Below are 72,089 nucleotides of genomic sequence, written 5' to 3' on the forward strand. Positions count from 1 at the left end.
GCTGTATGGTTGTATAGCCCACACACGTTTATCTAATTCATCTAAGCACGGAACGTATCTAATTATGTGCTGATTTAGAAGTGCCAGGGCCTAACCTTAAGACAGACCAAGCACGGGGCCCCAGCTGCAAAATCCCAGCGATGACCTCAAGGTGGTTACTCAACAACTCGTCAATTGTGGAGCCTGCACTCCAAGTGGACCACAGCTTGAAAGAGGCACCAGAACAAGACAGCAGACCTTGTGCAAAGCCCCCTACCACGGGCCTCCCGGTCCACTTTCCCCCCACCTTTTTTTTTTTTTTTTTTGAGACGGAGTCTCGCTCTGTCGCCCGGGCTGGAGTGCTGTGGCCGGATCTCAGCTCACTGCAAGCTCCGCCTCCCGGGTTCACGCCATTCTCCTGCCTCAGCCTCCCGAGTAGCTGGGACTACAGGCGCCGCCACCTCGCCCGGCTAGTTTTTTGTATTTTTTAGTAGAGACGGGGTTTCACCGGGTTAGCCAGGACCCCCTTTCAAGCCCTTCTACCCAGCCTAAAGTTTGAAGTGATTTCTGGGGGCGTAACATGTAAACCGCCTGCTTCCCGCTGCTAGCTTTGGAAACAAAGTAACTTTCCTTGCACAGCACACTTCCTCCTTGTTACTGACTCTGCAAGAGGTGAGCGGCTGAGTCTGCGCTGGGTTACTTCAAGGGTGTGTGTGTGTGTGACTGAAACCAGTGCTTCTCATCTTGATCATCAGGGTTGGTAAAAAATATTTGGCACCTCCCGTGAATCAAATCCAGTTTTAAAAGATGAAAGCATATATTAACTTAGATACATCTTGTTTACCTTGATAACTTAATACCTCTCATGGTGCCTAGCAAACAATAGATTCTCTGTATATGGATGGAAGGATGGGTGGATGAATACAGAATTAACTTAATATTCTTTTCACTAGATACGTTTTTCTTTTTTTTCTTTCTTTCTTTTTTTTTTTTTTTTTTTTTTTTTTTTTGCTGTTGAGACAGAGTCTCTCTCTGTCGCCCAGGCTGGAGTGCAGTGGCATGATCTCGGCTCACTGCAAGCTCTGCCTTCCGGTTTACACCATTCTCCTGCCTCAGCCTCCCAAGTAGCTGGGACTACAGGCGTGCACCACCACACCAGGCTATTTTGTTTGTGTTTTTAGTAGAGACGGCGTTTCACTGTGTTAGCCAGGATGGTCTCAATCTCCTGATCTTGTGATCCGCCTGCCTCGGCCTCCCAAAGTACTGGGATTACAGGTGTGAGCCACTGTGCCCGGCCCCATTTTTCTTTTAACACAATACTTTCTGCTTTTACATAGGATTCTATACATGTTTAATGAACAAAAAAATTAGTTTTAATGAAAACTTCATTTGAAACGATGAATTAAACGTGTTACCAGCCTCCCAAGTACGATGCCGGAGACTTCCAACACTGCTGTGTTCTCAAGGATAAGATCCAGTTAACATGGAGTCATTCTCTCTTCTTCAATAGCTGCTTACGGTAAATAAAATCGCTTCCTCCTTTTAATATTTTACATAAGAGAACATTTTAAAATTTTATTCTAAAAAAAAAAAAAGTATGAGAAAGAATGATAGCCCTAAGTGAATTTTCTCACTGTGCTTGAAGCCCTTCCCAATTTTGTGTTCTGTATATTTAGGATGGCTGTTGAGTGGGAAGACCAAGGAGCCAGAGCAGCACCACAGCTGCTGTGCCTGCCAGAGGAGAAGCAGGTGTTCCGGTTTTTTGTTCGTATTCTTTAAGGTCAGTGAACTGGCTGGTTTCCATTTCTCATCTTAGCCTACATCGTTCTTAAAGGTTCTGTCTCACAAGGAAATTGTTCAAGAGCTTAACCAGTGAGTGTGGCTATCCCAAGTGAAATGGAGAACTAGACCAGCATCCCTCATGAGCCAGGCACAGTCCTCACTTTTACCGTAAAATATTGACATTGTGAATGTAATTGTTTCTCTATACAGCATCTGCACAAATTCCGTGTCTTAATGTATTAGTTCGGTGTTTCTCGTTATTTGGAAATCAGGCCTGTTTTGATAAGCATGTAAGAAAATAGCATAGTCAGAAACAATGTCAGATATATCAAGAGCAGGAGAGTGACAATGGGCAGAGCTTTCTTCCAGGCTTTGGGGGTCGTTGACAATAGGCTAGCTGAAAGATGAAAAAGGAAAGGTAATGATGGGTCACCCTAAGGGAGCTGCTAAACTAGTTGTGAGGTAAAATAAAGAGGTCTGGGACCAGAGAAACAGAAAGACTGGGACTGATCTAGGCTAGAAGTAAGATCTAAATTAAAAGAACAAAACAAATTAAGCCTCTGATTCCTTCTCTGGAGAGACTTCAATGTGTGCTTGTCAAAGTGAGTTGTTTTTTTTGTTTTTGTTTTTTTTCTGTTATGAATAGTTAAAAGTGCAGGGGAAAAGAGATATCTTTTCCTCAGCCATTGCTACGTTCATGACTGAGGCCCCTATAACAAAAGACAAATAGACAAGAGGAAAGCGTAAAACTTTCTAATAAGTTTTACATGACAAGGGAGACTTCATGAAAAATAAAGAACCAAAGAAGTAGAAAACCTGTGTATTGGTCAGGTGCAGTGGCTCATGCCTGTAATCCCAGCACTTTGGGAGGCCGAGGTGGGTGGATCACGAGGTCAGGAGATCGAAACCATCCTGGCCAACACGGTGAAACCCCGTCTCTACTGAAAATACAAAAAACTAGCCGGGTGTGGTGGCGGGCGCCTGTAGTCCCAGCTACTTGGGAGGCTGAGGCAGGAGAATGGCGTGAACTTGGGAGGCGGAGCTTGCAGTGAGGCGAGATTGTGCCACTGCACTCCAGCCTGGGTGACAGAGCGAGACTCCATCTAAAAAAAAAAAAAGAAAAGAAAAAAGAAAACCTATGTATTTCTTATGCTACATTTGATGTACAGTCATGAAGAAAATATAACTGGACAAGGTAGGTAGACCTCATGGTAACACACTGAAGGAAACTTAGCAAGTCTTTTGTGCAGGTTATTCTCTGTGTCCCTGTGTCTTCGGAGATAAGGATGCTCCTTTCCTCCGGGTATAGGGAGAACCTCTCAAATAAGAGTCCAAGACCTACTTCAGAGAAGGTCAGAAAATCCATCCTAGGTTTTAGGACATGCTTTTAGGAAGGGAGGATCAGGGAGAGTCATAGAGTGATCTTTCTTCTCCCAGTTTCCTCAAATGTCAAGATATCATATTTTATGGTAACATACCCTGAACCCAATTAAAAGAAATTAGCATGTTACTTTTTGAGGGGCAAGGCTTCGCCTGAGCTACAATGTTATGGGTTTTGTAGGGGTGAAAAAGCAATACCTTTTCCTCACCCATCACAAGGGTCATGACCAACACCTTATAACAAAAGACAGATTAATAAGAGAAAAACATAAAAAATTTATTTAACTAAAGTTTTGCGTGGCACAGGAGGTTTCAGAAATGAAGATCCAGAGAAAAGTGTGTATTTGTACACTTAGGTTCGATATAGAATAAACAGTCATGTAGAACTGTGATTGGATGAAAGGGTGTGATGTAATGGTAATAAACTGGGGGGAACTTAGAAAGGTCTGTTTGCTCAGATTCTCTTTGACCTTTCTTTCTTTTTTTTTTTCTTTTTTTAGAAAGAGTTTTGCTCTGTTGCCCAGGTTGGAGTGCAGTGGCGCGATCTCAGCTCCACCTCCCGGGTTCACACCATTCTCCTGCCTCAGCCTCCGGAGTAACTGGGACTACAGGTTCCCGCCACCATGCCCAGCTATTTTTTTTTGCATTTTAGTAGAGACGGGATTTCACCGTGTTAGCCAGGATGGTTTCAATCTCCCGACCTCGTGATCTGCCCACCTCGGCCTCCCAAAGTGCTGGGATTACAGGTGTGAGCCACCGGGCCCGGCCTCTCCTTGGCCTTTCTGAATAGCATTCCTTCCCCCTGGGAATGGGACAGGGAATCCTCTGGAGCGAGGGTCTTACAACCTAATTTCAAGTGAGGAAGGTCAGAGAAATGGTTTATAACTGTTTTACACAGAAAGGTGGGACGAGGTCAGAGTGACTTTCTTGTTCTGCAGTTTCCTCAATTGCCAAGGCACCATATTTGAGGGTATCATGTTCTGGTCCCCAACAAGTTATATGGGGTACTGTGCATTTGTTGCCTCTACATAGTTTTCAATGTATGCTAATTCATGGGTGCTGCAGAGCACAGACTGTAAGCGCCTGTTTCTGGGGACCTGTTGCTCAATCTCTAAACTTGGCTCATTCATCTTGCATGTAAAATGAGAATATAAGTCTCATTTAAAAAAAAGTTTTGAGCTAAGAGATGATTCACGAGTAAGATTCAGCACACTGTCTGGCACGGAGTAAGTACTTTCCAAAATGAACATTATGTTCAATATAATTTCCAAAACACACACTCCTGTGTATTAAAGTCATTGGCAAATATACCCAAGCTTCTTGGCTCACTGATAGGATGAACTCTGCGATTCATATCCTGAGAAGGGTATGGGCATCACAGGCACAATGCGGCTCATCACAGAGGATTTTTCCAGAACATAAATGCTACACATCCCTCCCTATGAGAAGATTCATTTTTCTTTCCTTTGAATGAGAGGAGAAATTCTACCCAATAGAAATAGTAATTTGAATGAGAGAATATACCTTTGAATTCACAATTCAGGCAGACCGTATTCTTTGTCTTCTTGAAGATAAGAATAGTTCTTAATTTTTTTTTTCTCATTTTTGAAGAGCATGAAGTTTAGGAAAAATATGTGTAAGTGGTAGTTGACAAGTGTTCTAACCCTCTTAAGATATCATTCGTTGCCCAAATGGAAAGCGTTTAAGTGAATATCCTTCTCAAGGATTCTGAAGTGCCCCGAGAAGAGGGCAACAATTGTTTTGGGGTGCTTTCTGTAACAGGGAGTATGTGACAGCAAGGAGGGTGATACTGTGTGCTTCCTGTGATGGCATGAGCATATGCATTCTCCAAAATATAATCATAGGTGTATATATATGTATATATGCGTGTGTGTATTGTATAGTGTGTATATTTCTCTAAATATTATCTTAGTGTTCTCAACTATATATAATATTCCATAATCCATTGTTGGGCTCTACAGATAATCAGTTAAAGTGTTGCTTAATAGCTACATGATCACAAAGGTCAGAAACCCAGTCAGGACCAAATCATGTAGAGTCTTAGAAGCCACCACTAGGAATTTGTATGTCATTCGAGGAGGCCAGGGGAGCATTCCAAGAGCTTGAAGCATGGGAGTGATATGATCTGATTTACATTTTCAAACGATCACTCTTAATGCTTGTAGGTGGAGTTGGGGGATATAAACTCCTTAGAGGGTCACTACATCCCACTACAGAGGATGCTGGCTCAGAGCCCAGAATCTGTTTAGAGCTGCTGAGACATGGATTGTATTCAGGAGGTAGAGCGGCTGTGAGAACTCAGGAGACTCAGGAGAGAGGAAAGAGAAACAATGACAGGTTTCTGGCTTGAGGATTTGAGTAGATGGCCATTTCATTAACTGAGACAGAAAAGACTGGAGGATGAGCAGTCGGGGTTGGATCTGACTGGTGTTGCATTTCTGTGGGGCTGTTGGGGAGGGAATGACAGTGTCACCAGTGCTCTCTACTCACCTGTCACTCAAGGGGGGGAGATGTCTTCTTGAACTTAATTTAGGAGCTCCTGCCTTTGTGCTTCTTGAGGTTAAATGTGTAGATGCCCTTCCAACATATTAAAATGACAGTGCAAATATTAGACATTCTTTGGAGGCCCTGCCTGACTTCCATTAACTTTGATTAGGCTGTGTTCATTGCCAAAGCTTGCAGCCATATGCTTATTATTCTGCATTTACTGAGGAAATAAGAACGTGACAAGACATTCTGAAGTCTCCAGTGATTCCAGTTAAGTTTCTTTGAAATGCACGTGCTCTACTTTCTCTCTGGCTACGATGACTATTTTCATAGTAGGCTGGAGAATAAATTGGAAGAAGTCTTCATCCCCTTGGCTTGGTGTGATCATGGTAAGCAGCAACTCAGATTTTTTGATGCTACACTGTGAAGAGCAGAACCTGAATTTTCAAAATGGAAACGTTGCAGCAATTAGAAATTGTGCTGACAAGTTTTGTTTTTGTAACAGTTGGCAGGGCTGGTGCTGATAAGGAAAACAATGACAAAATGAGTCGTGAATCTGTGCACATGCTTTACTAGTGTTCAGGTGTGAGAGCTCCGTGGTCAAGGGAACTTATAAGTTACAGTCTTTTCTTTATGGTTTCTAGTTTTCAGTATTATATCTAGAAAGTCCACATGTAAGCCACAAGGATTTTTTTTTTTTTACTTTTTCCTAGCTGTTTTATGTTTTAATTTTCACATTCATGCTTATACGCTTCCAGGATTGGTTTTGAGGTGAGTGTGACACAGGAGTCCAAATATAACATTTTTTCTAAGTGGCCAGCAAATTGTTTCCACACACAGTGTCTCCCTACGTTGTAAGTAGGTCCTGTGGGGCAGGAGCGATCTGTCATGTTCTTAGGGCCTAGCACAGCATGAGGTCTCAGGTATTTGTTCAGTAAATGCCTGAATGAATCCATGGAAGAGCGTCCTCTTTGCATCTCACGGCTGTGTATGAACACTTATGACTTACAAATGCGAAGGTACACAGTAGCCTAGCAGTTGACTCCCAGTTTAAAAGATGAGGCCAGAGGCAGTGGCTCATGCCTGTAATCCTAGCACTTTTTGAGGCCGAGGCAGGTGGATTGCCTGAGCTCAGGAGTTCGAGACCAGCCTAGGCAACATGGTGAAACCCCCATCTGTACTAAAAATACAAAATAAAAAAGATTAGCTGGGCATAGTGGTAGGGGCTTGTAATCTCAACTTCTTGGTTTCACTCGCGTCCATGTGAAGAGACCACCAAACAGGCTTTGTGTGAGCAACAAGGCTGTTTATTTCACCTGGGTGCAGGCGGGCTGACTCTGAAAGCAAAGGGAGACAGGAGTGGGGCCGTTTTGTAGGATTTGGGTGGGTAGTGGAAAATTACAGTCAAAGGGGGGTTGTTCTCTGGTGGGCAGGGGCGGGGGTCACAGGGTGCTCAGTGGGGGGGTTTTGAGCCAGGAGAAGGAATTTCACAAGGTAATGTCATCAGTTAAGGCAGGAACAGGCCATTTTCACTTCTTTTGTGATTCTTCAGTTACTTCAGGCCATCTGGATATATATGTGCAGGTCACAGGGGATATGATGGCTTATCTTGGGCTCAGAGGCCTGACACTCAGGAGGTTGGGAGGTTGAGGCAAGAGAATCACTTGAACCCAGGAGGCAGAGGTTGCAGTGTGCCGAGATCGCGCCATTGCACTCCAGCCTACAGAGCAAGACTCCGTCTGAAAAAAGAAAAATAAATAAATAAATAAATAAATCCCAGAATTATGTGAAGTGCTGATGAGAAAGGGGATTGTTTTTGTCATGCGCGTCCGTGTGAAGAGACCACCAAACAGGCTTTGTGTGAGCAACATGGCTGTTTATTTCACCTGGGTGCAGGCGGGCTGAGTCTGAAAAGAGAGTCAGCGAAGGGAGATAAGGGTGGGGCCGTTTTATAGCATTTGGGTAGGTAAAGGAAAATTACAGTCAAAGGGGGGTTGTTCTCTGGTGGGCAGGAGTGGGGGTCACAAGGTGCTCAGTGGGGGAGCTTTTTGAGCCAGGATGAGCCAGGAAAAGGAATTTCACAAGATAATATCATCACTTAAGGCAAGGACCGGCCATTTTCACTTCTTTTGTGGTGGAATGTCATCAGTTAAGGCGGGGCAGGGCATTTACACTCTTTTTGTGATTCTTCAGTTACTTCAGGCCATCTGGATGTATACGTGCAAGTCACAGGGGATGTGATGGCTTGGCTTGGGCTCAGAGGCCTGACAGTTTTACCATAGTCTCTAGGGCTCCTAGGATTTTTAAAGTGTAAAATATAATCTAGAGTGACACAAAATTATTCTAAACTAAATGAGAGAGAGCATGGTGTTGTGAAAATATTTAGAATCATCAAACTGCATGTCTGTCATTTACTTGTTATGTGATCTTGATTTATTCATTATAATCAGTTTTCTTGTCTCTACAGTGAGAATAACAGCACCCACTTTTCAGAGTAGCTCTGAGTTTCAATGAGTTAATATCTGTAATTTACCTAAACGGTGCCTAGCAGGGAACAGACACTAAATTAATGTTTGTTCTTCTCCAACTCCTCCCTAAAGCCACATTCTAAAAATATATCCTTTCTTTCACAACTTGACAGCTTGAAACTAAAAAAAAAAAATTTGTATATCTTGTGTGAGTACTGATATGTGGGCAATTATCCATCATCAGAGTATGGAGTACTTTCTAAGACTGCCTTTTAATGAATCAAATACACTGATTACGAAAGGACTGGTTCATTGCAATCCAGTTATTTTCCATGAGTAACTTCAATAATACAACGAACACATACACTATTAATGAGCTAATGATGAGCTCCGCATCAGGGCCAGGACTGAGGTGAGCAACTGTCTCATTTGCTTGGTGTGCAAAACTGAGAAGTCACCAAAAAATTCAGTCATTAAGATAAATAGTTAACATAATATTAAAATATCAAAATGAATGCAAAAAATTCATTATAAGCAATATACCAACATTTCAAATGAAGACAAGCTCTGACAAGGCCAGGCCAGTGAGGAACTGATGCTTTCAGGTACTGTGCTAAGCACTGCAATATATGCTAGATTAAAGCAGATGACATTGCTTATTTTATTTAAATATTTTAATTAAAAAATGGTCACGTATCTGCAATTTTATATTGTTCAACCTAAATATTTCCTTACTTAAGCATATTTAATCTCTGCAGAAACCTTTCGTCTCAGGGATTATTTCATCTTAAGACAGTAACTCCTTTAAACTAACTTCTAGTAAAAAATGAAGTGAACTTACAAAAATGTAGGAGACAGCTGACTATCAGCCTCTTAAGTGTTTGGAACAGAAGACTGAGGCCCAGGAGCCAAGGTTTCTTTTCTCAGCATCTCTCCAAGTGGCCACCCCTTTCTCTTAGTGTCTCTGCAGAGAGGCTTTTCTGATTACTCCTTTCTGTGAGTCTCCATCATGATGGCTCCTAAAGGGCAGCCTTGGTTCCAGGAGTCTTTTTTCAGGGCCTACTTCAGCATCTCCCATTGAATAATCCATTTGTGGTGTCTCAGGTCACTTCCTGGAAAGGCATTGTGAAGAGCTGAGGCTACACGGTGCCTCAATTCCTCCTAGTCAGGGTCCACGTTGGTTCAGCCCTCTCTGTCTCAGGTACAGGAATGGAGGTTTCGTATTAAAAAAAGAAAACCAGGACACAGGCCTGAATTGTCTAACGTCAGTCAATAGAAAATCGGGAAGAAGTGAGCTTGGTCAGACAGCCGGGTAGGGACTGGAACTCATTCTCATCTTATATTTAAGGCAACAGAAAAGCAGACTTCAGTAGCTTGCTGAAGTCACAGATAAGAGATGGATTTGGGATCCGATGGAAGTCTAGTTTCTGTGTGAACTTCGGTGAGTTAATTAATAGTCTTATGCCTTTATAATCCAAAAATAAAATCCTAAGCCTTCAACTGACTAAAATGGACCCCTCTGTCAGCCAAGGAGGCCCAGAGAAACCTGAAAAACTAGGTCTGGCCAGGACAGGGAGAGTTCAGGTACAACCTACCAACACTAAAACACAGATCATAACACTGACAAAACACAACTGTTTGGGTGAGGGAGAAAGGACAAGATGGAGGAAGGTGAACAAGAAGGCACAATCCATGTTGCTTTCGGGTTCTTCCTCACCAACTTTCCCGCGCGCGGGACAATGCAGCCCGTGCCAGGGAAGATGCAGATCAACCGAGCATGCGCCAGGTGACATCAATCCAAAGAGATAGAAATTTACCCGGCCATGCCTATGGAGACGCCCCTATCAAGCCCTTATCCTGCCCACTGCCCTCCCCCTTCGAGTACCAATGCATAAAAGTCGGCTGCCAGCAGGAGCCGGCGTGACTTCTTTGCTCCGCCCCCCATACCTGAGGACTGGAGAACCTCACCCAAGAGCGCCGGCGTGACTTCCCTGGCCCCCCACATCTGAGGACCAGAGAACCTCGCCCGAGAGTGTGTGCATATTTGCAATAAAAGGCTGCCACTTTCTTATGTACTTTGGCCTCATGTTTAATTATTTAGCTCTCCTAAATTAAATTAAACAAAACAACAACCTTTGTAACAATAAGATACCACATTTCAATCCAACTCTAGTATAATACTACATGACAGATAAAGAAGGAAATCAAAATATTTTATCCCAAAATATGTGTCTTTGCCATATTTTGAAATGGCCCTGCGGAGTCATCTTTTGTGGGGCAAGATTAGCACCTATAAACAGTCTCCAGCTGGGCACAGTGGCTCACGCCTGTAATCCCAACACTTTGGGAGGTTGAGGTGGGTGGATCACTTGCAGCCGGGAGTTCGAGGCCAGCCTGGCCAACATGGTGAAACCCTGTCTCTACGAAAAAATACAAAAATTAGCCGGGCGTGGTGGTGCCCCAGCTACTTGGGAGGTTGAGGTGGGAGAATCTCTTGAACTCAGGAGGTAGAGGTTGCAGTGAGTCGAGATCATACCACCGCACTCCAGCCTGGGCAACAAAGTGAGACCCCGTCTCAGGAAAAACAAAAAAAGAACCTCTGTTAACATAACTAGATCTTTCCCCTCCTGGGCCTTCCCAATCCTAAAGAGATTAACTGAGGGTCTAGCACCTTTTAAAGATCTGAATAGGAAACATTTACCATCTGTTTTTCTCTAAAGGTGGCCACCTATGAGACCTCATCTAGATAAGAAGAACCTTGGTCTCCACAACCCCTTATCTTAACCCAGACACTCCTTTCTGTTGATTCTAAACCTTTGGATGGTAACTTAACCCTTTCAACCAATTGCCAATCAGAAAATCTTCGAATCCACCTATGACCTGTAGCCCCAACCACCTTCCATCCCCCACCATCACTTTGAGTTGTCCCGCCTTTCTGGACTGGACCAATGTATAACTCACATATATTTATTGATGTCTTATGTCTTCCTAAATATATAAGACCAAGCTGTAGCCTGACTACCTTGGGCATATGTTCTCAGGAGCTCTTGAGACTGTGCTTGGCCATGGTCACTCATATTTTGCTTAAAATAAATTTATTTAAATATTCTACAGTTTGGCTTTTTTCACCAACACTTCCATTTTCCTATAAAATGTGATAAAAATACTTCTTGAACCCCATATACATAGACAATAGATTTTTGAACAAAAGCGCCAAGTCAGTACAGTGGAGAAAGGACAGCCTTGTGACAAATGGTAGTGGAACTTTTAGATATACACACAAAAAAAATGAACTTTGGTCCATACCTTGCATTATATATAAACATGAACTCAGAATGGTTCATAGACCTAAATGTAAAAGTTAAAACTATAAAATTTCTCTAATGAAACGGAAGCAAGTCTCTGTGACCTTGGGTTAGTCAAATATTTCTTGGCTAAGGCAACGAAAGCACAATCTGTAAAATAACAAATTAATAAATTGGATTTCAAAAGACACTGGAACAAAAATAAAAAGCCTTGCTACTGACTTGGATAAAACATTGCAAATTCCATACGCAGGCATATTTTCTGTGCCCAGTTAGTGATTTTATAAAGTGATACTGAGGCAGCAAGGCCCAGTGGCTGAGACAATTCTGAAGCCAGACACCTGGGATTTGATCCCTGCCCTGCCACTTACCACTTATTAAGCATGTGACTTGAAGAAAGTCTGCTAATTTCTATGGCTTTCCTTTTCCCATCTAAAAATGGATAAAATAATAATATCTAAACCTCCTCATTGGTTGCTATAAAGGTGAATTAATATTCTAAAGTGCATAGCTCAATGTCTGGCACATAGTAGCCAGGACAGGTTTGTTAAATACATAAAACGAAGCAGGAGGAAGCCTGTCTCCACCATCCTCCTAGTGGTGGTGCATTTTTTTCACCTTTCTTAATCTCAGGGGAGAACTGATTTTCTCATCTGTCTTATTTAACGTTTGAGCTCGATGTCTAACCTATAATTTTACATATGATTTATTTCCGTATACTTCTCATTTTATGTTTTAAAACCCCTATGATTTGATTTCAAAAGAAGTAAAAACAAATTAAAGCCTGTTGACCTAAAACTTGCTTCCGTGACATCCCAAATGCTCGTGCCTTGAGATGAGAATGCCGTTGTTTGTTCTGTGTTGTTTTTTCCTTACTGTTATATAGCCTGAAGACTAAATCAGTAAAATAAAAATGGAATAAAGAAATATATCTTGTTTACTAGTCAAAGCAGTTCAGAAACTGTATTTCACTGTTACATCTAGATAGTTGAATTATGTGCCTTTAAGCTATGAAATTTGGTTAAATTAACTTTAATGAAAAAAAATCGGAATGCAATTCCGTTTTTATCTTCTTCTTTCAATATGGTAAAACAAACCTAACTATTAATACAGCATTGAGATAACTTTGACTTATTAGAATGTAAATGACTCTAGACTGATCTAATGCCTCACATTTAGGGCTAGTTTTAAAGGTTTTCTCTATGATTCCCATTTACCAATGAAACTTATTAATGTGAGTTATAGATTATTTTCCATTGTGTGCCAAGCAAGGAGAGATCCAAGCTTATTTGAATCACACAGGCACATAGACTTTGGAATGATTAGGAGACCATGGCTAAAATTGTGAGTAATACATGTAGAGAAGTTTAAACTTTTCCTCTGGAGGTGTGAAAACTGAGTCATCCTGCTAAAACATACTGACAATAGATAGATTAACAGGAGAAAGGCCAGATGCAGTGGCTCATGCCTGTAATCCCAGCACTTGGAGAGGCTGAGACGGGCGGATCACGAGGTCAGGAGATGGAGACCATTCTGGCTAACACAGTGAAACCCCATCTCTATTAAAAATACAAAAAATTAGCCAGGCGTGGTGGCGGGCGCCTGTAGTCCCAGCTATTCGGGAGGCTGAGGCAGGAGAATGGCGTGAACCTGGGAGGCGGAGCTTGCAGTGAGCTGAGATCCGGCCACTGCACTCCAGTCCGGGCGACAGAGCGAGACTCCGCCTCAAAAAAAAAAAAAAAAAAAAAAAAAGACTAACAGGAGAAAAACATACAGATTTGCAAATATGTACATGACCATGAGAACCTTATAAATATGAGACTCAAAGAAGGGCCAGACAGCTGAGGCTTAAATAGCATTCTAGGGGAAAGGGGAGATTAGTGTGCAGGTAATTTTGAGGAATAGTAAAATGGTTTTCAGGAGAATTGAATGGACCTGGGAGACAGAAATTGGTTTGTAAATTATTCTCTTTGGAATCTGAATAGAACAAGTTATTGGAAGGTGAGGGGTGGAACCACACTGAAGAAGGGCTGTCACTATGCAGATAAAAGTCTCTTAGGCAGTCTCTTGCAGCTGCCCTCAGAAGAACGGATGAAAAACCTGTCTGGGCATGTTGATGACTTTTAGTCTCCTCTAGAAAGTATCAAAATCCTCCTATTTTGCCCCTTGCCAAGTACTTGTGAAGGGCACTGGTTATAGCATGTGGCATGTTACGGTGTCGCGAGGAGCTGGAGGGCAGGGGGGCTGAACATGCACTGATATGATTAGCTTCATCTCTAAAGAGTCAAGTCTCAGATGGAGCAGCTTGTACTCAAGGCACTTTGAAAATGAAGAGGTTATAAAAGTATTCCAAGGGTCTCTAAGCCTTGTCAGTCTCTATTTTCTTTATGACAACCAGTGGGTCGTTAAGTAGTTGGCATGGGGTCAGTATATGGGCAGAGGGAGGCGCCCCGGGGGAAGTACTAGAGGATTTGGTATTGCATCTAGGATGCTAGAATTCTTAGAGGTTAACGGATTTTAATTTACCTAATAAAACCTCAAAATTTAATTTACTCAACGTTTAACCAAGAGGCATCTTCTGTGCTGAACTAAGAAGCCTGAACTTTTCCCTGAAAGCAGTAAGAAGCCTTGTAGGGATTTTTAAGTAAAGATGACAGGGTTAGATTTAAATTTTAAAGGACTGCTATGAAGGAAACGTTAGAGGGAAGCAAAAAAAATAGAAGCAGGGAGCATTATTAAATTTTGTTACAACAGCAAAGGTGGTAGCAGGACGAGCCGCAGACAAAACTCCTCAGACACTGAATTAAAGAAGGAGGAGTTTATTCGGCTGGGGGCATTGGCAAAACTCCTGTCTCAAGAGCCAAGCTCCCCAAGTGAGCAATTCCTGTCCCTTTTAAGGGCTCACAACTGTAAGGGTGTGTGTGTGAGACGGTCGTGATCGATTCAGCAAGCAGGGGGTATGTGACTGGGGGCTGCATGCACCAGTAATTAGATCAGAAAACAACAGGATAGGGATTTTCACAGTGCTTTTCTGTACAATGTCTGTGATCTATAGATAACAGAACCAGTTAGGTCAGGGGTTGATCTTTAACTACCAGGCCCAGGGTGTGGCGCTGGGCTGTCTGCTTATGGATTTCGTTTCTGCCTTTTAGTTTCTTCTCAGAATTGGAAAAAACTACTTTAAAGTTCATACGGAACCCAAAAAGAGCCTGCATTGCCAAGACAATCCTAAGCCAAAAGAACAAACCTGGAGGCATAACGCTATGTGACTTCAAACTATACTACAAGGCCACAGTAACCAAAACAGCATGGTACTGCTACCAAAACAGAGATATAGACCAATGGAACAGAACAGAGCCCTCAGAAATAATACCACACATCTACAACCAACTGATCTTTGACAAACCTGACAAAAACAAGAAATGGGGAAAGGATTCCCTATTAAATAAATGGTGCTGGGAAAACTGGCTAGCCATATGTAGAAAGCTGAAACTGGATCTTTTCCTTACACCTTATACAGAAATTAATTCAAGATGGATTCAAGACTTAAATGTTAGACCTAAAACCATCAAAACCCTAGAAGAAAACCTAGGCAATACTGTTCAGGACATAGGCATGGGCAAGGATTTTATGTCTAAAACACCAAAAGCAATGGCAACAGAAGCCAAAATTGAGAAATGCGATCTAATTAAACTAAAGAGCTTCTGCACATCAAGAGAAACTACCATCAGAGTGAACAGGCAACCTACAGAATAGGAGAAAATTTTTGCAATCTACACATCTGACAAAGGGCTAATATCCAGAATCTACAAAGAACTTAAACAAATTTATAAGAAAAAATCAAACAACCCCATCAAAAACTAGGGAAAGGATATGAACACACACTTCTCAAAAGAAGACATTTATGCAGCCAACAGACACATGAAAAAATGCTCATCATCACTGGCCGTCAGAGAAATGCAAATCAAAACCACAATGAGATACCATCTCACACCAGTTAGAATGGCAGTCATTAAAAAGTCAAGAAACAACGGGTGTTGGAGAGGATGTGGAGAAATAGGAACACTTTTACACTGTTGGGAGTGTAAACTAGTTCAACCATTGTGGAAGACAGTGTGGCGATTCCTCAAGGATCTGGATCTAGAAATACCATTTGACCCAGCCATCCCATTACTGGGTATATACCCAAAGGATTATAAATCATACTGCTAGAAAGACACATGCACACATATGTTTACTGTGGCACTTTTCACAATAGCAAAGACTTGGAACCAACCCAAATGCCCATCAATGATAGACTGGATTAAGAAAATGGGGCACATATATACCATGGAATACTATGCAGCCATGAAAAAGGTTGAGTTCATGTCCTTTGTAGGGACTTGGATAAAGCTGGAAAGCATCATTCTGAGCAAACTATCGCAAGGACAGAAAACCAAAAACCGCATGTTCTCACTCATAGGTGGGAACTGAACAATGAGAACATTGTTCAGAGGTTTATTCTGAACCAATAGGAGTGACCGAGGCCTGCAGAAAACATGCACCTGAGAAGGCTTGAGTAACTGGTCCCAAGGTGGCTGGGTTGGTTTGGTTTTATACATTTCAGGGAGGCAAGAGTTACAGGCAAAGACATTCAACACATGGAAGGTATACATTGGTTCAGCTCAAAAAGGGGGATTATCTTCAGGATAGGTCTTATAGGTTGTAGGTGGATTTGGGGATTCTATAATTTGTGATTGGTTAAAGGGGTAAAGGCTAACAGGGTGAAACCCCGTCTCTACTAAAAATACAAAAAATTAGCCTGGCGTGGTGGCGGGTGCCTGTAGTCCCAGCTACTCGGAAGGCTGAGGCAGGAGAATGGTGTGAACTTGGGAGGCGGAGCTTGCAGTGAGCCGAGATCACACCACTGCACTCCAGCCTGGGCTACAAAGAGAGACTCCATCTCAAAAAAAAAAAAAAGAATTTTATATTTAGTTTACAACCTAGCGTTGGTCTATATTATATACTCAGGAAAGTTTCTGAAATAGTCTTAGACTGGTTCAGCGACCTGGGATATGGAAAATGGGCCTGTGTCCTGAATGATGCACTTGAAAGTGGAATATAAGACTCTGTAAAACTCAAAGCACCTGTGAACACAAAATTCAATTGACTTGATTTGCGGCAGGCTCTCTCCACTGCTAGCAATTACAATTCAACCCCAGTTATGCATGATGTCCACAAGAACATTGTGGTGACCAGCAGAAACCAAGCTTCACTTGAAGAATAAAGGTTGCAATTTTGCAAAGGTCATGTGTTACAGAAATTTTCAGTGAGATGAGATAGTTTTAAATATTTACGGCATGGACCTAAAATACACTTGAGCTCTTTAGGATGAAGGAATCTATTATTTTGTTGATAAGTGAGGAATTTAAATGGCCACTAATTTCTTGCATGAATAGCTCTTCACGTTTTTCTCCATGTGTTTGTAGCACATACCCCTTATTTGTTCAAACAACACTAAGGGATCTTTTGTGGGCACATCTTTAGAATTATACATTAAAATTCTAGTAAATCTTAAGGCCTAGAGGATATAAAATCTGAAGTAATCTTGCTCAGCAGAAATTATCAATAAACCTTTTTATGTTTCACTAAAAATAAGGAACAGAGTTAATAATCTTGACTTTTTATTCGTGCAAGTTGAAAAAGTTCTTGTTTTTTTCTCAGTCTACTAAAGATCTAAATTATTTTGATATAGTTTCACACTTACTTTGTACTGAAAGTGATTTTTCTCATTTTTGTTGATAGAAATAAAAACATCAGTAGGAGGGGAAGGAGGAAGGAGGGAGAAGAAAGAGGGAGAATGGGAGGAGAAGAGGAAGAGAGGAGGAAGTCATGAACAGCCCTCCTGCATTTTGCATCAGGTAGAAAAGTCGGCTGAATGTTGGGAAGAACACAGATAGTAAGTACATATATTTTCATGCAATAAAAATACCCATTTTTATCAATGCAGGAATGTGCATTTTTTAGTCACCATAAGAAGACAGAGAGCCCCTGGGGCCACCTTTTGGTGTCTCCCAGCTTCCAGTGGCAGTCAAGCTTGTAGCAGAGGGACCGGCGTCCCACCCGGCCCTCATCTCCACACTGCCCTAGGCTTGGTTAAAGGAACTGTTGTTCTTTATGTTCCCAACAGCAACTGTGCAAATGTTCTGCTTGCCCTTCAGCATGGGTAGTTCTCCCCTGCACAGCAGCAAACACAATGGTTTAAAACAGGGATAACTCAGTAGACTATTACCCTTGATCCATCCAACTCTGCTTTATCATCTTGTTATAGTTTCTGGGTGGAGCCTGTTTTTCCAGTTTTGGCTGCTCTGAGCTGGAAGGATGATAGTGGGCAGGAGAAGGGGAATCAGATTGATATTTATCGAGGGCCTGATGTGAGCCCGGCACTGTGAAGACACTCTACATCTGTTATCTTACTAAATCCTCAATTCAATCCTTTGGGACAAGTGTCACGCTGTTTGTAAATGAGGAAACTAAAACTCATTAAAAATAAGTGACGTGCAGATCATATAGATAATATACAGTAAGGATTTAAACTCTGGTCTCTTTGGGACCAATACCCATCCTCTTAACTGTTTCACGCTTTCTTCCGTGTAAAGTAGAAATATTTGACTTATTAATCATGTATTCCTTTACAACTTCTGAATGGGATCTGAGAGAAATAGACTCATATGCCTCATATATGATAGTTAACTTTAAGGCGAAAATAGAACCATTTAGACAAAAGAGAAGATGATTACATATGAGGCTAACATAGTAAGATCATGAAAATTAAGTTTAGTTTCTCATCTCCAGTTAGACAAGAGGAAGGGAGGTGTGGCAGATCCATGGCTCTTCCCTTTTCTCAGGGCAGACCTTGGGTTATGATCTAATCTCATGTGGTTCTCCAAGACCTTCAGGGAAGCCTTTCTTCTCTTTTGTTAAGTTTGAGGTTTTTTTTTTATTATTATTATACTTTAAGTTCTAGGGTACATGTGCATAACGTGCAGGTTTGTTACATATGTATACTTGTGCCATGTTGGTGTGCTGCACCCATCAACTCGTCAGCACCCATCAATTCGTCATTTATATCAGGTATAACTCCCAATGCAATCCCCCCCCTCCCCCCTCCCCATGATAGGCCCCGGTGTGTGATGTTCCCCTTCCCAAGTCCGGTTATTTCTTAATTTGTTTGTCATTTTACTGATAAAGAAGCATAACAGAAATTATTCTACAGAAAAGGAGACTGATTAAGAAAACGCGGTGCTTTTATCAGGGATTTTCCAGGATAGATGAATAGATACTCTATAGTTATTACTTCAGCTCATGAAAAAAATTCAAGGATCTGTTATTAAATCGTAGTTTCTTGAAAACCTTTTAAAAGTAAATAAATCTAATGCAGACCAAGTACTTTGCTATTCAGTGGTCTAACAATGAAAAGAGACAACCTAAAGAATATCCAGCTTGTATGTTCCTTAGGTCAACATGTGTAAATAACTAGCAGGTTGGAGGCATTATGTTTTACTTCCATGCAACCTCTTGCATTTTGCAGGGGTCAATGATTTAGGTACCAATGCCTCTTTGTTTTTTTAAAGGAACAAAATACAACCACAATTTTCCTGAACTATGGATTTTAGACTGTAGTTATATATAGGCTAATTTAAATATTCCAAGTAAAGCATATAAGAAAATATAGTTAAAATAGCATGATAATAATTGACAAGTAAACATCACTGCACTTTCTAGAGCATCCATCTGTATGATAAATTATATGGTCCACCCTATTTATCAGGTCCACCCTAATAACAACCCCCTCTTAGAACACTATATTATCCTGGTCTTTCAAATGAGGAAATTAGCATAGCGTTGAGATCCCAACCAAAAAGTCTGGCCTCAGAGCTGGCGTGCTTAGTCACATACTGTGTGGCCGCTCTGCATTTTAGTTTTATTATTATGATCTGGTTATAAGTGAGTTTACAAGAGACAAAGGGAGAAGAGCGGGCATAAAAATAGAAGCCACGATCTAGAATCACTCATTCAAAATATATGGTTACTATTTCACTCTTTCCACAGTCACTTAGAAGGCACTCCCGATACATTTTAGACCTAAGTCTTAGAATAGTATTAGATTTCTGAGAAAATGACAGCTTTTCCTCTTTGATAAAAAGAATCTTGTATTAATTATGTGTCTCCTTTGTTTTTACTGTTACAATAAAGTCTTGTATCTTAAAGACGTCCACAACACCAACTCCTCTACAAGTCCCACCTTCAGTATCTTCTTACTATTCTGGTTGACATTATTTCCTGCTCCTAATTTTTAAACTTAAATTACTTAACCATTTTTAGGTGATTATCTATCTGGTCAAGTGACTTGGAAATGGGGCAACAAAATAGAATGATAGATTGGTTTGCATAGGAAAACAGACAGAAAAGGAAGGACAGCAATACAGGACCAGATGGATGCTTCCCAGAAGCAAAGAACAGGGTCCCGCGCTTACAGGAGTACGTGGGGACTGATGGATGAAGTTCATTATGGCTTCCGGAAGAGGAGCCAAGCCACTGATGAGTGAGGTGACTAAGAGCTCTGATGCTCTTAGTGAGCTAAGGTCCACCTGCTGCTAAGATTACCTCAAAATACTGAGCTTAAGGTAAAACTCCAGTTTTAGAATAATATTAAACATAATTTGGCCGGCTGTGGTGGTGGGCACCTGTAGTCCAGCTATTTGGGAGGCTGAAGCAGGAGAATGGCCTGAACCCGGGAGGCGGAGCTTGCAGTGAGTTGAGATTATGCCACTGCACTCCAGCCTGGGCGACAGAGCAAGACTCTGTCTCAATAATAATAATAATAATAATAATTTGGTTAAGGATGAGCTGTGAAATAACGAATTCAAATGCTGCTAACTGAGCACTTCAGTTAGTGCTCCTTAAGGCTGTGAGAAATAGGCTCATGCTCAGTTCCTCCTGGGTGCTGTAAAAGGAACATAAAATCTCCGGACCCCATGCTCACTAAGCCAAAGGGAACAGTCAAGCTGAGAATTGGGTCATGCAAACCAGCCTCCCGTTTAGTTCCTAAATAAGACAGCTACGGAGCTACAAGGATACATACCTCCCTCACAATTCGCTCTAAACCAAATTCTTTGTGGGTCCCAGGATCTTTACCCTACAACAGTTCTGTCGAATTTCGCCCAGATCATGCAAGTGAAAAGCTTATCTTCACAGATCCTGGAACGAAGGACAAAGGACAGAACTAAAATTTCCCCCCACCCGCCACCCCCCACCAAAGGAAGCATATCTGATTGCCTCCTTTGGAAAGGCTAATCAGAACCTGAAAAGACTGTAACTGTTTGTGTCTCACCTGTCTGTGACCTGGAAGCTCCCTCCCAGCTTTGAGTCTTTCTGCCTTTGCTTCCAGTTGTTCTGCCTTTCCAGACCCAACCAATGTACTTCTTATAGGTATTGATTGATGTCTCATGTTTCCCTACATGTAAAAAAAGCTGTGTCCCAACCGCCTCGGGCACATGCTCTCAGGCCCTCCTGAGGCTGTGTCACGGATGTGTCCTCAACCTTAGCAAAATAAACTTGCTAAACTAACTGAGACTTGTCTCCGATTTCCTGGGTTCACAGATGCATATCTGATCACTTCCTCTACTTTATGTTTATTTTATCTTACGTAAAAATGCAGATTCACTGAGTGTGAGATGAATGCATAACTGACTATTTCTCTACCCCTTCGACATGTGAAATGTGGATTCAGTGGACACTGATCAAAGACTCCACAGAATGCAACTGCTTGCTGCTTTTCTCTACCCTCCCCCTTTTTCTCTTCTTCCTCTTTCTCCCACTGCCTGCTCTTCCCCTTAAATACTAAAATTCCCAGGTCCTCTTTGAAAAAAGCGTGGATCACAGATTGTTCTTGTGGTTTTATGTTCCTTTTTTCCCAGGTGCATTGTTAAGCTTGTCAAAATAAACCGCTAACACGATTGAGACTCTCCTCAGTCATTTGCTTTGGTCAGTGGTGAAGGTTCGTTGCATGGGTCAACTTCTGTCTCCGAGTCTTCCTCTGGCTGCCTTCAGTGCCAACACAAACTGCTCCCTCTAACCTGTTTGCAAACATGCATTTCTTCTGTCATCACTGTTTCTAGGATTTCCGTTTATTGCTTTTGTTATGGCCACTGTCCGCTTTCAGGCATACAAATCCCCAGTTTCTTCTCTGTGTGGTTTATATTTAAGGTGAACAAGGGAGTCTCATGGGTTGGAAAGTCACTGTCTGATATGAATGATCCAGACCTTTGGCTCATGAGCAACCTGGTGAGAAATGGTGGCAACGAGCGTGCCATATGAGCTTAATAAAAAGTCTGGGGTGACACACCCAAGGATTTGCTTCTAATTGCATTTATCAGACAGGGCAGGGTTGAGTGCAGACAACTTTAAAAGGGGCAATTACCCAGCCTGCTAAACCTGCTATAGGTAAAGGAGTGTGCCGGGCAAGGTGCCAGCACATCGTATAAAATGATTGTTATAGATTAAAGAAACACGGGCACACCTAGGGCCATGGGCACTTGATACATCAGATCTAAAAGAATAATACATATGCTTCAGACCAGTTGTAAGAAAATTCACTTTTCTATATAGCAGGCTCTAAAGTGCATTTCTAGGAGGCACAGATGCCTCACTAGAAAACTAAAGAAGTTCTGAAAAAAAGCGAATATGATACTTGAGAGCATGTCTGTTTCTATGTCATCTAAGTTACAGGAAGAGGAAACAGCCTCATTTACGAAAGTGTGAATTGGAAGCCACTGAAAAATGTGACTGGATAGGATGAAACACTTGTGTGACACTTTAATAATGGGTATTGGAGAGCTCCTCATTATTTTCCACTGCAGTAAAGTACGACATGTGGCAAGATGTCAGTGTAGCATTTACCTATGCAGTGCCACTCTGCTGCAGAATTTTAAGGAATGAAAATAAGGAAGTGCTACCTGAAAGCTGGCAAATTGAAAGATAAAGAAAGTTGACTTTTGTGGAGTATCTGCTTTGTGCTAGGCACTGGTTTCCAAATTTTGCTGCACAATGGAATCATCCTGGACCTTTAAAAAATGTTGATGCCTGGTTCCCATGCCTAATATTTTGACTTCATGGATGTTGCGTGGAATCTGGACGCTGGGTTTCTAAAAGCTTCCCACGTCATTGTAATGTGCAGCAGTTTGGGAATCACCCTACCACGCTATTCCATTTCTTTCTTTCTATCTTTCTTTCTTTTTTTTTTGATGGAGTTTCACTCCTATTGCCCAGGCTGGAGTGGAATGGCACGATCTCAGCTCACCGCGCCTCCACCTCCCAGGTTCAAGCGATTCTCCTGCCTCAGCCTCCCAAGTAGCTGGGATTACAGACAAGCACCACCATGCCCGGCTAATTTTCTGCTTTTAGTATAGATGGGGTTTCTCCATGTTGGTCAGGCTGGTCTCTAACTCCCGACCTCAGGTGATCTGCCCACCTTGGCCTCCCAAAGTGCTGGGATTACAGGTGTGAGCCACTGGGCCTGACCCAGACCGTTCCATTTCTACCCATTATCTCACTTAACCCACAGTGAAGACTCTTGTTGCAGATGAGGTCATAGAGGCTAGATGACCCCAGAAAACTCACCTAATTTTGGGTGTGAAATACACTATAATTTCTAATCCTGCAGCTGTAAAACTCCAAAGCTTGGGTTCTTCTCACTCTTCCACACTGGTAGAATTCATGGACTATAAGGGAAGAAAGGTTTTCTGTTTAATTTTCCTTGTGCTGGTAGCTAGCAGAGAATTGTAATTCATTTAGTAGAGGAAAAAACCATATACATATACTGGGCTATGTTATTAAGGATTGGGGTTTGGTTAAGATCAGACAATGAAACCTATTATAAATTTCCAAAGATTTGCAGGTCAGACCACACTACACCATGTTTCTGGGAGCCCAGAATGCAGAAACAAACATCAAAGTTCTCTTGTAATTTCATGGAAATATTCCATGTTAAAATTGTATTATATTCAAAAGGTTAGAGTCGAAAATGAGAAGTATACACTTTTAATTCTCAAGTTCTATATTTGCCAGAAACTTATCTCACCTTCATTAAAAAAAAAAATATCTTATTACTTGATTTCAGAACAATTATAAAACATACTATGGGCTGGGAGAAGTGGCTCACGCCTGTAATCCCAGCACTTTGGGAGGCTGAGGCAGGCAGATCATGAGGTCAGGAGATCCAGACCATCCTGGCTAACACGATGAAACCCCATCTCTACTACAAATACAAATAATTAGCTGGGTGTGGTGGCGGGCGCCTGTAGCCCCAGCTACTCAGGAGGCTGAGGCAGGGGAATGGCGTGAACCTGGAAGGCAGAGCTTGCAGTGAGCCAGGATCACGCCACTGCACTCCAGCCTGGGCGACAGAGCAAGATTCCGGTCTCAAAAACAAACAAACAAACAAAAAACATGCTATTACTATGACATCCTCAGTAGTGATTCAAAATCAGACTTACAAAAAATAAGTAAAATGAATTTTAAAAAAAACAAACAAAACATGTTGAACTGGGAAAACAAGAAACTGAGATTGAAAATACATCCTAAAATAAAATCCTGTGTAAAATTCAACAGAAATAAGAAGATACTTTTGGCACTATACAGAGGAAAAATAAAATAGGTAGGAAAAGAGCTTTTCAGACCAAAATAAAGAAGAGAAGAAGGCCGGGCGCGGTGGCTCAAGCCTGTAATCCCAGCACTTTGGGAGGCTGAGACGGGCGGATCACGAGGTCAGGAGATCGAGACCATCCTAACACTGTGAAACCCCGTCTCTACTAAAAAAAATACAAAAAACTAGCCAGGCGAGGTGGCGGGCGCCTGTATTCCCAGCTACTCGGGAGGCTGAGGCAGGAGAATGGCGTGAACCTGGGAGGCAGAGCTTGCAGTGAGCTGAGATCCGGCCACTGCACTCCAGCCTGGGCAACAGAGCGAGAATCCGTCTCAACAACAACAAAAAAAAAAAAAGAGAAGAAAATGGAGCGACGGTCCTGGTAGAATGGCAGAGTAATCTCTTCAGACACCGTGATCCTCTGGGGGCATTCTCTCCTCAGGCATCTGAAATTGACAAAGGAAGGTGGCATTCCCCATCCATATTGTAGTACTTGGTTCTCTATCTATGTTTAGATGTATGCTACCCATGTCCAATATTATTGAACATATAGATTTATATCTTGCTTTTTCTATATATATGTCATGTCCATGTTTGACAAACGCTCATTTTATTACATTTAATAACAACAGAAGCTTATCGCCTCATGTTGGGTGGTACAATTTTCTTACTCTTGGATATTTAGGCTATTTTCACTTTTTCGATGTAACATTGAACATCTTGTAAACATAATTTAAAAAAATAAAAAAAAAACAGCCAGCGGGTGCAGTGGCTCACACCTGTAATCCCAGCACTTTGGGAGGTGGAGGTGGGTGGATCATGAGGTCAGGACATTGAGACCATCCTGGACAACATAGTGAAACTCCATCTCTACTAAAATACAAAAATTAGCTGGGCATGGTGGCGCGCGCCTGTAATCCCAGCTACTCAGGAGGCTGCGGCAGGAGAATCGTGTGAACCTGGGAGGCAGAGGTTGCAGTGGGCCGAGATTGCACCACTGCACTCAAGCCTGGGTGACAGAGCAAGATTTCGTCTCAAAAAAAAAAAAAAAAAGGTGTCTTAGTATAAATTCCTGGTGATGAGTGAGATATTGATTAAAGGAGGATGACATTTTTATCAGTTATATAGCTTCTGTATGTTACTTTCTGAATGCACCCATTAGGTTACAAGGTCACAAGTAGCACATGGTGCATCGGTTCTCCACAGGACTGTCAGGAAAGTCTTATCTTTTCACTGCAATTTTATGAGTAATTAGAGATAAAATGGTGCTTTGGACTACTGTTAACTTGCATGTCTATGGTTATTAGATAAAATTTTTCTCACTTTTTAAACTATTTACATTATCTCATGTGATCTTGTCAATAGAGGTTTTTCTATATTTACTTATCTTGAATTTCCTCCTATTTTTTGAAATAATTAATTTACTTAATATAGAGTTGTCCACATAATGGTAGTATTCATTGCAACATTTCCCAACTTCATTGTGTTCCTCGTGTAGCTCTAGTCTTCTTATGCAGATATTTTCATTTTTATGCATTTAATTTTTTAAAGAATATCTTCTATTGCTTATAATCTATGGAAGTTTTTATTTATTCATTTCTGCTTAGACCTAATGACTCCCTTATTTTATTATCTGTGAGCTTTTCTCTCCATTAAGTTAGCACAGCCTTCTATAATCTGACCTTATTAGACCTTAGAAAATCATCATTTGACACACTTCAACTCAGTACCTCAGATCTATTTGGTCCATCCCTTTTCTTCCATACAAACGTACCATGTTCATTTATGCCTTGGGGCATTTGGCCTGTCTTAGATGCCCGCCCATTCTTACTTCCTCTACCCATTCAAAGTCTACCTATCCGGGGGACAGATGCTCCTCCCCTTAATTTACCTAATCACATGAACTCCTATAACCTCCTATAACCTGCACAGTCAATATTTACAATTTAGCAATTACCCATAATTATGTGATCTCTTGTATGTCTTTCAAATCTGTTAGCCTTATCTTCTTAGACTGTGAGAATAATACCTATATTTCAATTGTCTTTATAGCTCTGATGACTGTTGAAATATATTTTGAGTACCCTACATGCTCACTGCATATTTAATTGGTTAAGAATTAAAGAAGTGAATTTTTATCTGCAACTGAGTGGATCAGCACCGTTGAACTCCAAGTGTCTCCAAGTCCTCATCACCTGCCTTTGAGAGACATGACTCAAAGGCAGGTGATGAGAAACAAGAAAATTGGAACTCATACTTTCAGAGATTTTCCTGCCTCAGATGTAAAGTGTCCTTGCTACTGGGGTCTAGAAGATGACTTCTAAACTGATTCTGACAGGATTCTAACTTGAAATCCCGTTATATTCAGTTTTCCTCACTGGTCTCTTTACCCACTTCACACTAGGTGGTACCAGTACTGAGAAATAATTCTCCTCTAAATTCTAAACTCTAAACTGTGTCCACTTTTCATCCCATTTATCCTGCCAGTCCCTCCACTCTCTTTCAAGTTTCCCCGTCATAGCTTCAATTTATTCTCTTTGGTTGTGATCGTGTTCGTCAGCAGTCTCCACATGCTTCAACCCATGACACTCAAACTTTCAAGCTGGATCGAAACAACCATGACTTTTCCTGTTCCTATCCCTGGGCTATTGTGTGTTGCCACAAGAATTCACCCACCGAGTGAGGTTGGTGCTCATGATTTACAGCCACTGGAGCAGCTTTGCAAACCTGTCAGCATCCTCTTCCATTTCTCCCAGGGCTCTACCATATCTTCACCACCCCTCAGAAGATCTTGCCTTTCATTCACAAAGAAAATGTGATCATCAGCCAGAAAGTCTCTCCATTGTCATGCTCTAAAACAACCAACTAACCACATCAAGACATACCCATATTTGCATGCGATCATGCTCACGTTCTTGTCCGAGGGAAAAACGCTTCTGCTCAGTGTCAGTCCATCCTCACATTGTTTTCTCAGTCATAGTCAAGATGCTGTCCAATGATTAACATCAGTCTTCCCTTTCATGTATTTTTAATCTTTTCAATTTATAAACATGATCACAATTTTTTTCCTATGAAGAGAAAAAACAATTCTACATTTCAGACCTTGCTTTCTATCCACCCACTCTCTCCCTCAGCCATGGCCATTACCTCTTCAAGGCCAAACTTCTCCAAAAAAGTCTTCCATCACTTCCTTGTCAGGCCTCCACCCACTTCCTTGGGTCTATGCACTCTTATAAACATTGAAGCCATCAGTTCCTCAGTAGTCAGATCTGAGCTCATCTGACTGGAATTTTCAGGTGTTAACATCTTGTTTACATCTTTCATCTTGTAACCCTGTCTTTCCCTGGCTTCCATGATACCGTTTTTCCACACCCTCTTCTAAGGTCTCTAAATGTGCCTCCTTGGTCTCCATTGCTAACTATTATTCCTGCCCGCTTCTTGAATGCTGGTGTCTCTCATGTTCCATCCTTGAGCTTATTTTTCCCAAAGCATTCCTCTGAGTAATGTAAACAAGTGCTTTCCAATTTTAATGTACATATAAATTACCTGGAAATCTTAAAATGCAGATTCTTATTCAATAGGTCTGGGATGAAGGATGAAATTATGCATTTCAAACAAGCTTTCAAATGATGTCCATGCTGCTGGGCCATACACTACACTTTGAAAAGCGAGGATCTAAACTACTCATTGGTCTCAGTTGGCGATAACCCCAAATCTCTGGCCAGCTCTATCTCCTAAGCAAATGCTATACAAATAGTTAAGCACCAGAGACAAACATCTCAAAAACAAATATGCAAACTAAACTCATTTTCTGTTTCCTCAATCAAATAATTTGCAGATACCCTTGTTTTAATAAATAGCGTTATGTCCCTTCAGTTACATAAGTCAGACCTGGAATTACCCTGGGCTTTTTTTCACTATCTCTCATGCCACTCATCCTCTACCTCAATATTCAGTTAATAAGAAAGTACTGGCCGGGTGCGGTGGCTCACACCTGTAATCCCAGCACTTTGGGAGGCCGACTTGGGTGGATCACGAGGTCAGGAGTTCGAGACCAGCATGGCTAATATGGTGAAACCCCCGTCTCTACTAAAAATGCAAAAATTAGCTGGACGTGGTGTCAGGCACCTGTAATCCCAACTGCTCAGGAGGCTGAGGCAGGAGAATTGCTTGAAGAGGTTGCAGTGAGCCAAGATCGTGCCACTGCACTCCAGCCTGGGCGATAGACCAAGACTCAGTCTCCAAAAGAAAAAAAAAAAGAAAGAAAGAAAAAGAAAAAAGAAAGTACTGCTTACTCTACCTTCTTAACATCTCTTAAACCCACGGGCTCCTCTTTATCCCAGGCTACTGCCTTAATTAACATCAATTAACAACATCAATATCTATTTTATGAATCATTTACAACAATTGAAATACAACAATAAAAACCTCGTTTTCTTACCTTTACCATTGCTCCTCTCCAGACTCTCTACATTAGGAATATGCTTTTTAAAAATGAAAGAATGACAAAGTCACTGTTTCAGGAGAGTGTATCCAGCAAGTGACCAAGGAAGGCATCAGGCAAGAGACAATGGAGCTTGAGTTGGTCATTTTTGGACACATGAATCGGGAGAGGCAGAGGGAGTGTAATGGTTTCCATTTTATCCCTGTGCCTTAACACAGACCACAAAGTCCTTGAAATCTTCCCTTTGCTAAACCTTCCTTCTTACAACCTAAACTTCCGGCATGTTTAGAGCTCCCAAGGTCCTTGTGCTCATCAGTCAACTCCTCTGTAAAGTGTCTTCTTATTGGCTCTTTCCATTGGAATTCACTCTATCTGCTATACTTTTTCAGCCAGTTAGCCTTTTTAACATTGTTGTTAAAAAAAACTATAGAAGAGGAAATTAGTACAGAGAAAAGCAACAAACTAGCAAAAATCAGGGGACTGAGGAGGAAGTCAAGGGCTCGTCTTTCTATCCCCAACTAGAATCAGCACATTTAAGAACAGTTGTGAATAGAAACTCTAGATTGCAGCCATTCATTAAAAACCCTTCATTTTACATATGGTAATCTGAGATTCATAAATGGCTCATAACTTACAGGATTCCAAATCTAATCAGTCCCACATAGGACTTTTCACCTCCAGTCCGGTGCTCAGGTGTTTCTGTTCTCCCGCCCATCACCCATTACAGAGGAAGTACGTTCATCTGGGGATGCTCTTCTCCAGGAGATACCTGCCTAAGCATTTGTGCTATGCGGATGCTTTCATGCATCTAGAAATAGTTTACTGCCAGTGTAATGCACATTTTATTTCAGTGTAGAAAATAATTTCTAGACTGTCATGTCACATTACTTTTGGCAGTAGCTATCGTTGGAGAGTTCATCATTCTCTGAAAGCCATTGGTTCTTGATTCTGTTTCTTTTAAAAGAAGAGAGCTCATTTAATTTAAACATGTAATAATATCCAGAACAGGTTGCTTTTCCGGAAACTGTTAATAGAATCTGCAGAGCTAGACAATGATTAACATGGGATTATGATTATGCAAATTTTTTTTTTTTTTTGAGACGGCGTCTTGCTCTGTTGCTCAGGCTGGAGCGCAGTGGCGCAATCTTGGCCGACTGCAAGCTCTGCCTGCCGGGTTCACGCCTTTCTCCTGCCTCAGCCTCCTGAGTAGCTGTGACTACAGGCGCCTGCTACCACGCCCAGCTAATTGTTTTGTTTTTGTATTTTTAGTAGAGGTGGGGGCTTCACCCTGTTAGCCAGGATGGTCTCAATCTCCTGACCTTGTCGGCCTCCCAAAGTGCTGGGATTACAGGCGTGAGCCACCGTGCCCGGCCGATTATGCAAATCTTAAGCATTATTTCGAAGGTCTTTATCTTGTCTTCTCTTGAATAGACATTAAGAGGTAAACAGGGTTCAAAAAACCTAGTTTACAAAAAGGGAAGACATCAGAATTCCATGAAGAGATTTTGGGAATGTACATCTTGAAGCACTATTCTTGTATTCATACGATCTTGGAATCTGTTTTCAGAAATTGTTCCCATGTGATTCTGATGAGCATCATTAGTTAAGAATCACTCCCAGAGAATTTAAAGCTATATTGATCAAAGTGGAGGATCTATGACATGATGTAACCATTGGTTTTTCATTCTGTATCAGATCCTTCAGTGTCACACTCTATTGGCCAATAGAGTTAGAGGGCAAGGGAAAACTTAACTCTTTGCCTTCAGTAGATTCACTGAAAAATCAACTAGCAAAAGGCAGATTAGTGAGATAAATGGCATATACATTTACTAGGGTATATGAGAGAGAATCACAGAATGATTGCTCCACCACAAATTGGGATACAGGTGATTATTTACTCTTATTAAGGGAAAGAGAAGTAGGGAAGTGTGAATGATTTTAGAGGGTAGTAAATAATTTTGGGGGAGATTCAATGGGTTTGAAGAACATCCAGTGACCTCAGACCACGTTTTTTGGCCCACAGAGAAGACAATGGTTTGTGACAAAAGTCTGTCCAGATGGGTTGGCGACTTCAGTTTTTCTTCCTTCAATATGATTTCAGTTAAGGAAAACTCAGGGAGAAGACCAGAGGTAATTGTTTTCTTCTATGTTCCATACTTTAGGCTTACAAAGAAACTTCAGAGAACAACTTTATCTTGTGCTTGGGGAAAGAAAGGAGAGGAGGGAAGGTCAAAGAGACTTTGAAGCTTCCTCTGGAGTTCATCATGTCAAAGCCCTGTATTTTGGTGTGTGGGTTTCTGAGTCCCAGTAGAGTGAAAGGCAGATGTTAGGGACAGAATCACTCAATCCTGATGATACTATTTAATTCCTGAATCCAGAAATACTCTGGATTAGAAAAGATATCCTTTTACTTTTCATTTATATGAGCCGGTCAATTTATCTTCATGTTTAAGTTAGATCTTTGTTTAAGTTTTGTCCTTTGCAAAAGAAAGTAATGGCTTTTATGGTTTCTTCAGAAGGCCTTTCCTTTAATTCCTTAAAAAAGTATAGAAATCTGGAGAAGAAGCCTTTTGTTTTTAATAGCTTGACAATTATATACCCAAGTTGTTTTGTTTTATTTTCCTTGTTTGATGTTCTCCAATTTTCTTGCATTTGCGGTTTGCAGTCTGTTGCTAACTTCTGGAATATTCTTGGCCATTACTTCTTCACATATGTCTTTCAGATTCCAATTTTATCTGTACTAGAATGTTTCATAATATAGAATAGATATCCTTAGTTCTTGAATGCTCTGTTCTATTTTTCCCCATTCTTATATTTCAGTTTGGGCAATTTCTATTGATTCCCTTCTTAAGTGCAAGATTCTTTCCTTGGCTACATGAAGTCTATTGACGAGTCTATCAAAGGAATTCTTTATTTCTGTTACCAAAGTTTTTATTTCTAGCATTTCCATTTTATTCATATTATAGTTTCCGTATCTCTGCTGAAATTACTCATCTGATTTTGCATGGTGCCAGTTTCTTCATTAGCGCTTTTACCATATTAATCACAGTTGTTTTTAAATTTTCTATCAGAAAATTCTAACAAACACTTGTGTCAGAGCTGAGTGGCTGAGTGTGGTTTTGATGATTGCTTGGCCACTTGGGAATGAGTTGTTTCTTGCCTTTTTGTGTGGCTTGTAATTGGTTTTAAATCTAGACAGCTTGTATTGAATACTAAAGCCTGGGGTAGCAAGGCATTGAGCAATGTAAGCATTGAGCATGTACAAGGCACCGCATTGTAATGAGGCATGATTTTCTTCTTTTGATTTTAAAATTTGTACATGCCCAATGCTTACATTGTGCAGTTCAATGTTACTACAGCTTTTTTTTTTTTTTTTTTTTTTAATTGCATTTTAAAAGGAGAAAAGCTCAGCTCTGCAAGCACGTTGGGGCAACCCCGGAATGTTGGCTGCAGGCTTCTAAAGGATGATCACTGGTTGTTTCACCTATTCGCCATTTTTCTGGGCAAAAGCAATTCCAATTCCTCTGAAAACTTGTCTCCAGGATACTTCTCTGTCCTCAGCCAGAAGAGATACAGATTAGAACCCACATCGACCTGATTCAACCAAGTGCTCCTTCAACGAGGGGAGCACGATGGTCTATCATCTGCTGACTGCTCAGGATTTGGATCCATCTCCGAATAAAGAAGTGGAGGTAAGAACTGAAACTCCTGGATATATGCAAACAGTGGTCCTTGGAACACTCTCCCGAAGTCATCACAGGCATTCACGGTGCGAGATTGTTCTGCCTTTGTTCCTCTGTTACCACTTCTGCATAGCTGGGTGGTGCTTCGGGTCTTTCAGGAATGGATAAACTGAGTCAGTTTATATGCATGCTACACTGCCTGCTTACATCTCAGGCTCTGGTACCCAATAGATGGAGAGGAATGGTGCTGATGGCAAGTGGCAAATTAATAAATAAGTCCATAGCTCCAGGAATATCCACATATTCCATTAGTGAATATTCCACACAGATTATACCACAGTGGAGAATAGAGGGAGAAACTGGTGGAATTTTCAACAACTTGCCATTCCACGTCTCTCTTTCCAGATGACAAGGATTCCTCATGCAAGTTAGCCTTCCTGTTTTACTTCCTTCATGGAAGGCCTGTGTTTGGTAATGACTGACTTTGGCACCAGCATTTGGGATGAGCAGTTCTCAGTCTCAGCAAATATCTGAGTTGATTCACCCGTGGTACAGCCCTTCCTTTCAATTTTAGCACTTACGGATATTGAGCCTCAGGTAGAAAACCAGCAACTTAGCATCTTTTCTTCTGTGCCTGCTTGAGGTGACAGTGATGAAAGAGTGTTCATATTTATATACTCAGGGACTGTAAATTCCTTCTTTGAGGTGATTGTTAGTAGCCAAGGCCTGTGAGATTCAGCTTTCACACAAGAGTGCACACACCACGACTGCCTTTGAATGAGGTAGCAAGTGGTGTCTGTGGAAGCTCAAAGCTGAATGCATATTCGTGCCTTCCTGAATGACTAGTGTTGAAACCTTCTTTGGAATTATCATCGTCTCTTTTGTGTCCAATTAAGATATCTTTATGGTTGAAATATTCTACTTCTTCCATGTAATTCCGTGTATAGGCAATATTGGTGCCAGTGTTTCTAGATTCAGCCAAGTGTATTTCCAAGTGTCCTCTTGCATGAATTTTTAACAGATTTTACTCTGATTTTGCCAATAACTACTACTTCTTCTTCTTCTTCTTCTTTTTTTTTTTTTTAAATGGAGTCTTGCTTGGTCTCCAGGCTGTAGTGCATTGGCACTATCTGGGCTCACTGCAAGTGATTCTCCTGCCTCAGCCTTTCAAGCAGCTGGGACTACAGGCGTGTACCACCATGCCCAGTTAATTTTTATTTTTTAATAGAGATGGGATTTCACTATGCTGACCAGGATGGTCTCGATCTCTTGACCTCGTGATCCACCTGCCTCGGCCTCTCAAAGTGCTGGGATTACAGGCATGAGCCACTGCGCCCAGCTAGTAACTTCTAAATTCACCCTTCTTGAGATAGTATCTCCACTAGAATACACAGGGATACTGCTGTCATTAAGAGAGTCAAAGCTCATTGTCAAACTTTTCTCCTTTCCCAACACCACGTTTCTAACAAAGTCTACAAAAATATAATGTAAGACAGAAAAGATGATGGCATATAAAATGTGATTTTCACTTAACACTGATATCTTTGTCATGCAAAATTCTTGCAGGTTGAATCGGTGATTCTTTATAAATAGTTCATTGGTCTCAGTCTGTCATCCAGGCTGGAGTGCAGTAGTACCATCATAGCTCACTGTAACCTTGAACTCCTGGGCTCAAGGGATCTTCCTGGCCTCAACCTCTTCAGTAGCTGAGACTATGGCTGTAAACCACTATGCCTGGCTAATTTTAAAATTTTTTTATAGAGATGGGGGTCTCATCATGCTGCCCAGGTTGGTCTCGAACTCCTAGGCTCAAGTAATCCTCCCACTTCAGCTTCCCACAGTGATGCGATTACAGACAGGAGCCACCATACCTGGCTGAGATTTCTTAAAAAGTCAGGGCAGCAGAGGCTGTTGCTCTGTGCTCCTGCTCATCTCAGTGGTTTCCTTACAAACACCCATTAATTCTTTTTCTTTCCTACTTTGCCAATGGATGCATTTGAACAAATAGGGGAAAGAGTTTTAGAAGAAGAAAATAAAGAGAGAACAGCACATTAATTTATTTCCACATTTAACCCTCCTTACACAAGCAGTTTATTGGGCTTAATCCTCTGCTCCAAAGCCTCCCTGACTGGAAATCCTTTTCCTTCTGACTTGGGTTGCCTTTCTGAGACATTGTATTCCTTTTTTTTTTTTTTTTTTTGAGATGGAGTCTCGCGTCTCCCTCTGTTGCCTGGGCCGGAGAGCAGTGGCTCCATCTCCACTCACTGCAAGCTCTGCCTCCTGGGTTCACGCCATTCTCCTGCCTCAGCCTCCCGAGGAGCTGAGACTATAGGCGCCGCCACCACGCCCGGCTAATTTTTTGTATTTTTAGTAGAGATGGGGTTTCACCACGTTAGCCAGGATGGTCTCGATCTCCTGACCTCGTGATCCGCCCATCTCGGCCTCCCAAAGTGCTGGGATTACAGGCGTGAGCCACTGCGCCCGGCCGACATTGTATTCCTTTTAAATCCTAGCATGGAATACTATTGATCATTAGGATGGAAACCCAATCATTGATCTATAACAACTGTAACAGCAAGAGACTGGGAAACTATAGAATTAACCATTTTATCTGCTTAATTTGTAGTTTTCCCCACTTATCCAAAACAACACTCTACGTTAACACATTTGGGATGCCTACAAATATTTTAATGTTTTACATTACAAAGAACAAGTTATGTCATCCTCCACTGGAACCATTCATAGTAATGTAGGAAACACGGTACCCTGTGGCTCAGTCTCAGATGTGAGACTACACCATATTTGAAGCACATTTATTTCTTGGGAAAAATTTCCAATGTTACTTTTAATTAGTGTAGTTACCATGGAGACAATAGGCATCACCTGTCACTGTTTATCTTTCATTCTAATCAAAAAAGACGTTTTAAACAAGCTTTTTAGGATCTCTGAAATATTGTCTACTTATAATCATGTATTATAAAATTCAGCTGTTTTAAAAGTTAACTATACCAGTAGTGCATTCGTTAGGTATGATAACACGGTAACTGGTTAATCTCAAAGAGATTGAAAGTTCTTATAAGTTAGACATTTGTAAGTCGTGCACCTATATTTGGAAAGAACAACTTTTAGTCATATCCCTCATACATCTGTTTTGACGTTTTATGTCAACCTTATGTTTAAATATGATGCCTCATTATAATGTCCTAAAGGCAAGAAACAATATACCCAAATAAAAATGTCTATTTTTCTGTGTTATAATTTGTAAGACTGGCTTCAGTAATTGAATGAACATTTTTAAGGTGTCTTGTTTCAATTATTTATACTCCATTGAGTTGCTCAAATGAGTATGAATCCTTCTAGCAAAAACCCAGCCCTCCTATGGAGCTATTTGCAAGGCATACTTAAAAAGTTTATCATATAGTCAATGTTTGTAATTCTTTATGTATTATTTTTTCAATAACACTCATGCACCTTGAGTGAAAGTTCTGCCTTATTCTTGCATAAACTCTATAGGCACACGTTTGTAATTCAATGCTTGTAATATTTTCTCGCATTTCTGAGGTATTTAAAAATTTTATCATCATTATCACTATCATTACCTCATTATCACCATCAAAATCTCAGTGACAAATAGAGCAACAGTGATCAGCTTGTGAGTAAAAGCCTAATACCAGGCACTAACAAGAGTTCTCTTTTCATAAGAAACCTTCAAGGTCATTACATGAGGAAGATGCCAGGCCAGTATTCAACATCTGATTTATAGATCCTAAATAAATCTTAATTCAATCTTTTAACCCAATGGCATGTTCAAGTAAAATTTTTTACTATGCATTTTTCCCAGATTCACCTCTTTTATTATATATTGGAAAATATAATTTCACAAAGATTATTTCAAATAAAGAGGCAGTTTTTCCAGTCATGTAAATGAAATCCACAGGAAAGGATAGCTCTTTTGTATAAATAGCACAAATTCAGAAGAATGCCTTTCCAAACTCTGTGCTTCACCAACACAGATCTTCCCTAGGAAGAGAATTCAAGATTGGCCCCAAAACTCATCACCTGAACTCAGTTGATAAATCTTTTCAGTAACTGCCAAAACCTCATTTGCAATTTCAAATATCTTTGACAAAAGGCCAAAACGTTCTGAAACCTCAAATTCACTTGTACTTTACTTCTTCCACTCCAATGTTTTCAGTAAATATATTGTCAGCTACAGCAACAGTTTCCAGTTTCCCTTGTAAACAGGTGAAGTAGCTTGGCAGGATCTTCTGAGATTCCACTGAAGTGTGCTCACGGGGCTCTTTCATTTATAAGGTGTCGAGTCAGGTAGGTGGGCTGACCTGTTTCTTCAGGTAGGATCTGTGTAACAGGGTGTTGTGCAGTTAGGAGCCTGAGTCCTGAATCTCAGTGTCTTACTATGGGATGCTGAACAAGCTAAACTTTTTAATTTTATTTTATTTTTAAGTTCTGGGATACATGTACAGAATGTACAGTGTTGTTACATAGGTATATATATGCCATGGTGGTTTGCTGCACCTATCAACCCGTCATCTAGGTTATAAGCCCCGCATGCATTAGGTATTTGTGCTAATGCTCTCCCTCTTGTCCCTCATACCCTAACAGGCCCTGCTGTGTGATGTTCCCTTCCCTGTGTCCATGTGTTATCATTTGAACAAGCTAAACTTTCTTTTTTTTTTTTTTTGAGACGGAGTCTCGCTCTGTCGCTCAGGCTGGAGTGCAGTGGCCGAATCTCGGCTCACTTCAAGCTCCACCTCCCTGGTTCACGCCATTCTCCTGCCTCAGCCTCCCGAGTAGCTGGGACTACAGGCGCCCGCCACCTCGCCCAGCTAGTTTTTTTGTATTTTTTAGTAGAGACAGGGTTTCACCGTGTTAGCCAGGATGGTCTCAATCTCCTGACCTCGTGATCCGCACGTCTCGGCCTCCCAAATGAACAAGCTAAACTTTCTAAGCTTCAGTCCTATCATATGTACATTGGAAATTATAATAGTGCCTTCTATGGCATTTAGTCATAATGTCTGGTGTAGAATAGATGCTGTAAAAAACATTATTATTATTATATGCTGAAGGCCTGACATCTCATCCCCCCTTTTTTTTTTCATTTAAAAGAATATATTTTTTCAGAGACAAGATCTCACTATGTTGCTCAGGCAGGTCTCAAACTCCTGAGCTCAAGTGATTCTCCCATCTTGCCCACCTGAAGTGCTGGTATTACAGGCATGAGTCACCATGCTTGGCTCACATCTTATTTTCATTGTGTTCAGAATACAATACAGGGTTGCATATAAGAATATCAAATGAACTATTCTCATGCTCCCCTTGCTGATATGTGTGCATATCTGTAATCTACTTCATGGGGGGATAAAGTTTTGTCTGGGCTCACGTCAGAACTGACAGAGTTGTCTCTTCATTAGAAACTGGACGGTCTAGTTTAAAACTACACTGTAGAGATGTGATGTAGCCTTTAGTTATGGCACTTAAATAGTGGGTTTAACTCATCAAAGTTCTCCAATAACACTAATATATTTAGCTAGTCCACAGAAATACATATTTTTGTAGATTTTCTTTTTTTCTTTTCGGAGATGGGATCTTACTCTGTTGCCCGGTCTGTAATCTGTAGTGCAGTGGTACAATCATACCCACTGCAGCCTCAACCTCCCAGGCCCCAGTGATCCTCCCACATCAGACTCCTGAGTAGATGGGACCACAGGCGCATGCCACCATGCCTGGCTAGTTTTTTTTTTGTAGAGGTGGAGTCTCACTATGTTGCCCAGGCTAGTCTTGAACTCTTGGGCTCAGGTGATCCTCCCACCTTGACCTCTCAAACTGCTGGGATTACAGGTGTGAGCCACCACACCTAGACATGTAGATGTTCAATAACAAGAAATGTAAAAAGTAAAGGTATAGTATTAGAGAAAATTATCTATGTTTTAATACCTCCAGACAGCGATTATTCCTTCAGATGCGAGAAAACGTAAATGCACAATACTTGCAAAATGCGATGACTTCCTGTAATGTGGCATCACAAGCAAGCTGTGGCTTTTCAGAAGATACATTCACCCTGTTACCTTACAGCTCTACCAGGTGGGACACCCCAGAGATCCTCATATTTTATGTCTTTTTCTTAGTTATTCCCAGACATCATTTCTCTGCATTTATTTTCAAAAGTATTAATCAAATTTAACACTCATCTTCCTGGCAAGAACAGTCAAGGGTCTGAAATTTCATACTACTTACAATCTAACAAGTTGGGCTGCCACTCTCATGGATGCTGCCAAAAGAAATGACTCCCAGGTCAGAGACAAAGAAATATTATTATTATTATTATATTATTATTATTATTATTTTGAGATAGAGTCTCACTGTGTCATCCAGGTTGGAGTGCAGTGGCGCAATCTCGGCCCTCTGCAAGCTCCGCCTCCCGGGTTCATGCCATTCTCCTGCCTCAGCCTCCCCAGTAGCTGGGACTACAGGTGCCTGCCACCACGCCCGGCCAATTTTTTTGTACTTTTTGGTAGACACGGTGTTTCACCATGTTAACCAGGATGGTCTTGATCTCCTGACCTCATGATCTGCCCGCCTCGGCCTCCCAAAGTATTGGGATTATAGGCGTGAGCCACTGCGCCTGGCCAAAAACGTTATTATTTGTGCACCAACAAACAGCATCAGCAACAGGGTATCAGCTGTCCTTGCCCTCGAGTCCCACGGGAAGGACATGGATGGATTTAGATGGATCCATGCACATGCACGATGGGATAGGAGCTCTGAGCTCAGGGAATGCAAATCCCTTGTAAAGATCCCTAAATATGCCTAGTCTTTGTTCCAGGAGACACCAACATCCTTGAAAAGATTGGCAAAACAAAGGGCAGTCTGTGTCTGCTCCTAGCGTGTGCGGAAATGTGAGGGGCCCATGAAAACACATCACACAGTACCTTCCTCTTATAGTAGACAAGTGAGTCTGTGTGCACATGGGGCACTGGATGAAACACTTTATCAAAACTGGTCAGAAATTCAGACAAAAATTTAATCCAATCAAACAACTGCATGTAATAAATACTATTTTTGTGTGGCTACCAGTGACTCACAAGCCCAGCTGCTTCAAAAACATCCTAATTCTCTAGCCCCATCACAGTCCAATTCAACATAACTTGTGGGGAGGGGCCTGGCCTCATTTTTTTTAAAGCTTTCCAGGTGACTTTCATGAGTAATCAAGTCAGGCTGACAATCACTAAGCCAAAATAAGCCCAGTACTATGCAAGGTCTTTTCAGAGACACAGAAGAAAAACAAAACAAAACAACCTAAAGTAAACTCCACGACACAGTGTCTGTAAATGAGGGAACCTACAATCTTTGGCAGGAAAAACTTCAATGAAACTCGTTTTCTTGCTACACTGACCAATTATTTTACCAAAATAAGTCATCACATAAGATCTATTCCTCACTTCCTGTGTAGATAGAACCTAAAATCTGGGGAGAGGCAACTAATTTGTTTTTTTTTTACTCGCTTGACAACTATTTTGACTAAAGCATTTAAGGCTTGTGGTGTTGATTTTTGTTTAAAAATGTTTACCAGTTTTTCAGGAGATCGAGACCATCCTGGCCAACACGGTGAAAACCTGTCTCTACTAAAAGTACACAAAATTAGCTGGGTGTGATGGCGGGCGCCTGTAGTCCCAGCTACTTGGGAGGCTGAGGCAGGAGAATGGTGTGAACCCGGAAGGCGGAGCTTGCAGTGAGCCGAGATCGCGCCACTGCACTCCAGCCTGGGCCACAGAGCGAGACTCCACCTCAAAAAACAAAACAAAACAAAAATGTTTGCCAATTTTATAAAAGACATTGTTTTTTGCAGTTTTCCAGCAAAATCTTGTAAGCAAAGCATGTTTTCTTTCCCCTTATCTCAACCCAACTGGTATGCTATTTGTCATATTGTTTTCTTTTTTTAAAAAGTTTTGTTTTAGATTAAGGGGTACATGTGAAGGTTTGTTATGTAGGAAAATAGATTGTTTCATCACCCAGATACTGAGCCTAGTACCCAATAGTTATTTTTTCTCATCCTCTCTCTCCTCCCACCCGTCACTCTCAAGTAGGTCCCAGTGTGTGTTGTGCCCCTCTTCGTGTCCATGTGTTCTCATCATTTAGCTCCCAATTATAAATGAGGACATGTGGTATTTGGTTTTCTGTTCTTGCATTAGTTTGTTAAGCATCATGGCCTCCAGTTCCATCCATGTTCCTGCAAAAGACATGATCTCATTCTTTTTTGTGACTACATAGTATTCCATGGTGTATATGTACCACATTTTCTTTATCCAGTCTAACATTGATGGGCATTTAGGTTGACTCCGTAACTTTGTTACTGTGAATTGAGCTGCTGTGAACATATGCATTCATGTGTCTTTATGATAGAATGACATCTATTCCTTTGGGTAAATACCCGATAATGAGATTGTTGGGTGAAATGATAGTTCTATTTTTTAGCTCTTTGGGGAATCATCACACTGCTTTCCAGAATGGTTGAACTAATTTAACTCCCACCAACAGTGCATAAGCCGTTTTTGTTTTTTGTTTGTTTGTTTTTTGCCCCACAACCTCACCAGCATCTGTAATTTTTTGACATTTTAATAACAGCCATTCTGATTGGTGTGAGATGGTATCTCATTGTGGTTTTGATTTGCATTTCTCTAATGATCAGTGATAATGGGATTTTTTTCATATGTTTGTTGACCACATGTATGTCTTCTTTAGAAAACCATCTGCTTATGTCCTTTGCCCACTTTTTAATGGGATTGTTTGTTTTTTTCTTATAAATTTGTTTAAGTTTCTTATTGATGGTGGATATTTGACCTTCATCAAATACATAATTTGCAAATATTTTCTCCCATTCTGTGGGTTGTCTGTTTACCCTGTTGATAGTTTCTTTTGTTGTGCAGAAGCTCTTTAGTTTAATTAGATACTATTTGTCAAATTTGCTTTCATTGCAACTGCTTTTGGCATCTTTGTCATGAAATCTTTGCCCATTCCTATGTCCAGGATGGTATTCCCTAGGTTGTCTCCCAGGGATTTTACAGTTTTAGGTTTTACATTTAAGTCTTTAATCTATCTTGAGTTGATTTTTGTATATAGTGTAAGGAAGGGGTCCAGTTTAAATCTTGTGCATGTGGCTATTTACCCCTGCACCATTTATTGAATAGGGAGTCCTTTCCTCATTGCTTGTTTATGTCAGCTTTGTTGAAGATCTCATGGTTGTAGGTGTGCAGCCTTATCTCTGCGCCCTCTATTCCTCTTTTGTTCCATTGGTCTATGTGTTTATTTTTGTACCAGTACCATGATGTTTTGGTTCCTGTAGTCCTGTAGTATAGTTTGAAGTTTGGTAACATGATGTCTCCAGCTTTGTTCATTTTGCTTAGAATTGCCTTGGCTATCCAGACTCTTTGGTTCCATATGAATTTAAAAATAGTTTTTCCTTGTTCTGTGAAGAGTATCATTGGTAGTTTAATAGAGTAGCATTGAATCTGTAAATTGCTTTGGATAATATGGCCATCTTAAAAATATTGATTTTTCCTACCCATGAGCGTGGAATGTTTTTCCATCTGTTTGTGTCATCTCTGATTTCTTTGAGCAGTGTTTGTAATTCTCATTATAGAGATCTTTCACCTCCCTTGTTAGCTGTATTCCTAGGTATTTTGTTCATTTTATGGCAATTGTGAATGGGATTGTGTTCCTGATTTGGTTCTCGGCTTGGCTGTTATTGGTATATAGGAATGCTAGTGACTTTTTGCACACTGATTTTGTATCCTGAAACATTGCTGAAGTTGTTGATTATTTTAAGGAGTTTTGGGCTGAGACTATGGGGTTTTCTAGATATAGAATTATGTCATCTGCAGACAGGGATAATTTGACTTCTTCTCTTCCTATTTGGATCCCCTTTATTTCTTTGTCTTGCCTGATTGCTCTAGCCAGGACTTCGAATATTGTGTTGAATAAGATTGGTGGAAGAAGGCATCCTTGTCTTGTGCCAGTTTTCACGGGGAATGCTTCCAGCTTTTGCCCATTCAGGATGATGTTGGTTGTGGGTTTGTCATAGATAGCTCTTATTATTTTGAGGTATGTTTCTTCAATTCCTAGTTCATTGAGAGTTTTTAAAACAAAGGGATGTTACATTTTATTAGAAGTCTTTCTTCATCTATTGAGATCATCGTGGTTTTTGTCTTTCGTTTTGTCTATGTGAAGAATCACATTTATTGATTTGCAAATGTCGAACCAACCTTGCTTCCCAGGAATAAAGCCTATTTGATGGTGGTGGATTAGATTTTTGATGTGCTGCTGGATTCAGTTTGCCAGGATTTTGTTGAGAATTTTTGCTTCCATGTTCATCAAGGATATTGGCCTGAAGTTATCTTTTATTTTTGTGGCTCTGCCAGGTTTTGATATCAGGATGCTGATGGCCTTATAGAATGAGTTGGGGAGGAGTCCCTCCTCTTCCCCACTGGTTGAAATAGTTTCACTAGGAATGGTACCAGCTCTTCTTTGTACAGCTGGCAGAATTCAGTTGTGAACCCATCTGGTCCTGGGCTTTTTATTTTTGGTTGGTAGGCTATTTATTACCAATTCAAGTTTGGAGGTTGTTACTGGTTTGTTGAGGGATTCAATGACTTCCTGGCTCAGTCCTGGGAGGGTGTATGTATCCAGGAATTTACCCATTTCTTCTAGGTTTTCTAGTTTGTGTGTGTACAGGTGTTCATAATATTCTCTGATCGTTATTTTCATTTCTGTAGGATAAGTGGTAATATCCTCTGTCATTTCTGATTGTGTTAATTGGATCTTCTCTCTTTTGTTCTTTATTATTCTAGTTAGTGGTCTATCTATCTTACTAATTTTTTCAAAAAGTTAGCTTCTGGCTTTGGTGATCTTTTGAATAGTTTTTCACGTCTCAATTCCTTCAGTTCGGCTCTGATTTTGGTTATTTCTTGTCTTCTAGCTTTGGGGTTAGTTTGCTCTTGCTTCTCTAGTTCTTTTAGTCATGATGTTAGGTTATTAATTTGAGATCTTTCTAACTTTTTGATGTGGATTTTTAGTGCTATAAATTTCCCTCTTAACACTGCCTTAGCTGTGTCCTAGAGATTCTGGTATGTTGTATCTTTGTTTTCAGTAGTTTCAAAAAACTTCTTGATTTCTACCTTAACTTCATTATTTACCTGAAACTCATTCAGGAGCAGGTTGTTTAATTTCCACCTAATTGTATGGTGTTGAGCAATTTTCTTAGACTTGAATTCTGTTTTTACTGTACTGTGGTATGAGAGTGTGGTTGGTATAATTTCAGTTCTTTTTGCATTTGCTGGGGATTGTTTTATGACCAAGTGTGTGGTTGATTTCAGAGTATGTGCCATGTGGCAATGGAGAAGAATGTATATTCTGTTGTTTTTGGGTGGAGTGTTCTGTAGATGTCTATCAGGCCCATTTGGTCCAGTGCTGAGTTCAGGTGCTGAATATCTTTGTTAATTTTCTGCCTCAGTGATCTGTCTAATACAGTCAGTGGGTGTTGAAGTCTCCCACTAATATTGTCTAATTCTCTTTGAAGGTCTCCAAGAACTTGCTTTATGGATCTGGGTGCTCCTGTGTTGGAAGCATATATATTTAGGATAGTAATGTCTTGTTGAATTGAGCCCTTTACTATTATGTAATGCCCTTCTTTGTCTTTCTTAATCTTTGTGGGTTGAAAGTTGCTTTTTTTCTGTTTTCCATTTGCTTGGTAGATTTTCCTCCATCTCTTTGTTTTGAATCTACAGATGTCATTGCATGTGAGATAAGTTCTTTAAAGACAGTGTAGCATGGGGTCTTGCTTTTTCAGTCAGCTTGCCACTCTGTGCCTTTAAATAGGGGCATTTAGTCCATTTCCATTCAAGATTAATACTGATATGCGTGGATGTAATCCTGTCATCATAATGTTAGCTGGTTATTTTGCAGACTTGCTTATGTGGTTGCCTTATGGTGTCACTGGGCTGTGTATTTCAGTGTATTTTTTTTTTAGTGGCTGGTAACAGGCTTTCCTTTCCATATTTAGTGCTTCCTTCAGGAGGCTTATAAGGCATGTCTGGTGGTAAAAAAAAAAAAAAAAAAAAAAAATCCCCTCAGCACTTCTTTGTCTGAAAGGATCTTATTTCTCCTTCACTTATGAAGCTTAGGTTGGCTAGATTTGAAATCTTGGTGGGAATTCCATTTATTTAAGAATGTTGAATATTGGCCCCCAACCTCTTCTGGTTTGTAAGGTTTCTGCTAATAGGTCTGTTGTTAGTCTAAAGGACTTCCCTTTGTACCTTTGTAGGTTATCTCTCCTTTCTCTTTCTCTGCCTTTAAGATTTTTTTGCTTCATTTCAAGCTTGGAGAATCTGATAATCATGTCTCTTGGGGATGATTTTCTTGTGAAGGATTTTGCAGGGTTCTCTGCATTTTCAGAATTTGAATGTTGGTCACTCTAGCTAGGCTGGGAAAGGTCTCATGGATGAAATCCTAAAATATGTTTTCAAGTAGTTTCCATTCTCCCCATCTCTTTCAGAGACACCAATGAGTCATAGATTTGGTCTCTTTACATAATCCCTGTTTTTCAGAGGAGAGGTTTTTTACTCCTTTTCACCCTCCCCTCCCCTCCCCTCCCCTTCCTTTTCCTCTTTTTTGAGACAGAGTCTCACTCTGTTGCCCAGGCCAGAGTTCAGTGGCGTGATCTCGGCTCACTGCAAGCTCCACCTCCTGGGTTCACGCCATTTTCCTGCCTCAGCCTCCCGAGTAGCTGGGACTACAGGCGCCCACCACCACACCCGGCTAATTTTTTGTATTTTTAGTAGAGACGGGCTTTCACCGTGTCAGCCAGGATGGTCTCGATCTCCTGACCTCGTGATCTGCCTGCCTCGGCCTCCCAAAGTGCTGGGATTACAGGCGTGAGCCACCGCACCTGGTCCACTCTTTCTTCTTTATTCTTGTCTGGCTGTCTTATTTCAGAATGCCAGTCTTCAAGCTTTGAGATTCTTTCCTCGGCTTGGTCTACCCTGCTGTTAATACTTGCCATTGCATTGTGAAATTCTTATAGCATGTTTTTCAGTTCTATTGGGTGGGTTACATTCTTTTCCCTACAGCTATTTTATCTGTCAGCTCCTGTATCATTTTATTGTGCCTCTTAGCTTCCTTAGATTGGGTTTCAACATTCTTCTGAATCTTAATGATCTTCATTCATATCCATAGTCTGAATTACATTTCTGTCACTTCAACCATCTCATCTTTGCTGGGGAGGTGATGTGGTCATTTGGAGGGAAGAAGGCCCTCTGACTTTTGAGTTGTCAGGATTCTTGTGCTGATTCTTTCTCATCTTTGTGGACTGATGTTTCTTTAATCTTTGAAGTTGGTGTCCTCTGTAGCTAAACTTTTTTTTACTTTATTCTATTTGATGACCTTGAGGGTTTGGTTTTGGTACAAGATGGGTTCAGCTGATTGGTTTCATTTCTGGAATATTTTAGGAGACTAAGGCTCAGCTCAGGTCTCCCGAACTACATGCTTGAACTCTTGGGGACTGGTTTCTGGCCCAGGCTTTGTCTCTGGACCCTAAAGGTTAGGAACCTGATGTGCTGGAAGGACCAAGATACTCCCAGACCGCTGGTCACAACACTCTGAGGGGTGGTGCCAGTCAAAGTGCTTCAGAGGGCAGTGGCAGTGAGATCCATCCTGGTTCACACCTTCAGCAGCAGCAGCAGTGGCAGCGAGGTGTGGTGCACACTCACTGGCTGCAGCAGGGAACTAGTGGCTGCCAGCATGCTGGCCTCCTTGTGGGCACTCATAGCAGCAACCGTGGCATCACGGTGCAGGGGTTGGGGGTAGGGGATGCGTGCTCCCCTCCCCTACTCCCATGACTTTGTGCGCATTTGTGCCGGTGGCGGTGTTAGAATGGGAGTGAAGCACTGGTGAGCACAGGACTGTGTGCGTCCTCCTTGCACATTCACGTGAGTGGTTGTGGCCGCTCAGAACAGGGGTGAGTCCTCTGTTCTCTGTGCCTATTTTCACACTGGTGGTAGTGTTGGTGCAGGAGCAGGGCACTGGCAGGGGCGGGGCTAGCAGGCTTCATGCCCACCCATCAATGCTCCATCAATGCTCGGGAGGGTGACGTGCACTCAGGATAGCAGCAGTAGCATGGCACACACGCTGTGGTGGGAAAGGGGAGGCAAGGTCCACCCGCACACACATGCACTGGCAAAACGATGTGGGGGATGGCCATGGGCTAGTGCATGCAGGCAAAGTGGCATGGAAGAGGCTGCAGTGGGGACAGGGCACAGTTAGGCTGATGTGTGTACATGGGGGCCACTCTACAGCAGTTCTCTGCTGGTCAGGCACAGTCAGCCAGCACAGGAACTATGATGTGGATCCTCAGGAGGTAGCCCCCACTGCACCCTGCTGTGAAGCTGCACTGCAAGCAGGTGTGGCCAGGCTGGGGCCCCAGGACGGGCGAGCAGACGAAGGATGCTCAGGTCGGGCTGGCCCTGTCTCATGGACAAGACTGCCCTGCAGAGTTCAGGTCTGACAGTTCCCCTAGGGCTGAAGTCTCCTATGAGAGCAAGTCTAGCCTAGGTCAATGGGTGTCCCTCACCATACTCCACTACAGATGCTCCCACACCAAACCTTCTGGGCTTTGCACAGTCCGGAGTTCTACCATTAACACTTTTATAAGCAGGTCTCCGTGACAACTCAAGTGTCCCTGGTGGTTGTAGGGTCTCCTCCTGTCAGGAATTCAGGGGCCTGTGACAAGTGGAGGTTGCACCTTGCCTGTTCAACTCTCCTCTCCTCCAGGAGTTTTTGGGGACCAGGAATGAGTCCTGGTGCACGGTTGCCCCTTGCAGAGTTCCCAGCTTCCTCCCTCTTCAGCCAACATCTCTTTCTTCCCTCTGTCTGCCTCTGTCTGCTCTCAAAGTATCTTCCCTCTGTCTGCTCTCAAAGCCTTCCTTCTGAAGATCTGCCAGGAGCACACCAGTCTTCCCAATTTCCTGGTCCCTTGGTGGGAGCTCTTCCTCTTGGCTGTGTCTAGTCAGCCATCTTCCCTCATATTTTCTTCACACAAGTTAACAAGGGTTATTTTCACATTGTAATTTCATCCATTAAATGACATTTAAGAGAAAACACATCAGAGTATGTGATAATCTGCTAATATTGCTCCCAATGATCACATACGTTTTGTTGTTTCCTTCAATAAAGACAGTGATAGCTCCACATCATTGTTCTGATTTTATCAGATCTATAGGAGGAAAACTGTCAAACTGTGATGAAGGAATTCAGTGAAGATCTAAATAAATGGAGAGTTATTCTAAGTATATGGATAGAAAGACTCAATATTGTGAAGATGTCAGTTCTTTCAAACTTCATCTATAGGTTAAAAGCAATCCCAATAGAAATCCCACCAAGTTATCTAGTGGGTATTGAGAAACTGATTCCAAAGTTTATATAAAAAGGCAAAAGACCCAAATTAACCAACAAATGTTAAAGAAGAACAAGTTTGAAGGACTTACACTGCATAGCTTCAAAATCTATGATAAAGTTATAGTGATCAAGACAGTGTGGTATTGGTGAAAGAATAAAAAAATAGATCAATGGAACATACCAGTGGGCCAAAAAATAGACCCACATGTGCATAGTGAACTGATCTCTGACACAGAAGCAAGGGCGATTCAAAAGAAAAGATAGTCTTCTCAACAAATGGTGCTAGAATAACTGGTCATCCAACATGCAAAAATATAAATCTATACACAGACCTTACACCTGTCACAAAAATTAAGTCAAAATGGATCACAGACCTAAATGTAAAGTGCAAAACCATAAAACTTCTAGAAGACAACATAGGAAAATATTTAGTTGACCTTGGTTTTGGTTATGACCTTAAGTACAACATCAAAATGCATGATTTATCAAGAAAAATTGATAAGCAGGACTTCACTGAAATTAAAACTTCTGTGTAAGACACTGTTAAGACAGTAAAAAGACAAACCAAAGATTGGGAGAAAATCTTTGTATAACACATATCTAATAGAAGACTAGTATCCACAATACATACAGAATCCTTAAAATTCAACAAGAAGAAAACAAAAAACACATTTAAAAATCAGTAAAAACTCGGAACAAACATCTCACCAGAGAAGATATGCAGAATGACAAGCATATGAGAAGGTGCTGCACATCATATGTCATTAGAGAATGCAAATTAAGATAACAATGAGATACTAGTACACACCAATTAGAATGGCTACACTCCAAATACTGACAACAAACGCTGGGGAGGATATGGGTCAACAGGAACTCCCATCCATTATCGACAGGAATGCAATATAGTATAGCCACTTTAGATGACAGTTTGGCAGTATTTTTCCTTTTAGTGTTTTTTTTTTTTTTTTTTTTGAGACAGTCTCGCTCTGTTGCCAGGCTGGAGTGCAGTGGCAAGATCTTGGCTCACTGCAACCTCCACCTCCCAGATTCAAGCAATTCTCCTGCTTCAGCCTCCCGAGTAGCTGGGAGTACAGGTGTGCACCACCACACTGACCTAAGTTTTGTATTTTTAGTAGAGACGGGGTTTCACCATGTTGGCCAGGATGGTCTCGATCTCTTGACCTCGTGATCCACCTGCCTGGGTCTCCCAGAGTGCTGGGATTACAAGCGTGAGCCACCACACCCGGCCGATAGTGTCTTACAAAACTAAACATACTCTTACCACATGTTTCAGCAATTGCAGTTCTTAGTACTTACCCAAAGATATTGAAAACAAAGATACGTTCAAGCAAAAAGTTGCACACAGATGGTTATAGCAGCTTTGTCCATAATTGCCAAAACTTGGAAGATGACTTTTAATAACTAAATGGATAAATAATCTGTGGTACATCCAGACAATCAAATATTATGCAGTGATAAATAGAAATAAGCTAGCAGAGACATGTAAAGACATTGAGGAAACTTTGATGCACATTGTTAAGTGAAAGAAGTCAATCCGAAAAGGCTACGTACTTTAGGACCTCTGGGGGAAGGGAGGGATGACTAGGTGGAGCAGAGAGGATTTTTTGGGCAGTGAAAGTATTCTGTATGATACTGTAATGATGGATACGTGTCATTGTGTGTTTTTCATAACCTATAGACTGTGAAACACAAAGTGATCCCTAATGTAAACTACAGACTGAATAATAGTGTATTAGTATTGGCTTATCAATTGTAACAAATGTACCAGGAGATGTTAATAGTAGGGGAAATTCCTGCAAGAATCACCCACTCCCACCCTCTCATTTCACACATGAAGCCCCGTGACCCAGAAGTGCAAAACCATCTGCTGCTGTTCCCATCCTACTGGAGACACAGCCCTGACTCTTCCTCTGACCCCTCTTCCTTGGGGTCCAGGGCTCTTTCTGCTCCTCTAAACAGCCACCTCAGCAGAGCCTCCTGGCAAGCAGGATTTAGTCTACACCAGGCTTCCTGCATGCCACTGTTTATTTTCCTAATGAAGACAGAAAACGTGGTGTGAGGGCAGCAGCATGTTAGTTTTTTCAATTCTAATGGGAAGAATAAAAAACTCACTATGATGCACTAAAGAGCCATTAGTGAAAACAGTTTTAAGTCCCTACCTCAGTTTCCAAGAAAGCTGACGGAGAGAAACGGCAGCTTCAACATTTGCACTTTGACTTGCCTCTCTCCACGGGAACTTCAGATTTCCTTCCTCCAGCTCACACAATCCTAAATTCCTAATGTGACTTTCAGGGATTACCAAAGACAGAATGTTGAATGCATTGTATGGTTTCTGTCTTCAATCGTAGGAACCATTCTGTGCTCTAGGAGTAGCAATGAGATCCAAATCCAGGAAATAGGGTAATATCTTCGATTAACATCATTAGCCCTCAGTATTTTTTTTTTTTTTTTTTTTCTTGAGACTAGAAGCAGAAGCCTGCTTCATGCCTGGCTGCCTATCAAAAGAAGCAATTTTCATAAATCTATAGCTCTGGACAATGAAAACAGTTCCTTTCACCTCTGCTGAATCACTGTCTGGAGCATCAAGGACAGGAGAAAAGTTCTAACATTAGCTTTATTCTTCTACCTGCTGCTAATCAGAGTGCAAACGAGAAGTCGCTTCTCAGGGCCAGTAAAGCAGGGAAAGAAATCACTGGTGCTCCTCCCCAGTCTGAGGATCAGATAAACAGCCTCTTTTACCTCCAGCTGCTTGAGCTACAGAGAGCTCATTAGAAAGAACAAGAAAGTTAGAAATTTGACCTTTGGGGGGAAAATGTCATTCTTCAAATTCCCTTTTTTTTTTGAGATGGAGTCTCGCTCTGTCGCCCAGGCTGGACTGCAGTCGCCGGATCTCAGCTCACTGCAAGCTCCGCCTCCCGGGTTTATGCCATTCTCCTGCCTCAGCCTCCCAAGTAGCTGGGACTACAGGCGCCCGCCACCTCGCCCGGCTAGTTTTTTGTATTTTTAGTAGAGACGGGGTTTCACCATGTTAGCCAGGATGGTCTCGATCTCCTGACCTCGTGATCCGCCTGTCTCGGCCTCCCAAAGTGCTGGGATTACAGGCGTGAGCCACCGCGCCCGGCCCAAATTCCCTTTTATTCTTTAACTAAATGCATATCCTTTTTAGGGGCCAGATGGGATGGGGAGACCTGTTTTGAACCTTAGGACAATAATAAGAGCTTAGATGTTTACTAAAGGAATGAAATGGTTTGTCTGAAAGTTGCCCAGTTTCACGACTGTTGTCCCATAAAACCAAAGAGAACGATGCTTGCCACGTGGTAAAAGCAGACTTCAGTTGACATCTCTTCCTTCATTCTTTTTCAGCTCACACATCCTCCCCATTCTCTGAATTCCCACAAAGACTGTTATCGCTGGTCTCATAAAATGATACCCCAAAGTATGACGGTTTGGCATCCAGAGTGCTTTGAACTAAAGGAGATTGAAGGCCCCAGAAGCCAAGTTTCCCTCTGACCTTTTCCTGCCCTCCTGTCTCCCACCCCCTACTTCTCCCCTGAAGTGAGTCCTGAAAACAGAATTCTTCTTTCCCAAAACAAGCCATGACACCCTAGAAATATCACTCTAACCTTCCCTGCCTTTCCGTGTGGCAGCTGGCCATGAAGAAATTCTCTGACCCACCTTGTTTGATAGCGGATCACAAGCCCCTGGTTCTAGAGGGGTTCTGCCTTACACGGAGGGAAAGGAATGTCATGCAGAGAGGCCAAGGAGAATCTGAAGAGATGTCCAATCACCTTTGCACATGGCTGCCCACTCTTCATTGAGCCTAAGCATTAAAATAGACAGTTTCCCCTGGGTGTTTGGGTCTTCATTTCTGAAGACTCCATGTCATGTAAAACTTTGATAATAAATGTATCCTGCATTACTTTTGCTAACCTGTCTTTTGTTATAGGAGTGTCACCTGTGACCCTTATGATGGGTAAGGAAAGATAGCACATCTTTTCTATGCCTACATTATCATACTGTGAAATTTTATTATATGCTGTCTTGCCCTCACAGAAAGAGAATTTTGGAGTTTGAAAGAATCCTGCTAATCATGAAATCTGGTTCTTTATTTAACAGAAAGATTCCCAGAGATATGAAGTGATTAGTATTGTTTCACAGAGAAGCAGAGTGAGAGTCAGACCCTGGGGCAGTCCAGGCTCTGCTGTCTTTGGAGGTGGGGGTTCAGGTCTCTCCAGTGGGGTCGTGAGGTCCCTAAGAACGGGAGCCAGGCCTTGGGCCGTAGTCTCCTGCATCCCTCCAGAGCCTGCAGCAGGAGCTGGGCTCAAGGATGCTGCTGAGGGAGTCCACGTGACTGACATACACTGCTCTGGAAGCACCATTCTGGCAGACTAGCCCTCTTCTTCCCATATAATCCAGGCAGGTTATTTTAGATCGTCCAGATTTTTCTAGATAATCTTGTAACATATTCACATTCAACATACGTATATAAATTCACACTTGGTATGGGCAGGAGAACTGCAGACTTCAGTAGAATTTATTTCTTAAAGCTTTCTGTAGACGGTCATTTAAGGCCAGTAAAATGTTTTCCATCTCAGGGGTTAAATGGATTCAAAACAGAAATCAGTAAAGCTATCATTGCGAATTTCTGTAATAGAGAGGCAAGTACAACGGTTGATTAATAACTCTATCCCTTTATATCTATAGAACATATAAGGCCACTAGCTACCCCTGGACCTCAACACTCCACATTCCCCATTTCAGAAATCCAGAGGACACGCGGCACTGTGAGGGGACCACAGAGACCCTGTCTCTCCTGTCTAGTCCACACATCTTCACTCGCCCAGCCCCTGCTTCACAGAACAGGCATTCTTGCTCCAAAATCCCTTGCTCATTAGCTGCCCCTAACCTGCTGCTTACACAGGTTTTAACCTGTGAGTCACCCCACACCCTCCTGACATCTGCTTTTCTCAGGACATGCAAAATACAGGCTTGGGATTTGAGCATTTTCTATGCACAGGAAAATTGAAATTGAGATTCAGGAAAGCCACTTACTGAATTTGATAATTTAGATGTGGATTAAGATTGTAGGTGTTATTTTGAGAGGGCCCCAAGCAAGTTTCAGATGTACCTTTTTTTGAGAAAATGTGTGAGAGTCTATTTTGCTCTCAGTACTCTGCTATTGTTAGGACCCCAGAATTTACCTGCCTGCTTGCACTGCAACTCCAAAGGAACCTTTCACCTAAAGCTTGGGAGAAATGATTTGCTAATAATCCATCACTGGTTTTTATTATGTTTCCAACCATTTTCTATTTTATGAGCAGTTATTTTAATATTAAAATTTTGTTCTTCAAGCATCACTAGCATAACAATATTATCAGACACTTTGGAAACATTTGTGATGTGTGTTTTGTTGTTTGTTTGTTTTTGTTTTGTTTTGTTTTCTTTTTTTTGAGACGGAGTCTCCCGTCTCACTCTGTTGCCTAAGCTGGAGTGCAGTGGCTCCATCTCGGCTCACTGCAAGCTCCGCCTCCCGGGTTCACGCCATTCTCCTGCCTCAGCCTCCCAAGTAGCTGGGACAACAAGCGCCGCCACCACGCCCCGCTAAATTTTTGTATTTTTAGTAGAGATGGGATTTCACTCTTAGCCAGGATGGTCTCGATCTCCTGACCTCGTGATCCGCCTGCCTTTGAGCCACCGCACCCAGCCTTTTTCGTATTTTGTATTTTTTTGGTAGAGATGGTGTTTCACCATGTTAGCCAGAATGGTCTGGACTCCTGACCTCGTGATCCACCCACCTCCGCCTCCCAAAGTGCAGGGATTACAGGCGTGAGCCACTGCTGCCCAGCCTGATAATTTTCTTTAACTTCAGTGTTACATGTACAGGTTTATTACACAGGGAAACTTGTGTCATGGGCGTTTGTTGTACAGACTATTTCATCACCCGGTTATTAAGCCTAGTACCCATTAATTATTTTTCCTGATCCTCTCCCTCCTCCCACCCTCCACCCTCTGAGAGGCCCCAGTGTTTGCTGCTCCTTTCTATGTGTCCATGTGTTATCATGATTTATCTTCCACTTATAAGTGACAACATGTGGTATTTGGTTTTCTGTTTCTGGATTAGTTTGCTAAGGACAATGACCTCCAGCTCCATCCATGTTGCTGAAGAGGACATGATCCCACTCTTTTTTCTGGCTGCACAGTATTCTATGATGCATATGTACCACATTTTCTTTATTCAATCTATATGATAAATATTATTTTTTAAAAAAAATCTTGAGTTCTAAATTCTCTCAGTCATAAAGGCAAGTATGAATAAATTACTATTTGGTAATATAACGAAGGTTATAAAGAACATTTTAAGGTAATTTTTCAGAACTATTTTAGAGTGTGCTGTTAGGAAAGTATAGTCTCTCTCAAATTTAACAGGCATTTTACCAAGCACATTTTTATAATTTGGAGATCAAGATTTTTTCCAGGAGCAGTAACATAGACTCTAAATAACATGAGAGCAAGCATGAGAACAGCGTGTAAAGCCAAAGTCACCATCTCTCCTCCCACCCCCTCTTGGTATTAGTCTGTTCTCACACTGCTATAAAGAGCTACCTGAAACTGGGTAATTTATGAAGAAAAGAGGTTGAACTGACTCACAGTTCCACAGGCTGTACAGAAAGCATAGTTGGAGAGGTCTCAGAAAACTTACAATCATGGCTGAAGGCCAAGGGGAAGCAAGCACATCTTCACATGGCTGGCAGGAGGGAGAGAGAGAGCCAAGGGGGAGGTGCTGCCACTTTCACACAACCAGATCTCATGAGAACTCACTCACTATCCTGAAAACAGCAAGGGGAGATCTGCCTCTATAGTCCAATCACCTCCCACCAGGTTCCTCCTCCAACATTGGGGACTACAATTCAACATGAGATTTGAGTGAGAACACAGAGCCAAACCATATCAGACCCTTCTTGTCTGTTATCCCCAGTGTATCCATAGTTATCTTTGAGATGGAAGCCTGATCATGGTCATCCACAGGTCAAAATGGTGTTAATGGGGTACCATTATCTCAGTGGTGTCAAGGACTTCTGGTTATTCCAATGCCCAGGAGATAAAGTCCAAAGACTTAGCTAGGCCTCTAAAATCCTGTGTGGCCTTTATGTGTCCCCCCAAGTTACCACACACAGGGCTTCCCACTGTCTGCTCACTGTACCACACCAGCCTTCACTCAGGCCCCCAACACTCCTTGCTCTGCTCCCACAGTGATTTCACATAAGTCATTTCTACTTTCTGAATTGCTCTTCTCACTACAAAAACTCTCACATTAATTTTTTTCATCCTGCAGATCTCAGCTCAAATGTCATTCCTCATAGAAGCAATCCTGACTCCCTAGAGTAAGTCAGGTTCTGCTATTTTGTGCTTCCAATGAATCATATGTCTTTTTAAAATCGCTAATCACAGCTTTAATTTTGCCAATATTTGTGTATTTGATTAAAGTAGTTCTCCCTGAATAGATTATATGTTCCTTGAGGTCAAATCTATGTCTAATTTGCTCACCTCCTTACCCCCAGCACCACATCCAGTCCAAAACATTTGTTGGGAGAATAAATAATTGTTGAACACTTTTGTGAGTTGAGACCTTTTTGGTAAAGGGAACATGGTTGTGATCTGAAGTCGGTGCTCCCAAGGGCCTCCATTCCAATGTAGGGAGACTATTTCAAACAAAAACATAACTGTGCTATAGGTCAATTGAGAAAAAAAGGCAGGTCCACAGGTAAGAGAGTAACCCATGGGTAGAGGAAATTCAGCTTCACTTTGACTGGTCATAGAAGGTGTTCCCGAGAAGCTATCTGAGTGGGAACTGTAAAACTGTAAAGCAGCAAGCCGTGGAGTCCTCAGACCAGATCACAAAGGAGCCTCAAAGCATGAAAATAAGTTTAACTCTTATCCTGAGTCAAATAAGTACTTTTTAAAAGGACATTATTGGCTTTTTAAAAAGACCACTCAGGTTGGTCTTTGGGGGAATTTCCAACAAAGGTTAAAGCAGTAAGATTATTTGGGAGGCTCTTTTTAACAGTCCAGGTGGGGGAACTTGGATTCTGGATGTGTTTTTAAGATAGATCCTACAAGATATGCTGATGGAGTGGATGCAAAGTGTGAGAGAAATAGGAGTTCATGGCTGTAACATTTTTTAGTCTGGGCAAATGCAAAAGTGGAATTCACAGTCGTTGATATTGGGAAGTCTGGGAGAGGTGCAAGTGTGAGAAGAGGGAGGTAGTGGTAAAAAAAAAAAAAACTCTTGTTTGAATGAATGAGTGAACTGTGTAAGTAAAAAAAGTCTGGAATTTCTCCATATATGAGGATACCAAACCTCATAAATAACCTATGGCATTTTTGGCTCAGTTCAGTGGTTTGAGGGCAGGTCTGGTGGGAGGAGGTTCTGCACTGAAATCTTGACACTGTACACTGAAGGCATTGCACATTCAGTGCGAATGTCTTTGAGCCAAATGTTAAAATTTTAAGAATTTTACCAGCTGGGTATTAGACATATCCTTTGCAATAAAACCCATGGTGAGGGAATTTACACCATAGAAATCAGCAAATGCTACAAATCGGGGTTTCACTCCTTTTGTTTCAGAGAGCCCATTTAGCTTCACACTACCAGCCTCGTTCTTTAAAAATCAGTCCTTTATTTTCAGTTAAGATTTACATATATGGAGAGTAAGATGCCAGTATATACCCAAATAGATATATCCACTATAACTATTTTAGTAATGGTGACAACAAGAAAATTTATCTTGGTCAACTATGGTTACAGGTAGAAAATTTTCTCCCCTTAATATTTATCTTAAAAAACCTTATTATTAACAGGTTTCATGAGATCAAAATTTATGTAAAATTAACTGCACATATATAGAGTATACAATTTAACAAGCATAGGCACATACATACATCCATGAAACCACCACCACCCTCAAGGACAGGAACACATCCACGACACTCTCAAGATTCCTTTATCCTTTGGCAATGCTTGCTCTTGTAATCACTTTGTACCCACTCATTCTTAGGCAACTATTTACTTCTTTTCTGTCACTGTAGATTGGTTCAAATTTTCTAGAATTTTATATAAATACAATTTTTACAATATGTACTTTTTTGTCTGCCTTTTTTCACTCATATTTATTTTGAAATTAACTTATGTTGCATTAATAGTTCATTCGTTTTAAATATTAGATTACTATTCCATTGGATGGTTACACTACAATCATTTATCTATTCAACAGTTGATGAACATCACTCATTTCTTACTGTTAAAAATAAAGCTGCCATGAACATTTGTGTACAAATAGTTGCATGGACATTTGTATTTATTAGGCTTTTTTATTCTGTAGTATTAATGCTTTGACATCTTGGTGCCTTACTGACTTCCTGATATACTTTTTCTTCAATAGGAATGTAACCAAGTGAGTAATCAAGACAAAATGTGAAAGCAGTTTAATATTTTTCTAGTCTTACACAAGAATTTTTCTGTCTTATTTTTCAACTATAAGAAAAAGTACTAAAGATTAATTTATTCAAAAGTTGGAACTTTCTCCTTTATTTTTGCCAAAATATCACACCTGAAGGATTTTGTTATTATAAATGTTGAGAGGTATGCATTTTTATATTCCTATGAAATATCATAGATATGAAATACTACATTCTAGGGAATATTTTAAAACAAAACATGACAGCTTTTCTAGCATTAACTATTCATGGCTATAAAAAATTAGCATTATCTTTTTGCTTGGCTGCTAAGCTTTGTGTTGAGATAAACTAGATGTTAGGTAGGAATGACAGCCAACTTACAATTAACATTTTTCCTATCATGTATTTGCTCAAGGGTATATTTTACCAAAAATTATAATGTTTTTAATGTAGGTTTCAATTTTCTTCCAAAATGAGCTAAAAGGATATTTTTTTCTTGTAATCAGAAAAAGAATGTGATAAGTTTAATTTATATTGAGTAATAAATTACAGTAGGCAGGTTTTTGCTTGCTCTCTGTCCTTCATTGACACATTAGTCAATTGAGTCATGCATAGTAAATTATCAGTTAATGTATTCTGGCCCACAACATATTCAAAATGCTTTAGACTGTGAAAGTTCTTTCTATATAACCCTAAAAAAGTCCTAGTCTAGGAGAAAAGGTACATGCCTTGGGCATGACATTACATTCGTAAAGAGATGGGACTTTTTAAAAACTCCCTTTTTATGAAATTACTTTCTCTACTAAACTGTTATGAAAATGCGACCAATTTTAACTAGAGAAAGAAAATCCAAATTTGAGAGAATGGACAATATTTTTTATACAGTTCACTTAAAATCTACCTAAGATTTCTGAAACTGACTTAGTCAGCTCAAATGACAAATTAAACCAAATACAAAAAAGACAGATTCAAGGGCATGAAGGATGAAATACACGGGCCTTGAAGTCAGGAAAACCAAGAGTCTAACAGACTTTTTCCAACAAATTGGGTAACATTAGAATGAGACATGTAGTGTAGCGGTGTAATCGTGGTTCACTGCAGCCTTGACCACCTGGACTCAAGCAATCCTTCTGCCTCAGCCTCTCAAGTAGTTGGAACTATAGGCATGCACCACCATGCCTGGCTAACTTTCTAAACATTTTTTGGTGGAGACAGGGTCTTGCTTTATTGCCCAAACTGGTCTTGAACTCCTGGGCTCACACAATCCTTCCACTTCGTCCTCCCAAAGCTTTGGGATTACAGACGTCAGCCACTGCACCTGGCCCGAGTTTTTTTTTGTTTTTTGTTTTTAATTTTTCTTTTTTTTTGAGATGGAGTCTCACTCTGTCGCCCAGGCTGGAGTGCAGTGGCACAATCTCTGCTCACTGCAAGCTCTGCCACCCAGGTTCACACCATTCTCCTGCCTCAGCGCCCGCCACCATGCCCAGATAATTTATTTATATTTTTAGTAGGAACGGGGTTTCACCGTGTTAGCCAGGATGGTCTCGATTTCTTGACCTCGTGATCTGCCTGCCTCGGCCTCGGCCTCGGCCTCCCAAAGTGCTGGGATTACAGGCGTAAGCCACCGCGCCCGGCCCTGGTCTGAGGTAGTACTTTTTAAAATAATTGGTCACCATAATGTAGAGCGTAATTAATGTGCTATCTAATCCATATGGATTGCAGACATTATCTGTGCTAAAATGTACTAAGGTGAGCCAGAGCAAGCAGCGGCTCCTGGCCTGCTGGAGAATAGTCCCTGCCATCTGTCCCTATGCCAGGCCTGAGCTAGCTCCTGTTGCTCTCACAGCCAGGTGACAACTGCATTTGCTGGAACCAACATGCAAATAAGTTGTTTTATTCAATCTACCAACTCTGCTCCAGAAAATAAAAAGTTTATACTGTGTTCTTTCACAGTACGATTTTCTAAATTAATTCAACAGGAAATAAACAACAGAAATAGTTTACCACAACAAGTAATACCTTATAGTGACATTTGTGGTTGTACAGTCACTATTATCTCTTAGAACCAAAAAATACCCAGATATTGTGACCTAAAATCTAATCTCTCAAGATGCTTCAATAAAAGAATTAGCAATGCCCCTGTAAATGTGATATCTGCTGCATTTCTACATTATTTTTGGAGATTTTAAATGTTTACCAGGCTAAGGGTTCAAAGAAGACTTTTGTTTCAAATTAGCATTTACCAAATGTAATTGACTCTGGACACCTTTTTACATAAAATTTATTAGCACACACTTGATGGAATTAGTTCAGAAGAAAAGCACATCTGTAAGTAAATGTTCAGCACAAGCAGGCCAAATATGAAATATCTCAATTTATATCCAACCAAACCTCTAGAAATCAGTTACAATCTGGAACTTGCTCATTTAGTCACTTTAATAACCTCTTTAAAGATCTACATTTTTTTAGAATTGCATCTATTACCTGGTAACTTTTGAAATCATTTTAAACATTTTATATTAAAAAAGTATGAGACCATTTATTTGTTTTTACCTACAGATCATGACATTCAAGGTTGCCTGTGGCTGATCACCCACCCACTCCATCCCCACCATTATCTGTCCCAGCCTCTTTGTCACTCTGTATTCTCTATACATTGGAGATCTATATCCATTATTTCAGTTTCCTGAACACACTGAGTTCTTCCATCAATTGCCATCTCCTCTGCTTGGAATGCGTTCATTCCCTTTCTCTTTACAGGACTGGCTTCTATAAAGCTGTCCATAAACCAGCATCATAAGACAGAATTTGAATTTTCAGTGTGACATCAGCAAGATGGTGAAATAGGCATTTTCAGCATTCATCTTCTCACAGAAAAATCAATTTGAACAACGATCCATGAATGAAAATACCTTTGCAAGAGCTAAGGAATCCAGGTCAGAGATCATAGCACCTGGATAGAATACAGAAATAAGAAAAGGCATATTGAATGAGGTAAGAAGGTCAGTATTGCATTACCCATGTGATGTCTACCCCAAGCTTGCACAGCACAGTACAGAGAGAGATACCTTCTGCATGGGGAAAGGAAAGTGAAGTGAGTGCCTGCCTTTGACATGGATTTTGGCATCAGACTCCTACCAGTGAATCTTGGCACAAAGCAGGCCCCACTGTTCCAGGCTACAGACCCACCTTCATGGTCTCAGGCACCAGACCTGTTCCCATGGAATCAGGTACCAGTGTGCCCTAATATCAGTGTGCCTAATGCCAGACTGATCCCTGTGGTCTCAATATGTGGCTCATTTTCATAGATTTAGCTTCCAGGCTCACCCCAGCACCAGGTCAGCTTCCAGGCTTGCCCCAGCACCAGGTCAGCCTTTGCATTCCCAAGCTGCCGGCCAATACTTGCACCGGGTTAGCCCCAAGATCTAGACCAACTCCTGTGGCCTCCAGGCTCCAGACCAGCTCACATGAGCTCAGGCAACAGGCCCATCCAGAGCCATGCTGGCACCCACATCTTCAAGCTCCAGGCTGGCCCCTGCAGCTCCAGGCTCCAGCATAAGGCCAACCCCTATGAACCCAATTCCAGGCCTGTTTTCATGGTCTTAGGTCCTAGACTTTTCCCAGTGGAATCAGGTATGAGGCCTGTCTCAGTTGACCCCAGGCTGCTGCCATAGATTCTATACTGAACCCAGCCTCATAAACTCAGGTTCTGGGCCCACCCAGTACCAGAATAGCCCCTATGAACTCAGGCTCAAGGCCCATCCCAGTGCCAGATTGGCCTTATGGACTCCGGCTCCAGGCCTATCCCTGAAGACCAAGTCTATTTCAGTGGGCCCTGGTACCAGGCCAGTACCCTCAGACTCAGGAGCCAGTCCACTCCCACAGACCCAGGATCCAGACCCCCCCGTGTAGACCTACACTCATAGTCCACCGAGTGGACCCAGACTGTAGGCCTACCCTTATAAGCCAAGGCATCAGGCCAACCCTTGTGGCCTCAAGAGCTAGGTCCACATGCCCACTGATCCAGGCACCAGGCCAGCCCACTAAAATAATTCCACCCATGGACCTTGCCAGTTGGCCTTCCCAGAATCTCTGGACAAGCTGACTGGTAAAGGGATTTCCCACTGAAGTGTCTGTAAAGACTGTAAGAGGTGCCTACTTCTTCAAATATGAGTACATCAATGCAAGGCCACAAGGCACATAAATAATCAGGGAAACATAACATCACAAAAAGAATGTAACACCCATAACCAATCCAAAGAAATGGAGATTTATAAATTTTCTGAAGAAGAATTCAAACTAATTGGCTTGAAGAAGCTCAATGAACTACACAAGAAGACACAGCCAACTAAACCAAATCAGGAAAACAATGTGTGAATAAAATGAAAAGTTCAACAAAGAGAAAACATAAAAAATAACCAAACAGAAATTCTGAAGCTGAAGAACATAATGACTGAACTGAAAAATTTCAGAGATCTTCAACAGCAAACTCGATAAAGCAGCAGAAAGAGTCAGTGACCTCAAACACTGCTTATTTGAAAGTAACCAGTCAGAGGAACAAAAGAATGAAAAGAGTGAAGAAAGCCTACAGGATTTATGGGCCACCATCAAGCAAACCCATATATGCATTAAGAAAGTCCCAGAAGGGGCAGAGAAAGAGAAAGAGGAAAAAGGTTTCTTTAAGAAAACAACAGAAAATTTTCCAAATCTGGAGAAGTAGATGAAAATCCAGACCAATGAGTTCAAATAATCTCAAATAGATTAAACATAAAGAGATCATCAAGACACTGTATAATCAAGTTGAAATCTTTTCCTCTAACATCAGGAATAAGACAAGGATGCCCACTATTACCACTTTTATTCAACATACAAATGGGTGTCCTAGTCAACAAGAAAAAGAAATAAAAGGTATCCAGTTTGGAAAGAGATTAAATTATCTCTCTGCAGATGACATGATCTAATATATAAAAATCCCTAAAGACTTCACCAAAAATTATCAGAACTAGTACAAAAACTCAGTAAAGCTGTAGAATACACAATTGATGTAAAAAAATCAGTTGTGTTCTATGTTAATAACAGATGACCTGAATAAGAAATTTTAAAAAACAGTCACATTTACAATGCATCATAAACACATACTTAGAAATAAATTTAATCAATACGGTAAGAGATATGTACACTGAAAACTATAAAATTATTCAAAATTGAATAAATCAAATTACCTGATTTTATAATACAAAGTTATAGCAACCAAACATGATGGTATTGGCATGTGTCAGAGGTATAGACCATTGAACAGAACAGGGAGCTCAGAAATGAATCCATATAATTACAGCAAACTGATCTTTAACATTTCCTGAAATGTTACCTGAAATATTTAACTAACTAGATTTTAGTTTGTGTAGTTTCTTTTAGGTTTAGGTTACTGTCTGTCATGTTCTATGGCCTATGAGCATTTGTCACTATCTTGACAACCCATTCCATGGGTAAACATTTCTGACCTTAACTATTGTTAATCCAAAAACAGGGAATAATTTATTCTTCTCGTGTTCAATAATACTACAAACTTGCATACTTTCCTGTCATAATGTTCAACAGCTTTGAGCCAAACATACTGTGTCCAGAATTCGTGGGTTCTTGGTCTCACCAATTTCAAGGATTAAGCCACGGACCCTCACCATGAGTGTCACAGTTCCTAAAGATGGTGTGTCCGAACTCTCTTCCTTCAGATGTGTTCAGAGTTTCTTCCTTCTGCTGGATTCGTGGTCTCCCTGGCTTCAAGAATGAAGTTGCAGACATTCGTGGGGAGTGTTATAAGTCATAAAAGCGCCATGAACCCACACACTCAACAACAGCAAGATTTATTATAAAGGGCAGAAGAACAAACCTTCCATAGCACAGAAGAAGACCTTACTATGTTACCACTGGTGAGTTCCGGCAGCCTGCTTTTATTCCCTTATCTGACCCCACCCACATCCTGGTGATTGGTCCATTTTACAGAGAGCTGATTGGACCATTTTGACAAGGTGCTGATTGGTGCATTTACAAACCCTGAGCTAGACACAGAGTGCTGATTGGTGCATTTACAATCCTTTAGCTAGCCACAGAGTGCTAGACAGCAAATTCTCCAAGTCCCCACTAGGTTAGCTAGATACAGAGTACTGATTGGTGTATTTATAAACCTTGAGCTAGACACAAGGTGCTGATTGGTGTATTTACAATCCCTTAGCTAGACATAAAGGTTCTCCAAGTCCCTAACAAACTCAGGAACCCAGCTGGCTTCACTTAGTGGATCCTGCACCGGGGTTGCAGGGGAGCTGCCTGCCAATCCTGAGCCCTGTCTGCACTCCTCAGCCCTTGGGCAGTCAATGGGACCAGGTGCAACGGAAGAGGGGGTGGCGCTGGTCCGGGAGTGCTCGGGCCTCGCAGGAGCCCACCGCGGAGGCGGGGCTCAGACACGGCAGGCTGCAGGTCCCGAGCCCGTTGGGGGGCAGGGGGGAGGCGACTGAGGCTCGGCGAGAATTCCAGCGCGGTGCATGCAGGCCGGCAGTGCTGGGGGACCCGGTGCAACCTCTGCAGCTGCTGGCCCGGGTGCTAAGCCCCTCACTGCCCTGGGCGGCGCCCGCCGGCAGCTCCGAGTGTGGGGCCCTCTGAGCCGCCAAGGCGCCCGCCGGAACTCGCGTTGGCCTGTGAGGGGCTGCGCCCGCAGCCCCTGTTCCCGCCTGCGCCTCTCCCTCCACATCTCCCCTCCAGCAGAGGGAGCGGGCTTCGGCCTCGGCCAGCCCAGAGAGGAGCCCCCACAGTGCAGTGGCGGGCTGAAGGGCTCCTCAAGCGCCGCCGCAGTGGACGCGCCGAGAGTGAGGGCTGCTAGCACATTGTCACCTCTCAATACTCTATCCCTCTCTGTGCTAAACAGTATTGAGATTAAGCACATTTTCCTATTTTTGATGAATACTGAGAACAAGTCAAAAAAAACAACTGTTTGTTGCAGGGAATAACTGCTCCTGGGGAAAAAAAAAAAGGCTGAACCAATTCAACAACTTACTTACCGACAGCTGATTTATTAAGGTTTGCTTTAAGACTTAGCTAGCGCCTGCAGTCCAGAGCTGTTATATCATAAACTCTGATTAGTCCCAACTTGTTCTGCTCCTTGCAAGACCCTGGGTGATTTCTTTTTCTTTTTTTTTGAGATGGAGTCTCCCTCTGTCGCCCAGGCTGGAGTGCAGTGGCGCGATCTCGGCTCACTGCAAGCTCTGCCTCCCAGGTTCATGCCATTCTCCTGCCTCAGCCTCCTGAGTAGCTGGGACTACAGGCTCCCGCCACCACACTGGGCTAATTTTTCATATTTTTAGTAGAGACAGGGTTTCACTGTGTTAGCCAGGATGGTCTTGATCTCCTGACCTTGTGATCTGCCCGCCTCGGCCTCACACAGTGCTGGGATTACAGGCGTGAGCCACTGCACTGGGCATAGACCCTGGGTGATTTTAACATCCAGCTGAGTCTCTGAAACACTATGAACGCGCTGCTCAATTTTGTATTTTGAGACACGCTATTATACTAAGACTTTGAGCAGACCATCGTCTTTCTTATTCTCATTGAGAGTAAGAGAGCCGGGAATGGAATTAGCAAGGCGTGGTGGTGCACACCTGTAATCCCAGCTACTCAGGAGGTTGAGGCAGGAGAATCGCTTGAACCTGGATGGCGGAGCTCGCAGTGAGCCGAGATCCCGCCACTGCACTCCAGCCTGGGAGACAGAGCGAGACTCTGTCTCAAATAAATAAGTAAATAATAAACAATCCAGATTCAGGTGTGTCTTGACAGCAATATGAGAATGGACTAATACACTCGCTATTTCTTCAGTGAGAGTACTGGTAAGTCTAGTAAATGTAGTTTGCCTGACTAACAAGCTCTAGTATTTTTTTTAGGGAGTTAAATGTCATTTCTAAGGAGGTCAAAGGATATATAAGAAATAAGTTTTGAAGTCAGAACTCTATTTAAATTTGGGCTTAGACTTTATCTTGCATTTATCCTTTTTCAGGAAATATTACCATATATGAAGTGTGGATATTTATGTGTACTTAGCAGTGGGCTTAAGAATATCACACACACTATTATACGTAGGCTACCCTAGAATCTGCAATTTTTATAATACCCGAATCCCTTCTACAGCCCTTCTACCTCTTGAAGACATTTAAGAATTTGCTTTTTCCACTGAAAATCAGAAATAGCAACACAGCTGAAGGCAGTCATTGTTCTATTGGGTCATTTGTTGGAATTGTGCTTATCCTGCAACTTTGGGGAAGGGAGGCTTTTCACCATGAAATGAGGCTGCCTGTAAGTCAGAAAAAGAGTGAAGAGAAATTGAATTTAGCTCTTGCCAGCATTGCTTGAGGTATTTGGATGATATAATTTTTTTTAAAGGCCACAATGCTGTTAGAATTTTCTTTGCTTTTGATTAGTCATTGTCGGCCTCTTTACGCTTCTCCCAGAATTATTACAATGCCATGCTTCCCCCACCCTTTCCTAAGGACTCTAAAGTCTGGATTTATTTTTTCTGAACCAAGAGGCACAACCAAATGATGTTTAAGCATCCCCAACCCAGCCAATGTGTGAGGCCATTTCCTCCAAAATACATTCTCCTTTCTTACCTGCCCTGTCTGATTCCTTGTCCAGCCTGGCCTCTTAAATGGACCCTGATCTTTTATCCTCAATATCCTTTCTTATCCCATGCCCACTTCATGGGATAAAGTTCAGCCACTTCAGTTTCTATTTCAGCCACTCCTTAGTTTCTTGGTAAACAAAGTGAATAAACACCCTTGAAGTTCTGCCACTTGATGACTCCTTTGGAAACCCAACTCACCATTAATTTGCAGCGTCTTAAATTGCACTTTCTGTGCATACTGATTTATCCTCTGGTACTTAGCTAATTCAGGGCTCTCTGAGTCTTGTGTACTTCATTTTCACATGCTCGGGTCAGGGCAGAGATGGCTTTTGTGAGGCCTTGAGTGGGAGGTGTGAGAGTTTGTCCTCTAAATATGCATTTTGACTCTTTTGGTGTTTGTTTTTGCCATCGAGGAGATCAACAGGGGCCCGCTGCTCTTACTCAACATGTCTTTGGGATATCACATCTACAATGCCTACCACCTTGATCAGAGGACTTTGGAGGGCCCTCTGTTTTGGCCGTCAGGAGGAGCCAAGAACCTTCCCAATTATACTTGTGAGAGGCAGAGCAAATCCATGGCAGTGATTGAAGGAACTATATCAGCATTTGCTTTTCAGTTGGAGACGTTGATGGAACTCTACAAACACCCACAGGTGAGACAGGATGGAGTGGGTCAAAGATAACATTGAATGTCCTTTGCTGTTATTAAAAGGCATGTCAACAAAAGGTGGCTCAGAACAGTCTTTGATGTCCCCAAGGACAGAAAGTCCTTGCACTGCCAGTGTTTATTTAGGGTAAGGAGGAGGCAGAATGAGATGGGCATCAGTGAGGCATCCCTGGCTGGCACAGCCAGGCCAGCACTGGGAACTCTATATCTGAACACTTATTTTCCAGATTAATTTTTCCCAGAGGGAAGATGATACATTAAAAAAAGAAAAATCAACAAGTAAATCTTCCCCTTTCCAAAAGAGAATGTATTATCTTCAGCTTCAAAACGGTGAAACAATTGCTTTATTCTTTACTATCATGCTGTTATTATCTAACTGCTATATCTCCGAAGAATTCTTTTTTTTCTTTTTTCCAAGACAGAGTTTCGCTCTTGTTGCCCAGGCTGGAGTGCAATGGTGTGATCTCGGCTCACAGCAACCTCCGCCTCCCAGGTTCAAGTGATTCTCCTGTCTCAGCCTCCCGAGTATCTGGAATTACAGGCGCCCACCACACTGGGCTAGTTTTTGTATTTTTAGTAGAGACGGGGTTTCTCCATGTTGGTCAGGATGGTCTCAAACTCTCGACCTCTGGTGGTCCGCCCATCTTAGCCTCCCGAAGTGCTGGGATCACAGGTGTGAGCCACTGCCCCTGGCTTTGTGAAGAATTCTTTTTTTCTTCTTTTTTTTTTGAGATGGAGTCTCATGTCTTGCTCTGTGGCCCAGGCTAGAGTGCGGTGGCCGCAATCTCCGCTGACTACAAGCTCCGCCTCCCTGGTTCACACCGTTCACCTGCCTCAGCCTCCTTAGTAGCTGGGACTACAGGCGCCCCCACCTCGCCCGGCGAATTTTTTGTATTTTTAGTAGAGACGGGGTTTCACCGTGTTAGCCAGGATGGTCTCTATCTCCTGACCTCGTGATCTGCCCGCCTTGGCTTCCCAAAGTGCTGGGATTACAGGCGTGAGCCACGGCACCTGGCTGCGAAGAATTCTTGACCATCCTCTGCCTCTCTCCAGAATCGTATCCTTGACTAGTAGTCAAACTTGGGCTTTTTACAGTCCTGTAAACCTGGAGATTAGCTTATAGGGAGATTTGGTAAACTGAGATTTTGGGGAGGGGAAAGGAGGCTGGCAGAGAAGAAATCTTGTTTACAATTACCCTAGATAATATTAAGCAGTTTTGTGTGTTTCTTAGAAGTTTTATTTTAGCTTACCTTTTCACCAATGGCTATATGAAACCTTGCTCTTCAAATGTTCTACAAATCAGGACTTGTGTCTTGCAGATGGTTTTCTCATGAATGAGTTGAGTACAATTTTCACTCCTGTTAAGAAAAACTCTGAGCATTTAGCCTTTACACACATTTATCAATTTCTCTAGCAATTTACTTGCTGGCTTTGAATTTCTTCTAGGAGTAGAAAGTGAAGTGCCTGATGTGTTGTGTTTGATTGTGCCCTTCTCTCTCAAATCGCTTCTGAATACAAATGGATGGTGTTTTTCCTTTTCCTCTAAGATTAGTTATGTCCATTTGATCCTTTGCCCAGTGATGAAGGGCAGTTTCCATCTCTGTATCAGGTGGTCCCAAGGAATCATCTTTGCCCCTTGGCATGGTAAAGCTGTTGCAGCATTTTAGCTGGATCTGGTAGGGCTGCTTTTCTCAAATGACATAAAAGGTGGGCATTTTCGGCCGGGTGCGGTGGCTCATGCCCGTAATCCCAGCACTTTGGAGGCCCGAGGCGGGCAGATCACCTCAAGTCAGGAGTTCAAGACCAGCCTGGCCAACATGGAGAAACCCCGTCTCTACTAAAAATAGAAAAATTCGCCGGGTGTGGTGGCACACGCCTGTAATCCCAGCTACTCAGGAGGCTGAGGCAGGAGAATCGCTTGAACCTGGGAGGTGGAGGTTGCTGTGAGCCGAGATTGCGTCATTGCCTTCAAGCCTGGGTCCCAAAGCTAGACTCTGTCTCAGAAAAAAAGGTGGGCATTTTCTCTGGAAACTGAGAGAAGTGTCCAGGGAAGGCACCTGTTCAGACTTTACAGAGAAACGATCTTGGAGGGTGTTCTGCCATCAGCAGGCAGGATAACATTGGCGAAGACTGAAGATCCATCCACAAATGTGACTGCTGTCTGTGGTGACACAGACTCCCTAATCCTCCTGACATTCTGGGATGGAATACTTGGAAAACGTGGAAAGCGTGTGTTACTACCTCCCGGTGGGACTTGATCACAAATGGGGGACGCTTCTTACTTAATCCATTCCATGGGACTCTCACTTTTTCAAAGCAGAACAGTGAGATGCCTGGTTTCAAGCACTTTGTTCAGGCAGTTAGCCCTTCCATACACCCAGAAGACATTTTCCATAATAAACCGTGGCTTTTTTCCTTGGATGGCTTCCTTTCTGATTCTGACCGTGAAACCCTAGGAGGATGCCCATGAAATGCTTTCTTGCGTTCTGTGCCTTTGCATTGATTTGGCTGGATTGTGTCTGATTTCATCGAGACCACCTATGATGCTGCGTGTGCAGCCCATGCCCTATGCTAAGTGCTGCTTTTAGAAATACAGTTGGATATGAGGAAAATGTAGATGCACTGGTGTTTCATCCCTGGCAGGTTATGATTTCCGCTAGGGCATTGTCGGCCTTGGAGCCCATCGATTCTTGAACCATACAGTCATAAATGAGATTTTCTCAAAACCTGCATAATAACTCAGGCAAAACACATTGAAATTTTATATTCTGAATATAAATTCTGAAAATGAATACGTCTACTTGCTTTAACAATGAGAAACCATATATAGTCCAGAGAGTTTTCAGTTTGTGCGTGTGTGTGTGTGTGTGTGTGTGTGTGTAAATGATTGTCACATAGGTATCTCTGGCTACAAAAAACTTTGTCATCAAGGGAAGCTAGGAAAATGTGTTTTCCACGTGGTTAAGATTTTACCATACACAAGGAAAGGACTAAATGGGCCATTGTAGTTTCCAGAGATTAGTCACAATTTCAAAGATAGCTTTTTACTGAATATGGACACCAGAATAGAGTTGATTCATGCAGGTAATTTCACCTGATTTGAACCCTCTACATAGTTGATATGTATATCTCACATATACACACTGCTACCTTTTAATATTTCTTATTAATTGCTTATCAAAGAGCAAATATTAAATTGCATAATAAAAATGACAACGATGGTAATAATGGTAGTGAATAATTATTAACTATGTGCCAAGTGTTGTTTTAGTGGTTTTATGTATGTCATTTATATTACTCAGACTGCTGCTATGAGTCAGATCCCATTCGTATTTGTTTTAGATAAGAAAACAGGTGCACAGAAATGTTAAGTAACTTATTCATCATTATACCCTTAGTGATGAGTCACAATTTTAACCAAAGGAGTTCCTGTCAAAATCCATGGTTTCAACCACAATACTGTATTGGTTCTCAGATTTTTATATCTTATTAAATATTACATTTCTTTCTAAATTTATTTTATTATTTTATCACTACACATGTAACAAAAATGCATTAAGATAGATAGATAGATAGATAGATAGTTTTTTTTTTTTTTTTAGAGACAGAGTCTGGCTTTGTCACCCAGGCTGGAATGCAGTGGTGCCATCCCGGCTCACTGCAAGCTCTGCCTCCTGGGTTCATGCCATTCTCCTGCTCAGCCTCCTGAGTAGCTGAGACTACAGGCGCCCACCACCATGCCTGGCTAATTTTTGTATTTTCAGTAGAGACAGGGTTTCACCGTGTTAGCCAGGATAGTCTCGATCTCCTGACCTCGTGATCCGCCAGCCTAAGCCTCCCAAAGAACTGGGATTACAGGCGTGAGCCACCATGCCCAGACTAAATAATATATTTCTAAAATTAAATGTTTTGCTTTTATTTCTACATAAAAATATTTTTGATATTCTGAATTTCTGTTATCTTCGTAATTCTTATAATTAAGATTGTCTTGGTTTTTATAGTCAATGATACTAATTCTAAATGGTAAGTTTTGTGTCTTTATTTAAAATCCTTATGTTATTTTGTAGGAGCTCAATTTTCGTCTTGATGCATATCATACTTCATACCCCTTTTAAATGGAATAATTCTTATATTTTACCTTGATGCTTTCTGTATAGTTCTGGTAATTACTTGTACTCTTAGGTTCTTTTTTTTTTTTTTTTTTTGAGACGGAGTCTGGCTCTGTCGCCCAGGCTGGAGTGCGGTGGCGCAATCTCGGCTCACTGCAAGCTCCGCCTCCTGGCTTCAGGCCATTCTCCTGCCTCAGCCTCCCGAGTAGCTGGGACCACAGGTGCCGCCACCACGCCCAGCTAATTTTTTGTATTTTTAGTAGAGGCGGGGCTTCGTCATGTTGGCCAGGATGGTACCTCGTGATCCACCCACCTCGGCCTCCCAAAGTGCTGGGATTACAGGTGTGAGCCATCGTGCCCGGCCTGATCATAATTTTTTAATAGACATTATTTTTTAGAGTAGTTTCAGGTTTTAAAAAATTTGAAGAGAAAGTACAAAGAGTTTATATATACCTCCCTTCTTCCCCATTTCTCTATAATTTCTGTTTTCTATAACACTTTGCATTAGGGTGGTATGTGTGTTACAACTGATGAACCAACATTGATACACTATTATTAACTGAAATCCATACTTTACGTTAGAGTTCAGTCTGTGTTATAGAATTTTATGGGTATTGACAAATTTATAATGTTACGTATCCACTATTGCATTATCAGACAAAATATTATGGTTGCCTGCGAAGTCCCCTTATGCTCCACCTATCCACCCCTCCTTCCTTCTCTACCAGGATGCTTTCTTTAATATTTTTTCGTACACAGGGTATTTATATCTATATTCCTAACTGGAAATGTTCTCTAATTTTACTTTACCATTCTATGTTTTGTTTTGTTATCAATGGTGTGCTAGCTTCTCAAATTGAGGAGTCTTTTTCTAATTTACTAAAAGATGAAAATTTACTATTTCTTGGACACTGTTATTTGGGTATAAGATCACACGGATCTGGTGTGTATCTTGTGGCTCTATTTTTAACAACTAATTCTATTTTAAATTATTATTGTGATATGGGTTGCATTAGTTTCCCTGCCCAAATCTCAAGTTGAATTGGAGGAGGAGCCTGGTAGGGGGTGATTGGATCATGGGGGTGGATGTCCCCCTTGCTGTTCTATGATAGTGGGTGAGTTCTCATGAGATCTGATGATTTAAATATGTGTGGCACTTCCCTGTTCGCTCTCTCTCTCCTGCCACCATGTGAAGAAGATCCTTGCTTCCCCTTCACCTCTGCCATGATTGTAACTTTCCTGAGGCCTCCCTGTCATGCTTCCTGTTAAGCCTGTGGAAGTGTGAGTTAATTAAATCTCTTTTTTTGGTAAGTTATCCACTCTCAAGTAGTTCTTTATAGCAGTGAGAAAATGGACTAATATATATTGTTTATTTTAACTTTGTATTTCTTCTTCAGTTGATATATAAGTTCTACGTTATAGGTTCTGTGTTTAAAATTTTTTATTTCTTCTTGATCCATTAGTTATTTATAAAT

At 41.5% G+C, this 72,089-nt stretch overlaps 1 pseudogene; it reads right to left on the minus strand.

Moving 5' to 3' along the window:
- Positions 1–32,124: 32,124 nt before the first annotated feature.
- Positions 32,125–52,099, minus strand: LOC117099448 (annotated as a pseudogene).
- Between the last annotated feature and the right edge of the window lie 19,990 nt (positions 52,100–72,089).

The sequence above is a fragment of the Trachypithecus francoisi genome, unplaced genomic scaffold (assembly GCF_009764315.1).
Source record: "Trachypithecus francoisi isolate TF-2019V2 unplaced genomic scaffold, Tfra_2.0 Lachesis_group16, whole genome shotgun sequence".
Classification (NCBI taxonomy): Eukaryota; Metazoa; Chordata; class Mammalia; order Primates; family Cercopithecidae; genus Trachypithecus; species Trachypithecus francoisi.